We start from the raw sequence: 72089 nt of genomic DNA on the forward strand, positions 1-72089 counted from the left end.
AACAGGCTCTCAGATGCCCCGGTGTGTGTGTGTGTGCGTTATACACCCAAGACTTCAACTGCTGAGACCGGGGTCCCTTGCAGCAGGCAACCTGGAGGAGGATGACGGGCACCCCAATAAGTTTACAGGGAGAGCTTATAACACCTAGATTTTAGCTGCTAGGATTCAGAAATCCCTTCGTAGAGGGCAGCCTGGGGAGGCTGAGAGATGCCCCAACGGATCTGTCCCCTGGAAGCGACACGATCCAAAACACCCAAGCTCTCCCTATATCTGTGCCTATTGACTGGCTGAAGTTCCTTTGTTTTGTGTTCGGTTCGGGTACAGCAGCACGGGTTCAAGTCAGAAGCTTGACACTCACTGGCTTATTTATAGGAGAAAGAAAGAGAAAATAAAATAAAGAAACTTGGTTCAGTATATATATATTTTATAAGTGAATGAGGGCACCCCACTTATTCCCAAAGTTTATAGCTAAATCACCTTACCAAAGGCAGTTTACAATAGAAATGAAGCAGTTTGCCTTAAGAAACTATAATAAAGTAACTAAACTTATAACAGAGTGAAAATTAAAGTGTACACATAAAGGAAACACATTGCAGGTACAATTCTCACCCCTGAGTTCCAGACTTGACATGGCCAGCGTCTTTCTCTCAATCCCTCAGGAAGAAGTAGGGCGAGGTTGGGCATCCCACGGACCTCGGGAGACAATCAATACCTGCCAGCAGGTGTAGGTGATTGGAGCTCAAATGGGGTGGGCAACTAAACTCCTCTTTATACCCCTTGGGTCACATGGGCTTCTTCCTGGTCTCAAGTGGCCAATTAGGAAAAATGGCTTTGAACACTAAGTTTCCCAGGAAGGGTGCAAAGCATAATTCACACCTGGGAAGATGCAGACAATGGGCACCTCTGATATGTGATGGGCGAAGATTCCTCTCCTGAGACAGTGCAGGCGTGTCAATTACTGACACTAGCCATCAGGGCGACAGGAGGCCTCCCAGTCGTCAGCTAGCCCATTTACTGTCTGGTTTCTGTTTATGGTAGAGTCAGGGACAGGCACCACACCTGCATTCCCAGGGCATCAACAGCTGACTGCCTTTCTCTTGCTCTCTGGAGGGGGGAAAACAAGATGGAGTTCGTGTCTGGCTACAGCTGTCTACACTGGCCCTTTTCCGGAACAGTTTTTCCGGAAAAGAACTTTTGCCCGAACGGGAGCAGCATAGTTTTTCCGGAAAAACACTGACAATTTTACAGTAGATCGTCAGTGCTTTTCCGGAAAAGCAAGTGGCCAGTGTAGATAGCTGGCAATTTATTCCAGAAAAGCGGCTGCTTTTCCGGAATAAGTGGCCCAGTGTAGACACAGCCAACATGTTTGCACCAAAACATTTGAACTTACAAGTTTTTAAATGCCAAATTTAGCATCCCATATGCTAAAGCATCCCATATGTGGAAGGAAGGTAATTTGGGGTCATTATTTGTCCATACTAAGGGTACAGTAATGGCATACATGTGTAGCATTATCCACTATGTTAAAGCCAGGTATAGTTCTTGTTATGGTATAATCTGTATAACGTAGAATTAAGAATCTGTCTATATTGTGCTGTCAAATGAATTTGTCATCTATCTATTCAACACACTGATTCATCTTGATTGTGAAATAAATAATTACATAGGAGTAACTCAAAATTTAAATAATGCAAAAAAAAAAACGAAACCCCACATTGATCCCATTACTATTGCCTTAGGTCCATGAAACCAATAGGCCTTTGAGAATACAATGACACTCACACAGCTTTATCAAATATTGCTAGATCTAGGAAGATAATACAGCCTGATCAAGTCCTAGTTGTTAAAGGTCCAGCACTAAATCTGTTTCAGGAGTGTTGAAATCTGCAAGCAAAGATTTGGGTAAATTTCCAGACTATTATCAGTGTGTCTTACATCATATGTGCCGTACTGAAAGCACTAGAAGCACCAAAATATTATAACGGGCCATGAAGCCATTGGATCGGTGGAGGTCTTAGTATTTATGAGAGGTTGTCTGAGTATAAAAATATTATTGAAATGTTTATTTTTGTTAGATTTCTAGCCCTTTTTTGCAGGAAAGTCATATAAATCATTAAAGTGTGTATGCTCATCTCAACCAAACACAAACTTTATAGACCATGTTGGCTCCAGGAGCTGAGTTCTCAGCTTGGGCCAGAATAGGCATGGGGGAGAAAAAGATAGATTATTTTCTCATCTGAGGGCCCGTGTGTGCCACCACAGCAGCAGAGACAGCAACCAAGAGACTGCTCTTACTTTTGCTGCTAGCATAAGTCTTTATTGGAGTCTACAACAGTGGATGTTAGATGTCGTTAACTCTGTCTCTCTTACACCTGACACACCTCCTCCATCAGAGATAGTTAGGTCAGCTAATATAGCAGCTGCCTCTATTAACTTTATTTCAGTAGGAATTTCCTCCATGCATGAGAAATTCCCTGGTGATCACTTATGGGTACATTCTTTGTGCCACAGACAGTGGAATGAGAATTTGACCTTTACTCTTTGGAGTTTGTACATCATGTTAGTAGTAGTAGGCTAAAATGAATATACAGAAGTCTAGGATTTTCATCACTTTGTGGAATAAAAGATCCAGATTACAATTTCAGCTAAGTCAGACAGCTTTCTCCTTCATTATGCTCTAGAGGTGGGGAACAAATAGCTCTTCTCATTGAAATTTCCCATCATACTGTGTTATTATATCAATTATATACAGCAAATGTGTTTGCAGCAATAAAAAACTGTAGAGCAACAGCAAAAATTAACATATAATAATATTAAATTTGCAAACACATTGGGAATTTTTTTGCTGCATGGGATTAGAAAGTAGTCAAAGAGAGCAAAATGCATAACAAAAGAAAACATATATTGCTGTGCACTTTGTATGATTCTATTGCTGGCATAAAATTTCAGTTGGCTCAATATATTTAGTACCTTCAGACATTTAGAACTGGTTTTTAACAGAAAGCAGAACAGATTTGGGGAAAACATTTTTCTTAGCCAAGTCTGCTGCTACATCTATTTTAGACTATGCTATTACTCTGACTGAGCCTAGCTGGATTACTTTTAAAAGATAACTTGTATTGATCTTCTACATAGAAATAGAACTCTGGTGTTTAAAGCACTTTCCACATTGGTTAACATGACTAGATATAATCTACTTTGTCAGGACAGCTCTTTTATTGATTACTCATTTACTCAGCATAACCCTCTCCCCCTAAAATATTGCTATACTTGGGAGCACCTCAGTACTAAGCTAAATTTTATTCTTTTTCACACTTTTTTTCTAGCAAAAGTAATCAATGACCATGAGATCACTTTTCTAACTCCATTTAGGTTGCTTTGTTCCATATCTCTCATTCTGGGGAATGGTTTTGGGACCTGATTTCTGCCCAAAGAAAGGTATGTTGACCAATATAGTTTTATCACCCAGGGGTGATCCAAAACCCACTGAAAGCGACAAAAGTCTTCGTATTGACATCAGTGAACTTTGAATTGACACAAACCTGAATGGCAGTGCAACCCCATTGGTAAGGTCACAACATCATTCACTTAGATTTGACCTGGACATACAACATCTTTTCTGTGCTGGTGCCCTGCTCTGGAAGTTAGGATGCAGGCCTTAGAAGGACACGGTAGAGCATCAATACTTGTGTTCTTTGTGGGATTTTCAAAGAAGTTCTCATCCCTCAAAAAGCAGGCTGAAGGAAAGCCTGAGACTAGACCAAGAGAGTGTCTTCCTACTGCCGTACTGATACTTAACAGACACCTTTTTCTGTTTGTGTATTTGTGATACTTCAACTGACCATACCATAACCATGACTTGAAAAAATTAAAACTGCAAACTGTGGCTGCAAATTTTTGAACCAAATAATCCCATCTTTCTTAAAGACTTAAAAAGAGAGTCCAAAGTAACCATAGGAGAACATGCCTCATGGTTAATGGAACTGTCCATTATTTGTCATAGCTATTCTTGGGAAATGCGATCAGTTGCCTGATAACAAGAAAGCATTTACTTTCATTATTTTGCAACCCTGACACTAAGTAGCACTTTATCTCCCAAGCTGTCCCATTAACTTAGATGAAATTGCACAGGTGAGTAAGTGCTATGTATACTGAGCCAGGACTAACAAACCAGGTCGATGGGAAGCAGTATAATCATGACAGTTTTATGGTTAATATACCAGATCTGGCTGGAAGTTTTCCTGTGTCCTATGACACTGACACTAATTTACCACAATATAGTAATGTCCATCACAATCAAAGGGTTCAAACTGTTCCTTTACATCAAATGTCTGAATTATCTCTTCACTTTGACTTTTGGCCACTTGAAATGGTTGTTCAAACAGTAATAGGGCGATGGATTAGAAAGCTTATTCATCCTCCCCTCTCTTTTCTCACTTTCCTCTCTAGAATCCAACTCATAATGCAGGAATGAGCCATTTTAATAAGTGTGATTGTGGCCCATGCTTACAATTAAATGTGCACAATTCATCGTAGCAAGCAGATGGCAAGGACTTTGGATAAGGCTGTGCAAACTTAATAAAAATCTGTTAAAATGCACAGCGCCATCTGAGGAGCTGATATGTGAGGAGTAATCAGCTTTGCTAGTTATTGTCTACCGTGGGTAACATTTGCACAAATCATTTTTCCCTTCTAAAGCTTCCTATACTCCCCTCTAAGAATACATTCCATGCCCCTCTCAGGGGGGCACAGCCCAGTTTGAGAACCTCTGAACTACTGTATTGTTCCACTTTTTGTAAGTAGTGAAGGAGAGGAGAATGGTTTTATAGTTATGTTACTGAAATAAAACTCAGAGATAATCTGGGTTTGATTTATGACTCAGCTACAGATTTCCTGTGTGACCTTTGGCAAATCCCTTGATCTTTTTTGTCCTCAGATGCCAGTCTGATCATCCAGCTCTATCTAATTCCTTGCTTTAAAAGTAATTTATATATCTTCCTGAAAAGTAGCATTGCTGTACTAGTGCAATATTTCTATCAAATTATATTAAATTCCATGTTAAAATTATCAAAACATGACTTAATAAAAAGTTTCTGTTCATCTGGGTATAATACTTAAATTATCCAAAAGTATCAAGTTTGGTTTAAAAAGTCATAAAATGGATATAGTGCATAATCTACAGTATGCCAAATTAGAGTTAATAAATTTAATAGCACAATTTAAATATAATCTCAGGTACCTCACTCATGGGAAGTTATACTAGGAGCAACTTGCAGAAAATAAATACAGTTATGAGTGTACATTATCCCTCAGTAATTGAGAATTCAGGATTGGTTACCTGTGAATAAATATGGTCCACTAGAGAAGGATTTCATCTGCTTTCTTATCTTTGCTTTTTATTGGCCCTGTAGCTCAATTCTCATGGTATTGCCTAAAAATGATATGTGATATCATATATAGTAGCCCAATGTCTGAGAGTCTGTAACGCTGAAATGCTGGCTGTTCCCTCTGGGCAGCGCTGTTGCCTGAAATGCTGGCTGTTCCCTCTGGGTGGTGCTGTTGCCTGAAATGCTGGCTGTTCCCTCTGGGTGGTGCTGTTGCCTGAAATGCTGGCTGTTCCCTCTGGGCAGCACTGTTGCCTGAAATGCTGGCTATTCCCTCTGGGTGGTGCTGTTGCCTGAAATGCTGGCTATTCCCTCTGGGTGGTGCTGTTGCCTGAAATGCTGGCTGTTCCCTCTGGGGAGTGTGCGGCCCAAACGGCCCTTTGCACCACTTGATCCCCCGAGGCAGCCTGTCTGAGTGGCGCACAAGTCAGCCGAGCACCATGGCGGGAGGTAAAGGGGGGTGGGGTGGTGACATATGGCGTGACAGTGGCTCCAGACCCTGCCCCCTGGCCGTGAACATCACCCTCCTGCCCCCCTTTGCCTCCCGCTGTGGTGCTCATCTGATTTCTGTGCTGCTCAGCCAGGCCGCTGTGTGGGAGCAAGTGGCGCAAGCGACCGTTTGGGCTCCACACCCCTCATGCAGCACGGGGAGTGCGGTGCCCAAACAGCCATTTGGGCTCCACGGTCCCCCGAGTGAGAGGCAGGAGGGGGAGGAGAAGAGAAAGAGAGACAGAGAGAGAGAGGCAGGAGGTGGAGGAGAGTTAAGAGAGAGAGGGGGGAGGCAGTAGGAGAAGGAGGAGAGAGAGAGAGAGAGACAGAGCGAGAGACCAGAGGCTCAGGAGAGAAGACCAACATGGAGGAGAGACCTGAAAATCCCATCTTATGACGGGCTAATTGGCTAGTCATATATATAGTCATATATAGTCGCAGAGAATGCGACTCTGTAACGCTGAAACGCTGGCTGTTCCCTCTGCGTGGCATTGTTGCCTCCAGATGTGGTGCTCAGCTGACTTCTGCGCCGCTCAGCTGGGCTACCGCGGGGGAGCAAATGGCGCAAGAGGCTGTTTGGGGTCCATGCTCCCCATGCAGCACATGCTGCATGGGAAGCGTCGACCCCAAACAGCTGCTTGCTCCCCCGCGGTGGCCCGGCTGAGCAGAGCAGAAGTCAGCCGAGTGCTACAGCGGGAGGCGAAGGGGGGTGGGGCACTGATGTATACGGCCAGGGGCAGGTCCTGGAGCCTCCTTCATGTCGTCACTGTACTGACGTCTGGTCCAACCATCCCGGGAGAGTTCACAACATGGATCGGGCCTGGGAGGGAGGTGTGGGCTGGAGGAGCACGAGCAGCTGCACAGCCAGCTGAAGAGAAGCGGCACTTTTAAGGGGAAAGTGCCGCTTCTTTCTAGCTGCCTGCTCCATGGCTGCCCCCTGCTCAGTCCTCCAGTTGGCACCTGTGAGTGGGGGCAGGAGCATGTGGGGGAGGTGGAGGTGGAGGCTGCAGGATCAGTGCTGGGGTGAAGGGAAACAGTTCAGGGGCAGAAGCTGGAGTTCACAGGCAGCCACTCAGCTGGACTGCTGTGTGGGAGCAAGCGGCACAAACAGCCATTTGGGCTCCGTGCTCTCCATGCAGGAGGAGGAGGAGAAGAGAGAATGAGAGGCAGGAGGAGGAGAAGAGAAAGAGAGATGGAGAGAGAGGCAGGAGACGGAGGAGAACTGAGACAGAGAGAGGGGGAGGCAGGAGGAGGAGGGGAGAGAGAGAAAGACGGAGCAAGAGACTGGAGGCTCAAGAGAGAAGACTAAGATAGAAAGGGAGTAGGACATGGAGGAGATGCCTGAAAATCCTGTTTTATGATGGGCTAATTGGCTAATGTTCTAAATATAAGTCCCTTACCCATCTGATGGTGTCTAACATGATGAATCATTGCATGAGCCAGGCATAGTGCTCATTGATTCCTAATTTCATAGAATCATAGAATACTAGGACTGGAAAGGACCCTGAGAGTCATCGAGTCCAGTCCCCTGTCCTCATGTCAGGACCAAATACTGTCTAGACCATCCCTGATCTGTAGTACTCACTCATTAGTGAGAACCCAGGACTCCCATGGTCAGTGCACATGTTTGAACCTTGTAGCCCCTGGCTCTCACATTGTCAGCAAGATGGACATAATACTCCACCTTTCAAACCTGGGAATCAGAACCCAGGGTTTTGTTCTCAAAAGAAACTTTGCAGTCCATCATGATGTCCTTCTTCTGCTCCTCATTCATATTGACAATGTCTGATCACAGTTGACTCTGTTTCAGGGATGGTAGAGTTCACAGTAACCTTCTGTATGGGTGGCAGAATGGTCTTGGTTAGACAATCTCCAGATACTATTGTGGTTCATTAAATGACAGAATAGCGCTTTCAACTGAAGGAGACATGGGGTAGCTCCCATTCAGTTTCTCATAAAAAGCACTCAGCACCTCATTTGATTGGACCTGTTATTTGTGATAGAGATACAAACCCTAAAGTGAGAAAAAATGTACTTATAGATTCACAATAGCTATACACATCAGAACACTATTTATGTGTCAGGGAGAAGATATTAGTTAAGGGACATTGAATCTGCAACTCTTGAAAAAATAAAAGCCAGAGTCATTCCAAACAGTTTAAACACCATGGTCCAATGTATAATGAACTGTGAAACAGCAGAATGAAACGGCTAGGTGTACATTTCCTCCTAAGGCATAGATCAAACCATTTGCACTCTTCTAATCATTTGAATGCTAGCTCCATGTTGTGTGCTCATACAGGCTTAGCAAAATGAGAGCCATAATACAATATGAAAGATTTAATATCCTAGTGAGTTTTGAGCTGCAGAGCTAAAAATTTACAGGTGGTAATGAAAGCATAATGTGAAAAAAGTAAACAATGAATACCTATGAAACAAAGAGAGAAAATGATCAATAATATATGTATCTGCCAAAGAAGAGAGAAATATAATTGTTAGTGGAAGATATGTAAGATTCTGTAGTTGCAGGCAAGGATAATTGAAGATATTTGTGATAAAATAGAAAATGATTTTTTCCAAGATCATTATACTCTTTTAACATGGATGTCGGTTTTCTAGACAATTGGATAACTCAAAGAAAAGCTGATTTTCCAGACCACACATTATTTTATGGCTTATATTTTGATTATAATGGTTTTTGAGTTTCACTACTGCTTTCCTCCTTAGGTACCACTGGCATCCATCTTTCTCCTCCAGGAGATTTTGTCACATCTCCAACATTTCCTGTGTTGCTTCCTCTGCAATCTCCCTTTTCTCCTCTAGCCTCCCTCACCTACATGAGAACTCAGTCATCTGGTTGCAATGTTATATATGTAGTTATGTTTGAGAATCTGGAATTCCCAGAACATTTTTTACAGAACTCTTTAAGATTAATGGATATGGGGTCTCTAAGCTAGTGTTATTCTCCATTGAATTATTTCCTGCAGTGGCCTGATGCTGTGTAGTCATTCTATCCAAATGCAATTTTAATCCTACCATCTCTCATCATAAAATTAGAACGTTCTCTTCTTTTGGTTTCAGTAATGTCTGTTAGTCATTACTCACACCTGTTTCAGAAAAGAAAGTCAATCTGAAGTGTTACTGAGCCACCTGTAAAAACCTACCAGGAGAAGATGGACTAGTCCTGTGACAATTCTGATCATCCTGTAGATCATTATTCTCTGCTTGGAGAACTGTCCTTTACAAGACTGTCTACATGATCAGTTGGTGCAAGCCAAGGTGTGAATATACAATGAACTAACCTGTTGCGTAGCAATTATCCACGTGGACCCAGCTATCATACACTAAACGTTACCTAGAACACCGTGAGGAATCGGTCAACATTTAGTACACATTAGGGAACTTTTAGTTCACAGTAGCACAGTCTATACAGAAAGTTAGTTTGCAGAATGCTAGTGTGCTGCAGATTTGCATCCCAGTTTGTTATGCACTAACTGATCATGTAGGCACGCCCTTAGTTTTTCCTTTAACACTGCGGTTGGAAACCTCCAGCTTGAGGGTCATACACAGTGTTAGCCACTGAAAGGTCGCCATATGAATTGCTTGTTTGAGTGTCCACAGGCACAGAGCCTCTGAGCTCCCAGTGGCCACAGTTGGCCCTTCTCAGGCAATGGGAGCTGCATAAAGAGTTGAAGTCTGGGCTTCCACTTCCTGCATCTCCCATTGGCCAGGAACCAAGAATCACAGTCATTGGGAGCTGCAAGTGGCCATGCCTGTGGATACTCAGGTAAAAAGAGTGTCTGGCAGCCCACCAGTGCCTAACCCTGACAAAAATACATGCAGCCACTGCATTAGACATTCCCCACTGCTGCTTTATTGGTATCTTAGATTTTATCTTAAAGGAATCTACTTAACACACTTTTGGTATACAGCCGGTCCCCAACTTATGGCCACCTCGACTTATGACCATCCGCACTTACGACCAAAGCGGTCATAAATGCAGGCTCTGAGTTACAAACGCAATCCACGCTTACGAACAGCACAGTCGCAATGTAACTCAATAGGTTCCGAGTTATGACCATTCTGAGTTACGGCCAAGCATTTGGTCCGTAACGTGTTCGTAACTCGGGGACCAGCTGTACTAACTTGGCACAAGATTGACTTTTACTATTCAAATTCAGTTAGGGTATGTCTACACAACAAAGTTATTTCGAAATAACAACTGTTATATCGAAATAACTTTCTTAGCGTCTACAGAACCAAACCGCTATTTTGAAATTAAATAGAAATGGCGGAGCGCTTATTTCGAATTGGGTAAACCTCATTCCACAAGGAATAATGCCAAAATCAAAATAAGCACTGTGTAGACACATATTACAAAACAGGGGGCCTCCAGTCCTTCCCAGGGTGCCCTGGTAGCCAGTCTGGGCACAACCAGAAAAACTCTTCTGCTTCCCCTCAGCCCTGGAGTCCTTAAAGGGGAGACACAGTGCCTGTGCCAGCTGCAAGCCTGCCAGCACAGAGACAGCAGTCCATGTACCTGGTCCAGCATGAGACAGCAACCCACTGGCACCCAGCCCTTAATCCCCCGCCCCACGCCCAACAGCAGTCTGGCAGCTCCCAGGAGCCTGCCAGGGGCAGAAAAAGGTGGGCACCTTCCTGGTCTAGTGCGGAGATCGTGGACCTCATTGAGGTTTCCGGGAAGGCCTCCAATGTCCACAATCTCCACAATAGATGCAGGAACGCGGCCATCTACAGGCAGATGGCTGACAGCCTGGCCACCAAAGGCCACATGTGCATCCAGGAGCAGGAGAGCATGAAAATAAAATTGTTGAGGCAGGCCTATGCCAGGGCCTCAGGGGGCAGCTCCCAACCAGGGGCTGACCTGGAGCCCTGCCCCTATTATGATGCTCTGGACCGCATCCTGGGGGGTCAGACGGTCCATGCCCCCCAGGTGGTCATCGACCCTGGGGCAGAGGGCCCTGCCTATGACACGGAGGAGGAGGACGATGATGGCCAGGAGCCGCAGGAGCCTGGAGGGAGCATGGTACTCCCCCAGGACACCCGAGGTGTCACAGCAAGCCTGTCGTCGGTATCATCCAAAGGCCGGGGAGGCCTCGACATGTGAGTGCCACCACTATACCCTTATGCGGAGCGGAGGGGAGAGAAGGAGACCAAGGACCACGCGTGTGGGCCTTGCTGACCATAGAGCATGCAGCAACCTGTGCATGTGCCATGCCACCCTGGGCATGTGGCCCTGGCTGGCTGTCACAGAGGGGCCCTGGTCTGTTATCCATATGCATGTATGTATGAAGGCACATGACGTGCTCCTCACCCTGGGGAGAGACACTGCACGATGCCCTCCTTCCACAAGCCCCCTCTACACAGAGGCAGGGAACATCTCCCCTCCCCTCCCACCCCCACACTAGATACAGCATAAGAGCATAGTGCAGTCCCAGGCCAGCTCACACTCCTGGGAATAGCAGTACATGCCAAACATGGTCTGTGTGAAAACACATTGGCTTTGATGGTGCGGAGACCTGCCATCGTCACCATGCAGAGGAGGGCTGGGCTTGACTCACTGTGTCCCCAGGGAGAACTGACCACTTCTGTTTCTCCATAGCCACAGCAGTTTTGAGTGCAGGACGCACCACCCCACCCAAAACAGCCTCTCGCACTTGGGCCAGAAGGCTGACTCGTAACCAGGAGGAGTACCAGCGGCAGCACATATGGTATGTCTACACTACCCCCCTAGTTCGAACTAGGGGGGTTAATGTAGTCATACGGAGTTGCAAATGAAGCCCGGGATTTGAATTTCCCGGGCTTCATTTGCATGATCCCGGCCGGAGCCATTTTTAAATGCCGGCTAGTTCAGACTGCGTGCTGCGCGGCTACACGCGGCACGAACTAGCTAGTTCGGATTAGGCTTCCTAATCCGAACTAGCTGTACGCCTCTTTCCACGAACTAGCTAGTTCATGCCGCATGTAGCCACGCAGCACGCAGTCCAAACTAGCCGGCATTTAAAAATGGCGCCGGCCGGGATCATGCAAATGAAGCCCGGGAAATTCAAATCCCGGGCTTCATTTGCAACTCCGTATGACTACATTAACCCCCCTAGTTCAAACTAGGGTGGTAGTGTAGACATACCCATAGGGATCCTGTGAGGCCAGCACCGCACCCTCGACCGCTGGGTGCATGAAGTTCTGCAGCTGTGGTGGAAGAGCTGGTGGGAGCTGATTGACCAGGGCTGCAGTATCTCTGACCACCTGCAGACCCTGGTGCAGAGATTGGTGCCTCCTGCCGCTCCAACCCCAGCTGCTGCCCCAGCTGCCACTACTCCTCCCACTCCTGCTCCCCCTCGTGGTTCTTCCTCCCCCCCATCCCATCTTCCATACCTGCTCCTCCCCAGGGAAGCCGAGGCCCCCGCACCTGCAGTGCTGGGAGACAAGTGGACCAGCAAGACCCCCAATCCTGAGCTTCTCCTCCCCCTTGCTCTGTTCACCTCCCCCTTCCATCTCCCTCCTCCCAGGTTTACCCCTCCCCTCTCCCACCCTCATTCCCCCCATCCCAGTTATTTTCAACAAAGAGAGTTTGTTTTTGTCAACACATGTATCTTTATTTAATGGGAAGGGGGGTTAAGGAGGGGTCATTGAAAGTATGTGAGGGTGAAATGAAGCACAAGTCCCCAGTGGGGCACACCAGGAAGACTTTAGTTCTCCTCCGGGTGGAAGCTCTCCCACAGGGCCTCCCGGATATGTACAGCCCCCTGATGAGCCTCCCAGCTGGCAGCTGTGCAGGGCTGCACTTACAGGCCAGCCAAGCGGTCAGCCTCTGCCATCCAGCCTAGCAGGAAAGCCATCCTTTCCTCTAGCACAAATTATGCTGCATACAACACACTGCCACCACGTGCGGAATATTCTGCTCGGATAGGTCCAGGTGGGTGAGGCGGTATCTAAACAGGCTTTCAACCGGCTGAACACCCCGTCCACCACGATGCAGGCCCTGCCAAGCTTGGCTTTAAAGACCTGTTGGGAGGGGTTGAGATGTCCCATGTATGGCTTCATTGGTTGGAGTTGTAGGGGATAGGTCACATCCCCCACCAGGCACATAGGCACATCCATGTCCCCAACCCTGATGTGGTGGTCGGGGAAGAAAATCCCAATGTGCAGCCTTTGGCACACTGAGGAGTTGTGGTAAACCTGTGCGTCGTGTGTTTTGCCGGACCAGCCCATGTTGATGTCCACAAACTGGCCCCGATAGACAGACACAGCCTGCAGGATGACCAAGAAGTATCCCTTCCAGTTGATGTAGAGGGAGGCCTGGTGGTCCAGGGCACAGATAGGGATGTGCATCCCGTTGATTGCCCCCCAACAGTTGGGGAAGCCCAGGGCACCAAACCCCTTGATCACTGCATCCACATCGGTGAGGCAGATGAGTCTGCAGAACAGCACTCTACTGATGGCCTTGACCATCTTCACAGGGACACACAAAACCACTGAGAATCACTGGGGATCCTGGGTGGCTGAGAGTGCTCCTTCCCCACCACTGCCCCGCACCCCTACTCCCAGGAGCAACCCCCCCCTGCAATCCTGGCCAACGCGGGCAGCCCATAGTGCGGGTGGGACAGACCAAACCCTTCCATGGAGGGGACTTGCACCACCTCCCCCCCCTTTTCCTTGGGGCAGCCCATCACCTCCTTGCCCCCCACCCCCAGGCACAGTGGCTAGAGATTGCCATATCTACATGAGCACTGTTCCAATGGTGAATCTCCCCATGCCAAACCGGCTCACCATGGATTAGTAGCTATCCGGCATGGAGAGCTTCCATAAGGCAATGGCCACACACTTGTGTAGGGGAATGGTGGGCCTCATGTGCATGTCCCATCATCACAGAGCAGGGGTGAGTCACTCACAGAGCACGAGGAAGGTGTCCTTCTTCATCCTGAAGTTCAGGGTCCATTGTTGGTCTCCCCAGTGCTGGCATCCAGGAGCTGCAGCTGCTCCTCCCCGTCCCCCAGGAGGGTCTGGAGGATGGCATGGGAGTTGGGCTGCAGCAGATGCTGCGAGGCAGCCTGCAGAAAGTGCAGCCAGGCTTGCAGCAACACATCCAAAATGAGCACCAGAGTGCCCAGGGGCAGCTCCAGCTCCATGGTGCCAAATGCTGTGGTGTCCCAAGTCAGGGCAACCAAAGCAGACAAAGACAAAAATGCTTTTCTGTTCCTCAGCGAGGTAGGCAAGCAAGCAGGGAAACCTGAGATCCGGCTGTCCAGGGGGTTCCCTTTAAGCACAAGCCTCAGATAGCCTCAGGCAGCAGCCATACAAAGAAACTGCTGACCTGATGCCCTTCTGGAACTGGTTTCAGCTGCCCTTAAATGCAATTCAGCATCCAATCAGTGTGGGCGCGTGATTTCAAAATAGCAAAATGCTATTTCGAAATGCATTTTGTATGTAGACGCATTATTTTGAAATAACTTATTTCAATTTAACTATTTTGAAATAAGATATTTTGAAATAATGCTGTGGTGTAGACGTACCCTTATATAATAGGTGAAACACAGTGATTAGTTTGTAATAATACTCCCCAACAGTTTACTTCATGCAGTGAGGAAACATACTAAATGACAACCCTTGCCCATAGTAAAGCTGCCTTCAAGCTCCCCTCTCCCTCTCTGCAGCACCAAAGAAAGTGGGTAAAGGAGAAAGAAAATGTCCCCACAGAGGGCCATTAAATTAATAAGCCCAAGTGCTTTTGTATGCTCCATTTTATATATCAAGAAGTGTTATGCTATAACTTCAGGCAGAGTGGAGTGTTTATTGATTTAAGGCATATATAATAGCCTAGGGTACGTCTAAACTACATGCCTCCGTCGACGGAGGCATGTAGATTAGACAGATTGGCAGAGGGAAATGAAGCCGTGATTAAAATAATCGCGGCTTCATTTAAATTTAAATGGCTGCCCCGCTCTGCCGATCAGCTGTTTGTCGGCAGATCGGGGTAGTCTGGACGCGACGCGCCGACAAAGAATCCTTTCTTGATCGGCACAGGTAAACCTGGTTTCACGAGGCATACCTGTGCCGATCAAGAAAGGCTTCTTTGTCGGCGCGTTGCGTCCAGACTGCCCCGATCTGCCGACAAACAGCTGATCGGCAGAGAGGGGCAGCCATTTAAATTTAAATGAAGCCGCGATTATTTTAATCGCGGCTTCATTTCCCTCTGCCGCTCTGGCTAATCTACATGCCTCCGTCAACGGAGGCATGTAGTCTAGACACACCCCTACTGTCCCTAGGATAAGTTCCTTTAGTTTTTTTGTGTGCAGTTCATGCAAGCTTTTGAAATACTGTATATATTACACACATGAACATACATATTAAAGGAACATTTTTAAGGTTGCAACTCAAGTTTTCAGAAGTTAGCAAATGTCAGAAATAGTGCCTCCTCATGCATATGTATTATGATACAGACTTTAATAATATAATCTGATGCATTTTCCCCACCGCTTTTCTGTCCCATTCAATGTATAGAAAGGGCCTGTGCTTGGAATTAATAAGGATTTTCAAATCCCTGCTACAAAGCATACGGCTCAAGAGCTTTTTGGGAAAAAAAAGATCAACAGAATTGTTTTACATGAGCAAAACAAGATCCTTCCCCCTCCCCACCCTCCCTCATTCTTCTAAATGACAAGCTGAATTTTTGAAACATAACTGAGCCTGAAGCAGACACCCTGCATGGAAAATTTCATCTCAAATGGTTAAGGCTTGATAAAGTTATAATCAACTGAAAACAGTGTCTTATAATAGGAAATATCTGGACTACTTGATAAAAGATGGAGCTGCTGTCCCTCTGTGACATTACCCAAGATGGACTACTGAATAGCTATGTCCATAGCCTGAGGTGTTTTTATGCACTGTCTCACTGTGAAAGCCTCCATTCTGGTCTGCTCACACACAGCCTGCAGCATGTAAATTACTCTGAGCTATATTGTCAGAGTGCTCTTAGCATCACCCTTTAATTATACTGCAGAGCAACACCAGTAAATTCCCAATCCTTGGCTTTTCCCCAGAAATATGTGTCTTGCACTGCCCAGTTCTCTCCTGGACAACACAAGCTTGTATAAAGGTCATCATTTTATTAATAAAAGTATGTACTAATGATAAGCACAAATCCTGTTATCTCCCAAATACTTCAGCTAAGCACACTGGTTTAGATAAAACAATTATACAAGTTTATTATGTACAGAAAGATAGATTTTTAAGTAGTTGCAAGTAATGAGGCACAGAAGTCAGAATTGGGTTACAAAGAAATAAAAGGGAAAATGCAATTAATAGCTAACTTAACAAGCCAAAGTAATCCAAAGCAAAGATTTCTCTCACCACATGCTTCAGCAATCTTATTGGCTTCATTCCTATCCACCAGGACCCCTTCACAGTCCAATGATGCTTCCTAAGTCTTTCAAGTGTTATTGATGCCATGGGAAGAGATTATGAGTGAGATATTTTGGGGCATCTGTTCCCTTTTCTTATAGTTCTCTTTTTCTTTGAAAATCATTTCCAAATGAGGATCAGAAGACATACAGTTTGTGGGGTTGTGGTGGATAATCAGTTAAACATGATTTCCCAATGTATCACTGGGACCAAAAGAATTAGCTTAATTCTTGGATGCACTAGGAGTGACATTTTATATAGTCATATAGATGCCATGTTATCTATGTATTTGGCACTGGTATCACCACTGCTGGAGTACTGTGTTCAGTTTGGGTGCCCTCATTTCAGTAAGGATGTTGACAAATTAGACAAAGTTCAAGGAGCTTTATTTATCTTAACAAAGAGATGATTTAAGATTTAATCCTAACCCTAAAATTTAATTTACTTGGTTATACCGTGTACTCTATGGGGACAAATATTTAATGAGGGGCTCTACAGTCTAGGCAAAGGTATAATATGATTCAATGGCTGTAAAGCTAAAAAGCGATGAAGCTGAAAAAAAATCAGACTGGAAATAGGATGTACATTCCTAACAGCAAGGGTAATTAAGCATTGGAATATTTTATAAAAGTTATAGTGGGTTCTCCATTTTTAAAACATGATTGGATTCTTTTTTTCTAACAGAGATGACTAGGACTTATTTTGGGGACATTCTAAGACATGGGTCTTACAGAAGGTCCTACTAAACGACAGCAATGGCCCCTTGTGGTCTTGAAATCTATGAACTATAGCAATTACTTGCAATTACTGTAAAAGAGTAAAAACCTTATCAATGATAATAATGCTAAATTTAAATCTAATATTAATTTCTAATCTAATATTAATTTCTGTATGTGCTTTGAGCAGTTCACTGTAAACACTTTACCTTGCAGTGTAAAGATGTGTGGAAAGATTTTTCTTTGCTTTAGACTATAATATAATTTCTAAGGAATGGCAATTCCAATTGCCCTTTTTTTAACTCATCAACCAATAAACCTTGGTCTAGATCAGGGGTGGGCAAAAGGGCCCTCACAAGCCGGATCCAACCTGCCAAGCAGATTGATCTAGCACATGGAGGCCCTGTCACTTCCTCACTCCCAGGCCAATTGTGGCCCGGGGGCAGGGGGAAGTACATGAAAGTTCCTCCATCCTTCCCAAGCCCTGCAAGGAGCACATGGGGCATAGAAGCACCACACTCTCCTGGCAGGATGGGAGGAGATTTCACATACTCCCCCGTCCCCAATCCCTGCTTGGCATGGGGATGGGGGGGAGCACACAAAGTTTCCTCAGCTCTGCCCCACCCTGCAAGGAGTGTGCAGTTCTTAGAAGTGCCACACACTCTAAGCAGGGCAGGAGGAGACTGCGTGCTCCACTCTGTCCCCAAGCCCTGATTGATCTGGGGGCAGAACGGGAAGTGCACAAAGTCTCCTCCTACCGGCAGGGGCATGGCCATCTAGGGGGAATTTTGGGGGAGGGGAGGAAAGACTTCATGTGCTCCCACACTGCCAGACCAGTTATGGTCTGTGAGTGGGGAAGTAGGGAAGTGTCCTGGCCTGCTCCTTCTGCCAGAGGCCCCTCCCTTTCCGGTGCATCTGAGGGCCATTTCAAACATTTCTGAAGTGGCCCCTGATAAAAAAAATATTGCCCACCCCAGTCTAGATTGCTGGGAATTGCCACCATTGCAGAGCTCCTCCACCCAGAAATATTTATTCTACCACCCCACAACTCCTCACATTCTTGATGTGGTACAGGCAGCAGCAAGAAGTACAGAGCGATGTGGAGTGCTTCATTTAAAACAACTGATAAGTAATTCAGCAGAGGCACCCCAACTTCCAACTGCATGGAGATCGAGAATTAACTCTTTCATCTTTGTTTGATTGGCTACCTACATTAGAAGGTTGCATTCATTGTGTAGTGAGACAATGTATCTATCTCCTCAGGAGGAAATAAGAGCCTGATGTTCAAGTGAAAGGCAATGAAAGATCATGGGAGTTTGATACAATCTCTGCCTTAAAACGTTGTTTTCATTTGTGTGGGTTTTCAGAGCATAATTTGATATGATATGCATCCATATCTCTCTGTACATCTTCTCCCAAGACTACAGGAACTTTAGTTATATATGCACTGTATGTAAGGAGAGTGGTAAAATAAAGGAAAATGCAGGCTGTTAACAGCATGAAGCAATATTAGAGTTGCTTGCGTATGATTATTATTTAACTGATCATATGAAATTATGCATAGTTAACACACACATCTCTGCAACTCCCATAGCCTTTGCAATACAAACACAAACCAACAATTAAGTTTCTCAGGAGGATTCTGTTGCCCAAAACTGAGAAAAAGTTTTCTTTTTATTAAAAAATATAACAACATGTTAAATGGCAGATCAGAATAGGAAGTCATGACCGCTGGCAGCACACTGTCACTCACCTTCCTCTAGTGAATTAATTTGCCATAAACATTAGAAATATCATCCTTCATGTCAGAAGCAAAGCCATTAGATTTGTACCCAGAGGATGAAAGAGAATTAAAGAGACATCTAGGAACTCTCATACTGTTGTAATTATATTCTTCAGTAACTGAGTTGCTTGAAATTCTAACTCATCTGTTGTTTAAACTGAAGGACATCTGTCCATTAAATGTGAATCCTCCATGTGTTTTGTTTTTGTTTTTGTTTTCAAAATGCCAACAGATGCAGAGGAAAGAAAAATGGGAAAAGATAGGATTTTGTGACAGAAAAAAACCTTTCAATATAGAGAGATGGCCAGATAAACAGAGAAATTATCATAGGTAGGTGCACACAGAAAAACACAGAGATAATTTTTTTATGAGGAAAGATGTTTTTATTTATATTTTAAACACAATATTTTCACCTTTAAATACCCTTCATTATTATTATTTAATCAATTGCATCTTTAGTCAGCATGAAGAAAAACAAAGTATGAGGTGAAAGGGCACAGACAAAGCTGCCTAACAGAAAAAAATTAAACTATCTGTACTTCATTTTGAAATTGAAAACTTATCTATCTTTCATTGTTGATATTGGAATGGATCTTGGTTTAACAAAAGATTAATTGCTTCTGTAAAAATTGCACCGCCACTTAGTTCTCATTATTTCTTACTTTTTGCTCAGTTTGGAATCTATAAATGTTTAACGAGCCCATTGAAAATGTAAAATGTCCTGTTTTGTGAATAAGTAGGTAAAACAGTATTTACTTTATTTTTGTTTTAATCATAAAGGTCACTTTAATTTATCTTCATTATAGTTTAGCATGCCTTTCCTAGCCACTGTAAAGCTTTTTTTTTGTTATCCTGTGTTATTTGGTGGCCTTGAGAGTAGAATTACAATAACAATTTTTATGTTTATGGAAATCTTCATGAAAAGCTTTCATTGAATGCAAATACATTGCATTGTTTAATTTAATTTATATTTTTGGTAAACTAGCTTTTTTGTATTAAAAGTTTATACAAATTAGATCTTAAAATGTACTTTTATACTAAAAATAGTTGTTAAAATGCATGACAATTTATGCTCTGGATTGGGCTCACTTTTACTTGTAAAGGACTGTGGGAAAGTGGGTTTGCTTCTTTGAGTCTGACAGAGAAAATAAAAGAAGTGACAGAGCACCCTTTCTAGTTTGTTTGTACTTAGAGCAAGTCTAGTGTACTGTTCTGTTATGCACAGTATCTGGAAATGAAGTTACAGTTTGTCTTCGAGTACAGATATTAGTGGAGTACAAGGTATTTGCAGTATGAATGCAGGGGAGAGGAGGCCTGGAAAGAAATTCTTTGAGGCTGGTCCACTGAGTCTCAGTGAATGTGGCAGCAGTTAAGAGGCTATTGCCCTCGTTCTGGAGCTGCAAAGCCTCCCTGAGGTAACCATTGCTCTGCGGCAGGAAGTCAAGCCCTGTCAGCATCAGAAACAGGTGATACTTTGAACTATCACTCACTTCTGTGGTCTGGTGAGGATCCTTATCTGCCTATATCTAACCAGGCATTTCCTTCTCTTCTGTGGTATAGTTGCCAATGATGAAATAGCTTATGTTCATTAACAGAAGGTAACACAGTTGTAAATTGTAGTGAAGTCAAAGAACAAATATTTATTCCTTGTTAAAACTACAATTTACAATTGTGTTCATTACCATGTTCTAATGAACACAGATTACAACATTATCACACTGCGATGAAGACAAAGCTCCAGGATTCAGCTTCTGCTTTTGATATGTACAGTAGAACAAGCAGACAGCTTGGATGTAGGATATAAAATGAACAATGGTCCAGGTCAAGTTATCAAGCAACCCAAAGCTAGCCTGCAGGACATTGGGAGCAGAATATAACATGTCTAAACATTGACCTGGGGCAAACAGAATACATGATGTTTCTCACTGAACTTGTATTGTATCATATTGAAAAGTTTGTAGTCCTTAGCAACCAGAGATGATGTCCTGTTTAACAATTTCCATAGTAATTTACTCATTGATTGACTGCAGATGATTGAAAACTTTTGAAAATGAATGTCCAGAAGGCACATACTGTACTCTAAACACTCTCCATTTATAAATTGGAGGCTGTGTTTTGCACAGCTGTGTGTTTTGCTTTAAGTTTTTGTGTACTGAATATAGGTCCGGCTTGCCAGAGACAGCAGGAGTCCCTGATTATAGTAGTTATTGGCTTCAGGCTGCATTGTCTCAATGGAGGTCCTCCCAGCACTAACAGAGATCTCTGTTTTTCCTGCTACTCTGATAGGGATGTTATGATGTTTAATTAGTTAATATGTGGGCAGGAGGTGCTTTGAAGATGAAAAGTTCTATATTATTATTAGATATCATAATGCATGTGAGGGGATTAAAGGTATGAGCCTGGGAGCTAATACAGCATTAAAATCTTCCTTTTTGCTAGTAATTCTTTGTGATTTGCCTATAATCGGTTATCTAGAAAGATGGCAAAAGCTTTACACTGCCAACCTGCTCCCCTTGAATCTGATAAAGTTTATATGTATGTTTTCTTTCCGTCCTTTCCCTCTAATTAAGAAAAAAATATGGTGGATCCCATTTTTAAAGGCCTCAGGCAACTAACTATGAACTAATAATAAAGAGAAAACACGGCACACTTAGGGTATGTCTAGACTACATCCCTCTGTTGTCAAAGGGATGTAAATTAGACATACCAAAATTGCTAATGAAGCAGAGATTTAAACCTCCCGTGCTTCATTAGCATAAAAATGGCCGCTGCTTTTTGTCGCCATGGGGCTTGTGGTGATGAAAAGACGCAGTCTAGATGTGGTTGTATAGCTCTCTAAAGCCTTTGGCAACAGATCCTGTATACCTCATTTTACGAGGCATAAGGAATCTGTCGCCAAAGGCTTTAGGGAGCGATAGAACCACGGCTAGTCTGCCTCTTTTCATCGCCAAAGCTCCATGGCGACAAAAAGCGGTGGCCTTTTTTATGCTAATGAAGCGTGGGAGATTTACATCCCCACTTCATTAGCAATTTTGGTATGTCTAATTTACATCCCTCTTGTGATGGAGGGATGTAGTCTAGACATACCCTTAGATTATTTCCTCCAGCATTTTAAAGGGAAGAAAAACACTGGCTGCATGCTACAAGGTTGAATAGAAGACAACAACAACTTTGAAAGCACCACCGTTGAAACTGAAGTAATTTCATGGGTGTCACATGCTGTGATTGAAGATTATGAGTGATTGAAGATCAAATTCAAAACTTAGAATTGTCATGACTAAGTAAAATAAATATTGATGTTTGATCAATGGCTCTAGTCTGCTAAGAAGAACAGAGGACAATTGCAGACAATTTTGGCCCATAGTTTAGAACTAAACATGGTTTTCACTTTTTAGACTAAATTGGGGAAGTATGGCATGGTTGTACAAAAGAAAGGGAAAAATTCAAGAAGCCCTCCCCACCATGAACTCAGGCCCTGGTCAGCCACAAGCCAGGTCTCGTGAACAGTGCTGGGCACCACTCCCCCTCAAAGGGAGGAGCCTAGAAATTACTGCTATTCTACCTCAACCAATACAGCTATGCTAAAATGGGATGTCCACGCTGCACCCATGCAAAGGACATCACAACCTGCCCAGAAGCTCCAGCAGAAATTCTACTGCAGGCATTAATGGGGACTACCACTAGGGCCATCCCCCATAAATCAGTCTATAGCCATAAAACCCTCTTGATCAAAAGGCACAATGTAATATGTAATCTAATCCATATTAATAAATCAAATAATAATCATAATTAATACAAAATAAATGGAACAAATAGAATTCATAAGCCTGAACCCAAACAACATAAATTTAAAAAATAATACTTCTCTGGATTATTTCATGTCCTGACCTTGTTCCCTGCTCATCTATTGTTAGGTTCTAATGCCTCAGTGTTCTGACTGAAACAGTCCGGACTGCAAGGTGCTGATCATATATCTAGATATATCCTAAGTGCACTTGAAAATCATCAATCTTCATCTTGTGCTTTTGTTGGGCCACTTCATATTAACTTCATTCCCTGTAAACTTCACAGAAAGGAAGAAAAATAAACTGAAAAGGAAAGGTCAGCTTGTTCCTCTTGGTGACATTGACAACATCTCCCACCTCTGCAGAAAATACACAGAACACAACACAGACACCAATGGAGGGAGGCAGGGTATGTTGAATATCGGTTCTTAAATGCTTTTAATGTACACTGCATTTATACAGGGTGTGTTTCATATGGTAAATAAGAAAATAAAAAGAAAAGAAATACCTGTCAGTAGTACTATAAATGTTTTGAAATATCACTTCTAGTTTATTCACAAGAGACCGCAAGAATACTATCACACTGCATATTGCTAAGTTAGGTGATAAATATATGGAGTTTTTAATTGGGAATGCCTCTGCTACATTCCCATTTATAAAATAATGGTGTGTCTGAGCTAGTGTGTTCTTGATGATCACAGAGAATCCTTCAAAACACTGAGTAGAGAACTAAACTGTCTTTTCAAATGTATCCCATTACATACAATGTCCATGTTCTCCAGTTTAAGAAAGCAAGAGGCCCTCACCTCACAGAGTAAGCTATTACTCGTACATTATTACATGTCCTCTCAAGCATTGATTTGGTTAGGAGTCTGGAAAATGCCATTTTCTTATGAGTTAACTGGCATTTTTAAATATTATAGTTATTATAGTCCTCAGAAACAATTTTCACATTCTATCCTTGGTAGACAGTTTGTCAGATTTTATTTAATCACTTGTAATTGTGTTAATCAAAATACAGTGTGCATATTCTACCTCTTGCAGAAATGCTGAAATTATCGCACAAAGCAATGAAGTTACACTAGAGTATGATCATTTGTTTTCAACTAGTAGAATCTTGTAATATTTTTATGGAGGGTGGGGGAGAAATGTAATGAAACAGCTCTGTGAAAATCTGGTCTATGTTTTTTGCATCATCATTATCATCATCAGGCAAAGAATATAATTTATCACTGATGTAATCAAGCAAAACTGCAATCCATCAGTTCCAGAAGAGAGTTTAAATAAGTCCAAGTAAACTAAGATGATGTAATTTACAGCCTCCTCATTGTGTATATTACACTAATTTAGTTTCCCTTCAACTCCCACAGAATCTCTTAAATCTACTTTCCAAGTCATAGCTGATAGCTCTTACATATTGCCTTTAAATGTGGCCCAATGGCATCAATAAAGACATACTCAGTTAAGCCAGTACATCAAAATATGAAATGCTCATTTTCAGATACTGTAATAAAGCAAAAGCCAAAAAAGTAATAAGAGTATTCAGTGATGCATTATGTAGTATTATAGTGATCCAGTTACAAATAATGAAAAATATCTTCTAATTACACAGCATTGTTCATTACTCATTTATTCATCTCTTCAGTCTGATAGTAATGAGTCTGGCCACAGCACGCATCCTTGAGTTATAACAGACATTTCATACTCTGGTACTTTTCATTTACCAGCTACCAAACTATGCTAATTACTGAAAGGCTTACAACACTTTATTTCTTTATGTCATTCATCAAGACTACAAGTAGTAGCATGAAGAGCAATTTCTTTCTATTGTACTGAACTAATATAACTCTTTCATTGCAAACACAATAAAAAATGTCCCATGATGTGGAGACATACAATAGAGAGATATAGTCCATTTAGAATCAGCATTACCATTTTATAAACCATCATGCTATATATGACTGTAACCACACAGTTTCCATTCTAATGTTATTGGGAATTTTGTAGCTTAGAACATTGCCAACAATTTTCTCTCTCCACCTTTCCAAGTGCTTTCTTAGTTTATATTAATTTTTTTCTAGAAACTGTAATACTGTTGACAGGCAAACAAAACATGTCTTATCTATTATTTATTTTAGTAAGTTAGTGTGTCCGTCTGTCCATCCTGCCACCTATCTGTGAGTCTGTTTGTTCAAGAACTCCTCCTAAACAGCAAGAACTAAGACCACCAAATTTGGCATGTAGCTTCCTCTTATCATACTTCAAAGCAAGGTCAAGGTTTGGTTATGCCAGGACAATAGTATATGCAGGGAATGTGATTGTTTCTCATCAAACAGAAAGTGAGGGTTCTGAGTGCAGGGATAGTTATACTACAGAATGACCACAGGATGGCAGCAAGGAAGCACAGTTGTCACTGCCCAGACAGGTCTGGAGAGCCGTGGAGCAGACAGTGGCTGGGCAGCATGGCCCCCACTAGCCAAGCAGCCACTAGCCAGGTAGCAAACCCCCCCCCCCACACACACACACTATCCCAGGCTTGCCCCTGGGATCAGCCACACATCCCCAACCCCTGCTCTGAGCTCTGCACCTCCTGACACAACTTCTACATTCCTATCCCTCTCCTGAGGCTCCCATACCTTCCAAAGCCTCCCCTGCCCTGACTCTTTCATCCCTCACTCCTTGCCCTGAGCCCCTTTTCACCCCCAAACCTGACTTCTGCACTCCCCCCCACACACCCAAACCCTTTTTCCTGAGACTCCCATATCCCCAAGCCTTGATTCCTGGATCCCCACACCTTCAGCTCCCTGCCTAAAGGACTCAGGTAATATTGAGTAAATCTTCCAATATGTCTCTATAGAGAAATCATTGTCGGTATGTCTACACTTGCTCCCTAGTTTGAACTAGGGATGCAAATGTAGGCAACAGAAATTGCTAATGAAGTGGGGATTTAAATATCCTGCACTTCATTAGCATGGTCTCACCGGCATGTTACTCTGCTCAACAGCTGTTTCGAAAATGAAAGTGCGCTCCAGGATGCATTAGTTTGAACCAACCCATTAGTTCGAACTAACGTGTCCCAATGCACACTTTCATTTTCGAAACAGCTGTTGAGCGGAGTAATGCATTGGCGAGATCATGCTAATGAAATGCGGGATATTTAAATCCCCGCTTCATTAGCAATTTCGGTCACCTACATTTGCATCCCTAGTTCGAACTAGGGAGCAAGTGTAGACGTTGAGCAAGTCCCTGAATTACGCACAAAACAAAGGGATAAAAGAAATTCTGCTGAGAAGTTGCACCTTGTGTGTATATAAGAAGCAGTAAGAATGCACTGCTACACATTGATTCTATTACTTAAATGTGGTGTGAAAAATTTCATGAGGCACATTTATTCCATTTTTGCAAAGGTCCAGTCAAACTAATGTTGATTATATTATTCAATCAAACTGCCAAATTTTCTCAAATTGCTCTGGAAACTTTCTCCTGGGTGTGGAAAGTAAAAATTTTCCAATGTTGATGTCTAAAATTAGGTACCTAAATTCTTATAAAAGCATCCCAATAGATGGCCTGATTTTCAGAAGTACTGAGAATTCACAAATTCTCTCAACTGTTTATTTTGGACTCCCCATGGAAGTGAACAAATACAGTCCAGAGTTGAGGGCATACATTCTAGATAATTTCCTCTTTTATTCATTATCTGAAATTCAGAGAGAGAATGAGTGAGTTAATATATACTATAGTTCATACTACAAAGGGGAGAAAAGGAATTTCAGTTAATCACAAATTTAACTGGAGACCACAAATAAAAAGCTAGAGATTTTGCATCAGCATCTCCTTCCTTTAATAGTTTATGTAAATTATCTTCAGTCAAACTCTCCCTACATGATACATTGACAAATAAAGCAGTTGATTCCCATTATTAAAGGTTTCATTGAGGAAAACTGAAGTAGCGGTTTGATTCTCCAAGTCTAGCACTAATAGATGCAATGTCTCTATAAATCATAATTGGAGGGAGATTCTGAGAACATTTAGGTATGAGGGCAATGTTTTATGGAGAGTTTTCTGTATTGCTAAGCTTAATTTGCCCAGGATATTTCCCAAGGAAATTAAAGTCATTGGTTTGACATTAAAATGAATTTCTACCCTATACAAAAAGCAGCTCTTTTCTGCTTTTTCTGATATGCTCCCCATGTGTATTCAATCACTCACATTAAGGGGAAAAATATGGACCAAATTGCTCTGGAAACTTTCTTGTAGGCGTGGGAAGCAAAATTCAAGACTGAGTCTGTTAGGCTAAAAGTTAAGAACCGCATACTCCTAGCTATGACCATGATGAATTTAATGTGGAGTTTCTGGCACATGCTAAGTATATCATAACTACTTTTTGGAGTTATATGATTCTTTATTGGTGATTGCAAGCAGTTGTTCCCTCTCTCTCTTCCCCCTTCAACTCCTAAGTTGTTACTTTGGCTTCCATGGTGTTTCCATAGTTTCATAGACTTTAAGGTCAGAAAGACCTGTCATAATTAACTAGTCTGATCTTTCTAAACCAAAGGGCACAGAATGTCAGTCTTCTGCTCCCATAATTGTCCCATAACCTTTTTCTGGATTACTCAAATCCTCAAATCTTTATTTAAATAATTCCAGTTACAGAGATTCTATCATTTAGTAATGCCACACAATGTAAAGAAGATGAAAATCCCGCAAGGTCTCTACCAGTCTGACTTATGGGGAAAGTCCTTTCAAACTCAAGCATGTGGGTAAGACCCGCCAGCTAAACACCTGGGAAAGAATTTTCTATAGTGACTCAGAGCCCTCCCCATCTAGTACTCTATCTCTAGCCATTGGAGATATTTACTAATAGTAGTCATGGATAGACCATATGCCCTTGTAGACAATCTCATCATAAAAAAATGATCAAGACAGACTTGAAACATATTAGGTCCCCTCACCCAACTACTTCTCTTGGAAGCCTGTTCCAGAACTTAATTCCTCGAATGATTAGAATTCTTCATTTCATTTCAAGCCTAAATTTATTGATGGCCAGTTTATATCCATTTGTTCTTGTGTCAACATTAACCCTTCATTTAAAAAACTCTCACTCACTGGTGTTCATCCCTCTCATGTATTTACAAAGAGCAATCACATCTTCCCTCTTTAAGTCTCATTTCATAAGGTGGATACTCCATTCTCTACTTATTCTAGGTTTTTTTTCTTCCAGCTATTCAAGTTTAAATTAGTCTTTTATAAGTACTTGAGACCAACCAAAAGATGTTTTACCAGGACCCAGTATAATGGTAATAGCACCCTCTATAATGATGCAGCACCTACTGAGTATGTTGTTGAAATGTTCTTTCGTGGGGTGCAGGTGTCAATGTAAGGCTTCATTAGCCAGGGGAGGAAGGGGTGGGCTGCATCATCCTCAATCCACATGAGCATGTCCACTTCCCCAAACCTGATGGTGTGGTCAGGGAAACATGCATCCTGCGGAAGAGGCTGGAGTTCCTGAACACACAAGCATCATGTGCCTTCCCTGACCACCTGACATTGATGTCCATGAACAAGCTCCAGTGGTCCATGAGGGCCTGCAGAACCATTGAAATGTACCCCTTCCTACTGACGTAGTCCAAGTCCCAGTGGTTGGGGGCCAGGATGGGGATGTGGGTGCTGTCAATGCCCCCCTCCATATTTGGGGAAGCCCATGGTGGCAAAACCAGTGATGATGGGGTCTATGCTGCCCAGGGTGATTACTCTGTGCAGCAGATGGCATTGATGGTCTTCACCACCTATAGAATCATAGAAGCATAGAATCACAGGGTTGCAAGAACCCTTGGGAGGTCACTGAGTCCAACTCCCTTCCCAAAAGCAGGATTAACCTTTAATAAACCATCCCCGGCAGGGCTTTTGTGAAGCCAGGACTGAAACAACTCTAGGGACAGAGATTCCACCCCTTTCCCTAGGGAACTCATACCAGTGTTTTGCCACCCTCCTAATAACATAGTAAAAGAGTCATATCTGCATGAGCACAGCTCCGATGCTTGATCTCCCCACACCAAACTGATTCCCCCCAGAGGGGTAGCTATCCAGCATGGCACGCTTCCAAATTATGATGGCACTTTGCTTCTGGAGGGGGATGGCAGGTTTCATTCGGGTGTCCCATTGCAAGAGAGCAGAGGCAAGCTACTTGCAGAGCTCCAGGAAGGTGCCCTTCTTCATGTGGAAGTTCTGGAACCACTGCTTGTCATCCCACCGCTCCATGACAATGTGGTCCCTCTTTAGGAATTGGTCTCCCTGGGGGTCAGAAGAGGTGGTGCACAGTGTGCATGGGAGGATGGCTGGGAATGTGGTGCAGGAGGAGTGCCTGGGCCTGGATAAAGAGGTCCTCCATTCTGGGTTGGTCGTTGTCCTCTTGTAGCACCATGACATGGGCAATCTGCCTAAACTGCAGCAGGAGGCCCATCAGGAGGTCAAAGATCCTGGCATTGCTTTGCAGCAGCTCTGGCTCCATGTTGGAAGTGCTGTGACCTCCGCAAGGGCAACCAGAGCATGTATTGTGAGTTTACTGTCCCTCAAGGAGGTAGGCAGTGGAGAAGAAGAATGTGAGACTTGTCTGTGGAGAGAAACCTATTTAAGCATCAGTCTCAATTAGCCTCTGGAAGTAGCTACAGGAAGTGACTGGTGTCCTGATGCCCTGCCAGAGTGCTTCCTGGGGGCTTTAAATGCAATCCAGCCTCCAACCAGTGTGGATGCATTATTTTTATATAAATCTACACTATTTCGATGGGAACTTGTAGTGTGGACACACAATTTTGAAATAGTTATTTCAGAGGTTATTATTTCAAAATAACATATTTTGAAATAACCTAGCAGTGTAGATGTAGCCTATATGGCCACATCACATTGGCAGCTAATAGTCATACTAACCATAGCAATGTCTTGCTATTCCTCTGTTTCTTCCAATAGATATATTTCCATTTTATAGCAAAAAATCTTGTTAATCCTAAGTGTATGATTTTGCACTTTGCTATACTACATATCATCCCATTCCTATTCCTCCCAGTTTTCAAGGTCATGAACACCTTCCTACATAATATTCCAGTCCTCCTCCATCCTGGAAATCTGCAGTCCACACTCTGGAGTAAGTCACTAGGTTGGGCTCCAGGGTATATTTGTGTATTGTTACTTTATGTTTACCTTCTGTTTAATACAGTTGCATAGTTTGATATAATATACATCTCTGTGTTCTTCCTTGAGAGTCTCCAAGTATCAAATGGGACAAAGTTGGATGCTAATGGGAATTTTTCCTTTCAACCAGGGCCCATGAAACTTTTTTCATAGAAGGAGCATGTGGAGGTACCACTATGTGATTTATATCTAAATAAAATATGGAAAATATTCAGCTGAGGCCAAAGACAAAACCTTCAAAGAACCTAGGCTTCTGCCTCAACATGTTAAATTGCACACTTCTCCCTCATAACCAGATACAGTAAGGATAGTGTTATATATATTGAATTATTTATTTAATACAATTAAGATGATTAACCATTATTTTAGATACATTTCCCTTATAAATCTATTGTAAGTTGAACTTCTGTAATCTGGGCTTCCCTGGTCCAGCAATACCCCTGGTCCACCATTGTCAGTGATCTCGTGGGTGCTCCAGCGATAGAGCACTCACCAGGGGAAAATGGTAGACTGGGACAAGGAGTATTGCAGCACCAGGGAAGTATGGAGCCCTGGTGGACCATGCAGCAGAACCACAGCAGTGAAGTGGCTGGAGCAGGGGAGCTACAGTGCCCTAGAGTCCAGAGCAGTGGATCCCCAAGGGCCAGCAGTTGGGAGCAGAGTTGGGCTGATCACCAAGTACAGAGGATCCAGCATTGACCTCCTGTGGTCTGGAAAATTCCCAGGTTCGGGATTACTCTGGTACCAAGGGTGTCGGACCAGAGAGGTTCAACCTGTACAAAGTTATTTCATCCCAATCAAACCTGGTTTATTTTATGAGGAAAAAATCTTTTTCCATTTGATTAAATTTCTACCAATATATTTTAGAAACAGACCTCTTTCTTTATTACCACCATGTGCTGAAAAAAAGTTATGATGGGACTTACTGGGTAGTTTAGTCTTTATTGTAATTCTTGAAAACTAATTTTGAGGAGATGTTTTACTCTTGAGTTGACTACTTTATTCCAACCCTAAGGCAACAGTGGTAATTAATAACTCTGTGTCAGTCTGGTTTACCCTAAGCAGATGTACTACTTAGGATTTTTCTTTCTTATCTCCCCTGTTTTCTATCTTGGTAAGTGACCTTTATTAAATTATGTATCAACCAAGGAATTCATGACATTCAAATTCCATAGGGCAAGCTTAGCATGCCATCGCCTTAGCTCTTATGGGAAGCTCTTTCAAAATTATCTGAATCTCAGACTCTTTGCTCTCCACATTAATGCAGATTCCAGAGAAGCAAATTACATTATTATTAAGATGGAGTCTTACTGAATAATTCAGGCCTTTCAGATTCATCTGTATTTCTCCTTTAAATGTGTCAAACAGGTTTACATATTTGAGTGTTAACCTGATCTCCATAAAGCTTAATAACTTATTTGAAGAAAAATTTGGTGTCTTCCAAATATATTTTGTCCTAATACCCCTTTCTTCCAATGTCTATGCAGTACACGATTGATGGTTAAAGGGTTAGATTTTCTGAGATGCTATACTTATTGCACATGCTGCTTGTATTTCTCCCATGGGTTGCACAATCATATTTCAAATCAATTTACACACTTATCTGAAGAATCACTGAGATGAATGTGACTCTCAGGATTCCATCTGCCCGCAGTTTGTTATTTCTTTTCATTTGAACTACAGCACTGGAGTGAAGTAAGGGAGGAACTCCTAACTGACATTTATTCCAAGAAAAACTTAAAAAACAACAACTAGTCTAGTAGCACTTTAAAGACTAACAAAACATGTAGATGGTATCATGAGCATTTGTGGGCACAACCAACTTCTTCAGATGACTGGAGTGTTGGTCATCGTGTTTTTCCTGTTACAGACTAACTCGACTATCCCTTTGAAGCATTAAATCCAAAGTTATCTTTGATAGGATGGAACAAGCATCTCATCTGAGAGTCTGTCTTGCTATTTTAGGACCAAATTCTGCCATAGCAACTTAGTCTGATTTCAGTGAGACTACTTTCCGAGTAAGGGTATGTCTACACTACCACCCTAGTTCGAACTAGGGTGGTTAATGTAGTCAATCGAAGTTGCAAATGAAGCCCGGGATTTAAATGCGGGCTCCGTTAGTGCGGACTCCGTGCCCGCGGCTACACGTGACACAGAGTAGGTAGTTTGAATTAGGCTTTCTAATTCGAACTACCGGTACACCTCCAGTAGTTCAAATTAGAAAGCCTAATTTGAATTACCTACTCCATGCCGCGTGTAGCCGCGGGCACGACGTCCGCACTAATGGGGATTTAAAAATGGCGGCGCCTCGCACGATGCAAATGAAGCCTGGGATATTTAAATCCTGGGCTTCATTTGCAACTTCGAATGACTACATTAACCACCCTAGCTCGAACTAGGGTGGTAGTGTAGACATATCCTAAGATACTACGCAATGTGAGTAAGAGGATAGAATTCAGCCTTTATTTTTCTTCCTGAAACTCTTAGTGAATAAAGTTGAGACAACACCGTGAAAGTTTCTAATAGTATAGAATGCTTTCTCAAAGCACCATAAGCACAACACTTTTTCCTTTTGATGTTCGACTACAACTTATTGCCAGGAATATTAGGAGACTGTTCAATTGCTGTTCTGATTCAGACATTAATGTTTTGTATCATCTGACCCACTTTATCAAAGCCTGTAAGAGTTGTTCTTTCCAATTCAGATACCATTACTCGTTTGATAGCTACTATATGGGGAATTATTAAAGCAATACAATTACTGTGAAAGCAATGGGAAAAAGATGGATAGGACTCAACAAACAGCGTGTTAAGCAACTAAGTAGAGCATGTTTAACAAGTCGATGAAATTGGTTTTCTTCTTTTGAAGGAGTGAAAGGGGAGGAATTGATATATTTAAAATGGTATTTAACACATTAAATTATAATATATTAAATACAAATATATTACAAAAAATGTTGCTTCAGTTACTTTTAGAAGGTACTAGCCTACCTTAAGTATTGAATTAAGGTGCTTCCTCTGCAGCCTCAGCCTTGGCAGCAAAACTGGTGGATTGCTCTCCAAAAAATAAGAAAGCTAGTAGATAAATGTATATGTATGTTGTGGGCACCCTCTTGTATGACAATCCACAAGCTGGAAGAGGGAACGATGGACCCATATTTTAAAGGCATTTAGGCCCTGCTGACCTCAGCTTTGCAATGCAACACTGATTTAGAATATTATACCCATCTACTCACACCTACACAGGTACCATCTTGTCATTGTTTATAGTTACTAATCTGCTAATCACATTAAGTCACGGGCCAGGTGAATTAATGCAAGGGAGAGAGAGAAATGGGGTCTTTTTTCGGTCTAGAAAATGCCCCGACCCTGACAAGACAAAACACGAAGTTTTATGCAAGACACCCCATCCTTTATAAGCCTTTTCTCTCATTCGAGTCTATACATTTTGCTCTTTTAGCTCTTTATCAGTCTCCATCAGTTCTTGTAGCATCTGTTTATCTGGAAGTTGTTTTTCATTGTCATATGGTATCTGTATGTTGATGCCTCCTTCCTGGTATTGTTTCAATCTGTATTATCTGTCTTGGTTAGGGGTGCTTGCTGTTAACTTCAAGGCCATATGTGTGTTCTGTGCCAAACTCCTTTTATAAAGGGCCCATTTCACAGTGTCTTTGCACCTCCAAGGCTCTAGGATCTTCCTTTGACTATCTGGACACTGAGGTAGCCTTCAAGTTTTTATCTTTCTTCAAACACCCACATTCCTCACTCATTCATTCCCCCACCTTCCCCTCAAAAAACTCTCCTATATAATTGCTTCACTAGGCAAAGAGATATAACTGCCTTTGTAATGTATACAACCTAATTCTAATACAACATTTCTGTTAGTACAAACTTGTAATCATTTATCATATTTTCTTTATAACACAGTCTGTATTCTAATTATTCCTAAGAGCAACAGTGTGATCATGCTGAATCACAAGGGTCCTGCAGATCTCTTTCTGGCTTGACATCAGATACAGACACAAACAGTCCACCCGCAGCACCTTTGCCAATGGGCTAAACAACCATGCCTTCCTACTAACTAAGGAGGGTGGCCAGCAGAAGCATAGTTGCTTGGCATTTATAAAATTCTGTTGTCCACAAAAACACCTTAAAATTTTTGGCCCTTGTCTTGTGTTATTTGTCAAGTGTGATGTACATCAATGGTACTCAACAATTATAGCAACTTATTATAGCTGTTGCTCTTGATAGTCCCATTCACATTACATGTATATCCTTGAATGGATACTTACATCCCATATCTGTCTCAAATTCTTTCAGAATGATAATTTACAAAAATTCCTTGTAGTAGATATATAATGGTGATTTTTTGTTCTCGCCAATATTTCACAAATTGGATTATCTGAAACAGAATGTTACTCACAAATAGAAAAAAATCATTGAGAGAATCACCTTGTTTCTACCAATTCTTGTTATGGGTTTTCTTGTTGTTGTTCTTCATTACCCCAAGTTATCAAGACAGTTCAATTTGTCATTTTGTCTTGCAGAGTTCAAGGTCAGATTAATGTCATGCTGAACTGTGATGGAAAGTTGACATATCGTTAATCTTCTGGTGCTAGATTGTATTCTATTCTTAAATCCAAAAAAATCTTCAGAAAGAATAGAAGAGTCTCACATGAAATATATTACAGAATTCTTAATGTATTTAGCAGAATCAACATCACAGTACTATTTATCCATTTCAAAGCAGGAAGAAACTAGTAAGTCAGACCTTCTCTAATAGATTTTGTTCATATTAATTTAGCTACACATGTAGTGCTACCTTATGGGAATTAAATTTAAATGGTTCCTCTAATACTAATTTAATCAAGAAGGAATGAGGGAATGCACCATATTCTGAAGAACATGAGAGGAAAATTAGGGAAGCAATCTGGGGAAAAAGCGGCAAAAGACTTTAGGGAAGGGACTTACAAACTGAGTTTGCTTATGTATCTCTTTCCCTAAAATGTGGCTCAAGGCCCCTCTCTCTGGTGCTGGGCTACTTGGGGCAGCTTCTCTCCTCTCTTCACATGGGTTAGGTTCACGTGGCTTTTTTTTTCTAACCCTTGGTGTCTCCACCCAAAATTATTCCACACTTTGCCTGACACACGAAGAATGCTACCCCTTGAAAATAAAGCTCTAACAGACAAGGAGTATTAAGACCCTATAAAACACAAAAAACGAAAAATTAAAACAAACTCCAGAAGTGCAATGTCACACCCCAAAATAACAAAGGAAATTCTTATTGGGTACATCTACACTACAACACTAATTCGAAATAACTGGCGTTCTTATGAAATAACTTAGTCTGAGTCTACACAGCAGGCAGTCATTTCAAAATAGTGTCAAAATACTGTCAAACTGGAGGACTTCTTACTCTGATTCCTGTAACCCTCATTGTATGAGGAATAAGGGAAGTCGGAGGAAGAGTGCTCTATTTCAAAATAAAGGTTGTGTAGATGCTCCCTATTTCAAAATAAGCTATTTTGAAATAAGAAATGCAATTGATATATCTCAGTTTGCATAGCTTACTTAAGCTCTGCAGTGTAGATGTGCCCACTGTGAGCAACAAAAGAGGATCTGGTAAAGGAAATAGTTTAACTGATAAGTTATGAAAAACTTTCCCACCCACAATTTCCACAGCTCTTTCCCTAACCTTTTTCTAGTCAACCAAAGTCTGTGTGGTCTCATGCGGTTATCCTGACATCTTAGGGCAGGGGAAGGACATTCACAGAGTTGGAAGAACATGGTCTTGTGCATTTAGAAGTTCTGCAGTCACTGATGATCATCCCATCTCTGCACCCCGATGCAGCCCCAGCATCCTGAGCTTGTCTCCCACTGCCAGAACCAGCATTGCACTGTGTCCAGAGGATTGACTGGCAGCTGCGCTAGCAAGAGCACTTGCCTGAATGGTGCCTCTGTGCCACACTGAGTTTCACGCTTGTCCTCTTCCCGGTGGAGCAACATGCTTATGCTGCTGAAGTATAGTATCATGAGGTGTACCACGACAGACATGAGCATGACAATGCTTTCCTATACACCAGGCTCCATGCTCACGTTGCTCTGGTGTCCATGTCGGCAAGCAGGGCATCCAAAGGCACAAAACGCTGCCTCCCCTGCATGTCAGGAAAGAGAGAGAAAGGAGTAGGAGTGCCTTATGAGAAGCTGCCAACATGAGCCACTCTAACCACCCGTTGCTGAATTTTGGATCCAGCAGACACTAGAAGTATAGTTTAGACTGCCAAGCTACCCATGGTGAATCATTCTCTGAGTCGGGCTCCATAATGGGGACATGCTACCTCAGAAAACATTTGATTCTTGCCTGTAGTGATGTCATGGACCTTCTCCTTCTCAAAACTGGGTGCCCAGAAATCGACTATGTTAGATTCAACCATATCTCACAGTGTGAACATGCCCTATGTGTCAATGAGTGTACTTATACCACATCATATCTGTGTAGCTTTTTGCTCAAACCCTTGTACAATTTTAAAAATCTAATTAAGAGATGTCATAACTTAATGGACTCTAAAAGGACTTTAACTTAATGGACTGTAAAACCTGCCCTTGTTTGGAAAAAAAAATTAGAAAAAAATACTTATTCAAATTTGAAAGACACAATTATTGTTGCCTTTGAAATTCAGCACACAATTAAAATAAATGAACTGTAATGATGTACTATGGGTTCTTTACTTTTCAGTATACTGATGTTTCTAAACAGTACCTGTGGTTTTTTTAAGTAAAAAATGACCACAGACAGAAAAGAACATTTAAAGGGTTAACTTCTGACTTAATACTTTGGTATACCTAACATTCATCTGAGCAATCATTGTTTGTTATTATTGTGCCATAGGCAAGTTTAATAGAACAAGAAATTAGGGATTTGAATTAATTATTGTTTAAATAGGGAGGGCGGTTTTTTTTTGGTTACAGATTATGTCCAGTCAGTATTCACTATGGTTCTATTAATAATATTCCATAGTCTTTTCTCCCCCCCCCCCCCAAAAAAAAATCCTCCAACAACCTCTTTTTGACATTTCAAGAAGTCTCAGAACAATCCCAGGTGGAAAGAGAACTGTCTTAGGTAAAGAATTACATAGGCTCTTTGCCAATGTCACCTCAATTATACCGTCATCAGTGTTTTCACTGTGAAACAAGAAAGCTGGTGATAGGTTTGGTTTCCCTAGAGTCAATTTTTTTCAACTGCAACCTTGACAAGGAACTGATCTACAGTGCCAAAAGCTATCTGATTTAAAACATCTTAGATGACTAGGCTAAGATGGCATTTTCCTTCTGGGAGAAGAAATCAAAAGTTTGCATCTCCAACATGTCACATCAACAATCTCTTAGAAGTAAAACTGATTCAATGTATGAAGCATGCTACAAGAGTTATAAATATATACCTATAGGTACACATGCAGAGACCTGATGCTCTCACTGTAATGTTCATTAAAATAATGTCCCCAATGGGATCAACATGACCCAAAAGAGCCACAATAGTTGTTTCATATGATTCATAGCAGTGTAAACTTATTGTTTCATTACATACTAGGGCTGTCAAACAATTAAAAAAATTAATAATGATTAATCGCATTATTTAAAAAATTAATTGATATTAATTGCACAATTAATCACGCTGTTAAACAATAATAAGAATACTATCTATTTAAATATTTTAGATGTTTTCTATATCTTCAAATATATTTATTTCAATTACTACATAGAATACAAAGTATATCGTGCTCACTTTATATTTAATTTTATTGTAAAACATTTATACTGTAAAAAAACCCTTACGTTCACCTCACTGAAGTATTGTAGTGCAAATTCTATCATGAAAGCTGAACTTACAAATGTAGAATTATGTAAACAAGAATAACTTCACTTAACAGATTGTCAAACTTTAGACCCCACAAGTCCATTCAGTCCTACTTATTTTTCAACCAATCACTAAGACAAACAAGCTTGTTTACCTTTCTGGGAGATAAGGCTATGTACTTCTTGTGTACAATGACACTAGATAGTTAAAACAGGTGTTCACATGGCACTGTTGAAGCCGGTGTAGCAAGATATTTACATGACAGATATGCTAAAGATGCATCTGCCTCTTCATGCTTTGACCACATGTATCCATGCTGATGATGGGTTCTGCTCCAAAACAGTGCGGATCGAAGCATGTTCATTTTTTTTCATTTGAATCAGATTCCACCAGAGTGGAAGGTTGATTTATTTATTTATTTTGTGGTGGTGGTTCAGTTTCTCTAGTTTCTGCATCAGAGGATTGCTCTTTTAAGACTTCTGACAAAATGTTCCACACCTTGTCCCTCTCAGATTATGGAAGGCACTTCAGATTCTTAAACCTAGGGTCTAGTGCTGTAATTATTTTAAGAAACCTCAGATTGGTATCTTCTTTGCATTTTGTAAAATCACCTGTGAAAGTGTTCTTAAATCTAACAACGTATGCTGGGTCATCAACAGGAACTGCCATAACTTGGAAAATATGGCAGAAAGTGTATAAAACCATGGAGCAGGAAACATACAGTTCTCTGCCTACCCCCTCACCCCCAAGAAGTTCAGTCACAAAACTGCAGGGCTCAAATAATGTTTCTAGCTTTTGCAGTTTTTCAAACTCCTTATCTGTTGGCACTGATAGATGATGCTTTTGAAGAGCTAATGTGGATGTGATAGCAGCTTTATTGTGAAGCAGGTGCTGAATCATAGACAATATGGAATTCCATCTGGTTGAAATATCTTGTACCAGAGGTTCTTGTTTCTGTCCATTTGCAGCTTGTTGTATTCCTAGCTCTGTACTGTTAGCTAGACTGTGTTTGAAATGGCCCACACGTTTTCTACATTTTGCCAGCACGTTTTCAAAACCACCATCACTGAATGCGACAGTAATGGATCGCTGCAGACTGTGAGCAACGTATGTCGTGTTCAAAAGGCAAGCAACTGGCTGCTGCTACCATATTACGTACACTGTTAGTACTAATTGTTGTTACCTTTTCTTGAATATTCCACTTTCACAACATTCATGAAAGACTGCATATGCTTCAGCACGTCTCTCTTCAGTATGAGTTACTGTTACAGAAAACTACTGTAGTGACACCAAGATAGCTATGATTGCTCAAGGATGATCAGTGATCACCAGTTAAAGCCACAGCCAGTGCATTTCTCAGAAACTCCAACTTTGTAGTCTTCTTATTGTTATATAGATCATTTATTTGTGATGCAATGGTTCCTCAGGAGGGCAAGGTGTATGACTGAGTCAAAGATGCTATTTGAATAATATCTCTTAGTCCTCTGTCATTTACAATGTTGAGTGGTCTGCAGCATTTTGGTTTGCAATAGCATTGGTTAAGGTGTTGTATTTTGTTTGTTTGATCCATGGGCTCATAGAAATCCTGAAACTCTGTAATTATACTCATGACTGGCTTGACCTGTTTGCTGGTGGTAGGTTATCTGTAGCACAAGATCCAGAGGCAAGAGCATACTTAGGACATAGGTGGTACTGCAGACTTGAATTGCATCTGTGGTATCGGAGTTCAGCCTTGCAATAGCTACAGATAGCAGTCCTTTTAGACAAAGAACCATCTGGAAGTATTTTAAACATAAACTTCCAATTCAAAAGACCTGAACTGTTGCTACTTTGCTCCATTAACTTTGTCTGATATTTTACCACTATAGATCATGAAAACACAGCAGAATTGTGTCAATGTCTGGAATAATTCAACAAATTCTTCTGTATAATCAATATATTTGGGTACTATTCAAATGAGTTATTTTTTTATCTCAGCCCCAGCTGCAGGCAGCACAGGGCTGGAGGGGGTAGACTCTGCTGTGGGCAGTGCAGAGTTTGGGGGGGCTCAGCCCTCAACTGCAGGTGGCACAGGGATCAAGGGTGAGGGTCAGCCCCTAAGCTCGGAGGAGGGGTCAGCCCCTGGGCTGGGGGGGTAGACCCCACCATGGGCAGTACAGAGTTCGGGAGTGGAGACTCAGCCCCAGAATCAGATTGGGGGGAGGGTCAGTCTCAACCCAGGAGGCAAAGAGAGGGTGACTTGGGTGAGCCCTGCAAGGGGGGGACGGCTTGGGCAAGCTCCCCAGCCTGTTTTATTTTTTTTTTAAATATGGTCACCTGGGAGGGGAAAGTGACGGGTGTTAGGGTCTTTACTTTTTATTTACTTCTCCACTGGAGCTGGGACCACATCTTCAGGGGTTTTTTTTCTTCTTTGCTCCTTCATTGTTCTGTGTGCTCTCCGGTAGTGGTTTGCATTACTGCTCCTTATCAGAGATGGTCTCCGGAGCAGCTTGTCATACTTCAGTGATCTGTACTCTCAGGCTGCAACTAGACAGGCATGATTTTGCGGAAATAGTTTTAACGGAAAATTTTTTCCGTTAAAAGTATTTCCACAAAAGAGCATCTAGATTGGCACGGATGCTTTTGTGTAAAAGCATCCGTGCCCAGTATGGATGCGCTTTTGCGCAAGAAAGCTCCAATGGCCATTTTAGCCATCTACACTAGCCCAGTTGCGCAAGTATTCTGAGCGGGAGCGTCAAAGTATTTGAGCAAGAAGCACTGAATTCTTACATTATAATGTCAGTGCTCTTGCACAAATTCAAGCGGCCAGTGTAGACAGCTGGCCTATTGTGACCCCTTCTAGGATATTGCCCCCCTTTTATTTTCTGTTTTTGCACATCATTTCTGTATATGTTCTTCAAAATACTCCTCTTCTTTATCTATTTCTGTCCTTAAAGAAACAGCAGTGATCAGTACTAACATTTTAGTCATAGAATTTTTCCCACCAAGTCTCTGTAATGATAATTATCATAATTTGTTTGTATATTAGTACTTGCTGAGAGGACAGGACTTCTGGTCCCAGGTCCTCAAAATGGGAATCAGTATTCATTCCTCTGACTCCTTCATTCTTCAAATCTGCATTATGTCCTTATATTAGACTTTACATTCCCATAAAAGGTCATATTAGTTAACATTGCTGGTTGACCACTAGGCATTATTGCCTTTAGAGGCTGACTTTAAAATCACAATGCCTTTTTTGTAATGCACTTCTACATGAGACAATAAAATTATACTGTTCATCTTCCGTCTGTTGAAAAAACAAATAAATCATAGACCTGTCTGAACACCATGCACTGCATATGAACAAAGGAAATAATCTACATGATGACCATTCAGTCTATGAGATTACATTATATAAAGGTAATAACAAACATCTTTGAACATCACTGCACATCCATACCATACAATATTGAGTCTATTTTCCCACTGATCCATGAAATGAATTTCCACTAATGTCAGTGGGAGTTATTCATGCTCAGCAATGGTAGACTAGACTCAGAAATGTTTACCTTTATCCAACAGACTCTGAAATATAACTATGTTTCCAATCATCCAGGAAGAACAGATTTGGCAGGCAGATATTTTTGTTTTACATTATGATTTGCTAATTAGAAATCAATCAGTTCTATACATAATTGTTCTATACCTGTGAATTCTTTGCCAAATAAAATGAAACTAAGTAGATAAAAGCAAATTAAATCAAAGTTGATCTTATAGATGAGAGGTCAAATTAAGAAGTGATGCATAAATAAGTGTAAATTAATCCCTTCCTCCCCTTACAATAGCATAACTATCCACACCTATTTAGGCACCTTTATGCTTAGACTCCCCTATACTGACATCCAATTACTCTACCCATGTGTAAAAGCATCGAAGCTGGGAAGAGTTGTACATTAAAAAGCTGGAAGGTTGTGGCACAAGATGTAAATTATGGTACCTGTGCTCTATAAATACACCTACACCTATGGCAGCATGGCAAGGATATTCTTAGCCGTGTTGGCGATGAGGCTTTTCATAGGTGAGTAGAGAAGAGACATGCAAGAACCCTAGGAGATTATACCCTACCTGTAACTCTGTACACGACAAAGCAGTGCTGACCATATCTAAACGGGACATGTTTAGCAGTGTAGTAACCCACTGTCTTCCTGGTACCAAAGCTTTTCCCTGTCTCAGCAAAAGTGTCTGGCAGGGAGGAAAAGCTGCAGTGGGAGAAAAAAAGGAAGGAAAGGCTCCACAAGCTCCTCTACCAGAGTTTTTCCCTACTACAAGGAAGGACTCTAGCAGTGAGGAAAGGCTCTGGAAGAGAAAAGGCTGTCACAACCATTCCCTGTGTTAGGGAAAAGGCCCTCCCCACTTCCAGAGCCTTTCAGTACTGCGTATAGCTACATACCAAAACGGCAGATGGAATTCAGTGTTGATAAATGCAAAGCAATACATATTGGAAAACATAAGTCCAACAATATATATAGAAAGATGCTGTGTAAATTAGCTGTTACCACTCAAAAAGAGATCTTAGTATCACTGTGTATAGTCCTCAGAAAACATCCACCCAGTGGGCATTGGCAGTCAAAAAACAAACAGAATGTTGGGAATGATTAAGAAAGAGACAGATAATAAGACAGAAAACTTAATATTGCAACTGTATAAATCCTTGGTATACCCACATCTTGAATACTGTGTGCAGATGTGATCACCTCATCTCAAAAAAATAATGTTTTGGAAAAGTTTCAGAAAAGGGCAACAAAAATCATTAAAGGTTTGATATGGCTGCCATATGAGGAGAAATTAATAAGATTGGGACTTTCCAGCTTGGAAAAGCGATGACTAAGGGGGGATGTGATAGAGGTCTTTAAAATCATGACTCGTTCAGAGAAAATAAATAAGGAAAAGTTATTCACTTCTCATAACACAAGAACTAGGGCTCACTAAATTGAATGAATACAAGCAGATTTAAAACAAAGAAAGGGAAGCATTTCTTCACACAGTGCACAGTCAACTTGTGGAACTTCCTCCCAGAGGATGTTGTGAACATCAGGACATTAACAGGGTTTAAAAAAGAGCTAGATACATTCATGGAGGATAGATAGATCCATCTATAGTTACTAGTTAGCATGGGCATCCATGGCCTTCATTTGTCAGGGCTGGGAATGGGTGGCAGTGGATTGGATCACTTGATGATTACCTCTTCTGTTCATTCCCTCTGGGGCACCTGGCATCTGCCACTGTTGGAAGACAGGTTACTGAGATAGATCCTTGGTCTGACCCAGTATGGGTGTTCATATATTCTTACCCCAGTGTCATATTTGGAACATTTTGAAGAGTTTGGAATATTACTGTTAAAAAATAAAGTTAAAAATGGTATTTCCCTATCTCTTTCCTTTCATATAGGATCTTTTTCTTTTTAATAATGTGTCTTTAAGTATCCATGAAATCTTCAGTATTCGTTTCACTGAGAATCAAACAGATTTCTATCTGGTTAACTTTAGGTTAGCTTATTGTGCTAATGCTGAAGATTCAGCATCAAATGCTGCACTACATTCCACACAATACTCCAAATTCCACAGATTGTGTATTCGAGGAGAAAACTTGGCCCATACAGGATAAACATGCTGCTCAGTGCATTGATAACACAGAAGATCCACTAGAGAAGCTGTAAAAGCCAGAAGCAACTCATGTAACAATGGAAGGCATTTTTTCAATCACTTCTATTTTTCTGAAGTGTTTTCTGGTTGGCATTTAGTCAACATTAGTCTTCATTATATCTGCAAGTGTTGACACCAAATCAAAGCTGCTGCAGTTGATGTATCCCATAAGAGAAAATATGACTCCATAAATTTTTTCTATTGTTCCTGAAGGTGAACATAAATTCCATAAAAGCAGATAATGTAACAACTGTTTGTTCAATTTGAGATAAGTTCTTACTTGTACCTTTTCATACTGGTGGGGTTTTTTCTTCTTAATAATAACAATAACAGATAAAAAAAATCACACAAGTTACAGTCTGCCAAATATAAGTGATTTGGGTATAATACTACACATGAGTCATTTTAAAAACACTTGCTCTCTGAGCTCGTATTTGAAAGGAAGATTCAGTAAATGAGAAATTTACATGCAGAAATTGAGCTTTGGGAAGCCTGCTCTTTTTATAATACTAGAATTTAAATTTCAAAACTAAAAATGTTACTTTTCATTTAGATTAGTCTAATTTAGCCACATGAATAGCACATTGTCTTCTTAAGTAACCTAATCTTCACCCAGAAACTGTTAACTTTAATTTAAATGAATCATGTGTGAAATAAAACTCAGATTTTTACTTTCTCCATGAATTTTCAGCCATGAAAGTCATTGTATCAGAACCCTCCATGCCCATGAATTCTGGGGAAAAAAATTGATGGACTGTGTAACACAGAAGGTCAAGCTAGTCAATCACAGTGGTTTCTTCTGGCCTTATAATTTATGTATCTATGAAATTGAGAGCTAGAGAGATATTGTGTTTTAGATGCTATTTCTATAAAAGAGAACTATGCCTGTGTCTAAACTGCATGTAACCAGATTGTGTACACAAATACTAACACTTTCAACAGAACACTGAACAGCGCACTGATGCACAGATACCCTCTCACCAACAGCACAAGAAGAACTCCACATGGGCTCCTCCTGAGGGTCGAAATGACAGTCTGGATCTATACATAGAATACTTCCACCAACGTGCACAGGCAGAAATTGTGGAAAAACAGCATCGCTTGCTTCATAACCTCAGTAGTGCAGAACGTAATGCCATCCACAGCCTCAGAAAGAACTCTGACCTTATAATCAAAGAGGCTGATAAAGGAGGTGGTGTTGTCATCATGAACAGGTTTGACTACCAAAAGGAGGCTGCCAGACAACTCTCCAATACCACATTCTACAGGCCACTTTTCTCAGATCCCACTGAGGAGTATACTATGAAAGTGCACCATCTGCTCAGGACACTCCCCACAAAAGCACAGGAACAAATCAACATACCCTTAGAGCCCCGACTGGCGTTATTCTATCTACTATCCAAGATCCACAAACCCGGAAATCCTGGATGCCCCATCGTCTTGGGCATTGGCACTCTCACTGAAGGACTGTCTGGATATTTGGACTCTCTACTCAGACCCTACGCCACCAGCATGTCCAGTTATCTCCGTGACACCACTGATTTCCTGAGAAAACTACAATGCATTGGTGATCTTCCAAAGAATACCATGCTATCCACCATGGATTTAGAGGTTCTCTACATAAACATCCCATACATAGATGGACTACAAGCTGTCAGAAACAGTATCCCTGATGATGCCACAACACAACTGGTGGCTGAGCTCTGTGACTTTATCCTCACACACAACTATTTCAGATTTGGTGACAATATATACCTCCAAACCAGTGGCACTGCTATGGGCACCCGCATGGCCCCACAATATGCCAACATTTTCATGGCTGACCTAGAACAACGTTTCCTCAGCTCTCATCCACTAACGGCCCTCCTCTACCTACACTACATTGATCTGGACCCATGGGAAGGAGACTCTGGAAGAATTCCACCATGATTTCAACATCTTCTGCCCCATCATAAACTTCAGCTTGGACCAGTCTACACAAGAGATCCACTTTCTGGACACCACGGTGCAAATAAGTGATGGTCACATAAACACCACCCTATACTGAAAACCTACTGACCGCTATGCCTACCTTCATGCCTCTAGCTTCCATCCCGGACACACCACACGATCCATTGTCTATAGCCGAGCACTAAGTTACAACCGCATTTGCTCCAATCTCTCAGACAGAGACCAACACCTACAAGATCTTCACCAAGCATTCTTGAAACTACATACCCACATGAGGAAGTGAGGAAACAGATTAACAGAGCCAGACATGTACCCAGAAGCCTCCTACTACAAGACAAAACAAAGGGTGTGTCTAGACTACCTAGTTTTGTCGACAAAAGTGGACTTTTGTCGACAAAACAATACCAGCGTCTACACTACCGCGGAGTTCTGTCGACATAACGTCGACAGAACTCCGCGGTTTTGTCGACGCTGGTATACCTCGTTTTACGAGGCATAACACTTTCTGTCGACAGAACTCTGTCGACAGAAGGTGTTATTGCCTGTAACACTGTGTCCAGACTACAGAGTTCTGTCGACAAAGCAAGCCGCTTTGTCGACAGAACTCCATGTGTCTGGATGCAAATTGTCGACGGAAGTTTTGTCGACAGTATCTGTCGACAAAACTTCCGTCGACAAAACGCGGTAGTCTAGACGTACCCAAAGAAAGAAACCAACAGAACGCTACTGGCCATCACCTACAGTCTTCAGCTAAAACCTCTCCAATGCATCATCAGTAATCTACAACCCATCCTGGAAAATGATCCCTCACTTTCACAGGCCTTGGGAGGCGGACCAATCCTTGCTCACAGAAAACCCACCAACCTGAAGCAAATTCTCACCAGCAACTATACACCGCACCACAGTAACTCTAACTCAGGAACCAACCCATGCAACAAATCTCGGTGCCAAACTCTGTCCACATATCTACACCAACGACACCATCAAAGGACCTAACCAGATCAGCTACACCATCACTGGTTCATTCACCTGCACATCTACCAATGTAATATATGCCATCATGTGCCAGCAATGCCCCTCTGCTATATATATTGGCCAAACTGGACAGTCCCTACATAAAAGAATAAATGGATACAAATCAGATATTAGGAATGGCAATATACAAAAACCTGTAGGAGAACACTTCAATCTCCCTGGACACACAGTAGCAGATTTAAAGGTAGCCATACTGTAGCAAAAAAACTTCAAGACCAGACTTCAAAGAGAAACTTCTGAGCTACAGTTCATCTGCAAATTTGACACCATCATTTTAGGATTAAACAAAGACTGTGAATGGCTAGCCAACTACAAAAGCAGTTTCTCCTCTCCAGGTCAGCTGCTAGAAATGGGCCTCACCCTCCGTGACTGAATTAACCACGTTATCTCTAGTCTTATTCTGGCCTGCATATTTATACCTGCCTCTGGAAATTTCTACTACATGCATCTGATGAAGTGGGTCTTTGCTCAAGAAAGCTTATGCTCCAATACATCTATTAGTCTATAAGGTGCCACAGGACTCCTTGTCGCATACACTAGCACTAACTCTCATTGAGCTAACATGCTAAAAATAATATCACAGGAAGCCGCAATCAGTACTTAGGCTAGTTGCCATGTGTACCAATCCACCTGACCGCATGAGTACATATGCAGTGGCTGCCCATGCTACTACTACAACAATATTATTTATAGTGCATTGGTTCAGTGAGAACTAGTATGAATATGTCTACACAACCTAGGTATCAGATGGCTTACTCCAAGAGATAGGCTATGAATTGTATGTCATCATTAAACTTCAGGAAAGATTGGATACTGATACAACTCAGGATCAGAATTCCCAGTTTAGGCACATTGTTAATAAGAAAAGAAATTAAAAGAAAAGAAACGAAAAGAAAAGAAACAAAATGAAAAGAAACAAAACAAAAAGAAACGAAAAGCTGAAAGTAAATTGAAAAGAAACAAAAACTAGAGGAGAAGATATTTAAAAATAAGAGGCATGTGATTTTGTCTCTAGGCCCTGGTCTACACTAGGGAGTTATTAAGAAATAACTCTTCTTAGGTTGACTTAATAAGGAGAACATCCATACCACCAAGCTCATAATTTCAAAATAACAGACTGCTTTTTTCAAAATGTGTGCTCCTGATTTCCTCAGGGAATAATACTAATTTTGAAATTGTTATTTTGAAATAGCATTAGTGTGGATGCTCTGCCACTGCTAATTCACAATAATTGGCCTCCAGAGGCCTCTCACAGCTGCAGTTCTGTCCGCTCTGGTCAAACCTGACCTCTCCACTTCTCCCCTTCTCCTGAGAAGCTTAAAACTCCAGGCAGCAGGAGAAGGGATTCTCACATGTTGGAGAGCAGTGAAAGCCATATGCAAGACAGCAGCCAGCGAGGGAGCCATGACTGACCCCGATGCTTCCTCAGAACCTCCCATAGCTGTCAGCATTCCTGCTGCTCCCTCAACTGCCACTGGCCAGGGACACAGGAACACTCGGGCCTGGACTGCTGTGGAGATCCTGAACGATATCCAGATTTCGGGGGGAAGAGACCAACCTCAAAGATCCAACAGAAAGAGGAATATGGACCATATTGCCATCAGCCTGGCTGACAAAGGCCACAGCCGGACACTGGGCCAGGTCCCAATGAAGATTAAGAAGCTCCAGAAGGTCTACCTCAAAACCAGGGAGCAGATCGGATGCTCAGGGGTGGAACTGCACAGCTCTCAGTACTTCGACCAGCTGGATGCCATCATGAGAAGGGGGCCAGTCATCTCCCTGCCCATTATAATGGAGTAGGGCCAGGACATGACCAACGTCAGCCTCAAGGTGACTGGGGTGGCAGACAACACTCACAAGGAGGAGGAGGAGGAGCAGGAGGCCAGCCAGACAACCATGCCCACCAGCCAGGACTTGCTCCTCACCCTGGAGCCAGTCTTCCCTTCCCAGAATATCTCACAGACTTTGGAGGAGCCCAAGGAAGTCATCGTGCACCATTCCCTATACACACATGGGGGCAGGTGATGGGCTGTGAGGGGCTGCATGCTCCTCTCTTGGCCTAGTCAGCTTGAGGGCCACACAACAGCCTGTGCACATGGGTGAACATGGAGCGCCAGTATGGAACACTCAGCTTCTTGACACTTTCACACAGGAACCCCTCAATTCTTCTCACAAGATTCCTTATTCTGACCTCCGTGATGGGACAACTTCCCTCAACAAGCCACCACTAGGAAGTCTGGGGTCATGGAACAACATAGCAGTGCAGCATACGGCATAGGGTCAAGCCCGTGTTCAGGCAGCATCTGCTCCCAATCAAGCATGGCATTGTGGAGGAGATTGAACCTGTTGGGGGGAGTAGAAAGAAGTGACCCAATAGCTCTCTCTGCTGCTCACACACACCTCCTCCACCTCCAGTGGGCAGTGATAGAAGTTCTTTTTCTGTGGGATGCTGCCAGAACCAGACCTGGCATGTGTAGGACACAGTAGGAAGCCTAGCCTCCTCATCCTCTTCTTCCACCCACAGGCTCCTGGCCTGGCCAGCACCTACCTGTGCCGGGGCCATGGGTGTAGCAATGGTCCCAAGAGACATCTGTGCCCCCTCTGGAAAGTGCCCACTGTGTAGGCAACATATGGCCTTGTTTGAAGCACATCACCATCATCTGAACTGAGACTTTCAGAACTGGATCAGAGATTAGTGCTAGCTTCATATACAGTGTCCCCTGGGATGACTGCCCTTATCACTTTTGTTCATAGCTGTGAGTGTTGTGTGTACACCACCTCCTTCACCACTTCCCATGCCATCTACCAAACTTTGTGGGATCTGCAGGAGGAAAAGAACCCATGAAGACCTGACATGGGAGCAGATGTCTTGCCTGCAGTCCCTCATCTGGGGGTTCGAGGAGGAGCACTAGGAGTGGTCTGCTGACTAGGAGTAGCACCAGGCTGACTAAGAACAATGGAAGGCCGCCTAAGACCAGCTGGCATGCCAGCATAAGACCATGTGCTCCTCCCTTGTCTTGGTGATGGAGCGCATGGTATCATACATGGAGGCGGCCACCAGCCACCTCCCCACTCTGCCCATGGCTTCCTGTCCTAGCTACCTTAGGAGCTGCTGAGGCCCCAGAACATGGGGTGGTGGGATCTTTTGGGCAGCTGAAGCCTCCTGACCATCCAGAGGCAGGCACCACTCCCAGCCCCAGCCCCAGCCCCAGCCCCGAGACCCCTCTCTCCTTCTTCCTCCTTCCTGTTTCCAAGAGATGGGGGAAGCTGGGGAGAAAAGGCAGGGAAGGGATGGGGGAAGGAAGAAAGGCACACATAGGGAATGTAGGACCCCCTTGTGGAGAGGCATGGGAGAGTCTTACAATTGGCCTTGCATGAAACTCTCCCTCAAGGCTTCTCTGATGAGCTTAGCCCCTTAATGTGCTCTCTTGATGGTGCTGGTGTCCAACTGCTCAAATGCCCTAGTCAGGTATTCAGCCTCTGTCACCCTGTCCTGGCTAAAATGTCTTCTCCTTATTCTCACAAAGGTTGTAGAGTGCACAGCAGGCCACCACCACAAAGGGGATGCTGTGCTTGCTGAGGTCCAGATGGGTGAAGAGACTCCTGAACCTTCCCTGAACCGGTTTCCCTGTTCTTTATCAAGGATCTTACATAGCCATAAAAGATATCAGCTGTGTCTTGCATTTTACAGGGTACATCTAGACTACAAGCCTCTTTTGAAAGAGGCTTTTTCGACAGAATCTTTCAAAAGAGAGTTTCGACTGCAACCACTTCTTTTGAAAAAGTGAGCCTTTATTTCGAAAGAGAGCACCCAGGCAGTCTGGATGCTCTCTTTTGAAAAAGCCCTGTTTGCATTCAAGAACGCCTTTTTTCGAAAGAGCGCTTTTGAAAAAAAGGCATTCTTCCCTGTAAAATGAGGTTTACCACGGTGAGAAAAACCGCTGCGTTCTTTCGATTTAATTTTGAAAGAAGGCAGTGGCAGTCTAGATGCAGGGGAAGTTTTTTTAAAAAAAGGCCACTTTTTTCGAAAAAACCCTGTTGTTTAGACACACCCACAGAGTGCACATAGGTGACATTTGCATCTTTATTTTGCAAAAAAATGTTTATGTTACAATGACCAGTTCGTACTCTTAACAGAAATACTTCATTAATCAGATCCAATCCCTGAAGAATGTTATTATTATAAACTCTAGGGGCATGTCTACAGAGCGGTGCTATGTCAGGATAACATCCATTAGCTAGAAATAGCATTGTGCATATCTTAACAGCATGCTCTTTATTTTGAAATACATTCGAAATAACAGGCATCTTATTCTGGCTTCCTGTAAACCTCATTGCATGAGGAATAAGGAAGATGCCAGAACAGTGCTCTATTCAAAAATTTGGTGATGTGTAGACAGTGCCAAATTTCGAACTAGGCTATCTCGAAATAGGATACACAATTTTCATAGCTCAAATTACATAAAGCTATGCGTGATTGTGTAGATGTAACCTAGGACATGATTAAAAACAATTTCTTTCTCTTTTTTCGTTAATCCTTTTTTTTTTTTTTTTTTTTTTTTTGGCCTTTCCTCTTTTAAATATTTCAGGACCACACTTTTGAATTCCTGTTTGTTCAAAAGTATTTTTATGTCAATCTGCCCATTCTTTATAGAGCTTTAAGGATGCCTTGGCCACCATTTTATTCCCTGCTAAGTTAATGCTACAAGTTTCGCCTTCTGTACTAACTCTGTTATTAGAAATATAATTTCATTAATTCAATCATTGCTACATACTGAGATAGATTTTATTACCATAGGACCTAGAGACTCTATTCAAAAATATGACTTCTGCTGCTGGGCATACATCCCAGATCCAATTTAATGCTAACATTATTGCTACTAGTTCAGTTGTCATGACAGCTACCTAGTCAGATACTCTTTTAGCTGTACCAATTCCTGGTTTTTGTATACAATATGCCAACTTGACATGTCTTGTTATTGTTATTAATAATAGCAACAACAATAATAATAACTATTAATAATAATAACCCATCTCTATATATTTGACAAAACTGACTTCACTATTCCTCAGTACACCTCCGTACTTAATATCTACTCTCTCTTCTTTATCATTTAGTTTATAAAATAAATTTAAATCCATGTTTGGATATGCAACTTTCCATCAATAACTTTTTTCTCTCAAGAATAAAAGTTTTTATTTCATTCAGCATTTCATTGTTTTTCAATTCCTTTAAACTTGAATGGCATGTGGAGTTCTAACTTTGTCTGCTATGTTTCAACTATCAAACTCTTTCATATATTTACTTGGTGTTTTTATCATTCCAGTTCACATTAACTTTGTCCCAGAAAGTTAAGTCCAGTAGTTTAATTCACAGTGTAACTGGCTTTTCGCTACAAGCTACCTGTATCATGCTTATAGTTCTTGTAATAAATGCATCACACATAATTCAAGTGCCTGGACATACATTGAATCATTTTTTTAACTTCTGATTCTGATGCTGACCTCAAAGCTTCACAGCCATTATCAATAAGTGCTCTTAGTAAAAGTTTGTATGTACTATCAGGTATGTTTTCTTATCCATTCCCAATTAGCCCCAACAAGATTTTTAAGGAGGTTACTCCATCCTACACATTTATTTTTAACATAGTTTAAACCATTTTTCCAAAGATATTTATTTTACCCCTAAGAATTTAAAACTTTTAACCATATCTGTTTTTCTCCATAAAGATACTGTTTGTATTCCTGTTTAACTTTTCTTTTCTTTTCTTTTCTTTTCTTTTCTTTTCTTTTCTTTTCTTTTCTTTTCTTTTCTTTTCTTTTCTTTTCTTTTCTTTCAAAGATCAATCTTTTAGTTTTAGCAATGAAGAAATTGAAACCTCATGCATTCTGCCAGGCAGAGGTCTCTCATAACATTTTATTGATTCTCTTTTCTGCCACCTTAATATTCCTGTTCAACACACAAGAGCACAATCACCTGCAAACAGAGTTGCACATGCCCCATTACTAATTTGTTTCTGGGTGATTATTTATTGTAATATTAAATATGGTAGAACAGATAACTCTACCCTGTGATATATCATTTTTAATATTATATATATGTAACAGAACATTTCTAACTCTGACCTGTATGGTCCTTTAACTCAAAATTTCTCTACTATACTTATACATTTATTCCCCTGTTCCTAGTGGCACAACAAGCTTCCCTTCTATCTTTTAATTGTTTACAAAAACAGTTATTGTGAAACCTTTGTTCCTCATACTTTTTTGTAATTCCCTTTCTAATTTAACAATGTGATCAATGGTACATCATCGTCTCCTAAAACCATATTGCATCTTATTTAGAATTCCATTGTTTTGCAGATAAACACCTGTTCTTTCTTTCCTAGTCCCATCATAATTTACATCCAGATAGGGTGTAAAGACAGTTGGTCTATAGGCACATTATTGTAGATAGTTTGCCTGTTTTCTGTGTTGCAATTACTACTGTGTTTTCACCCCACCTGTATCACTTCTTTTCCCCATATAGAATTTCATGATACCAAAAGAACCCTCCTATTGTTCTCTGAGGGTATGTCCATACAGCACCCTAAACTTGAAATAAGATACACGATTTGTGCTACGCTAATTGGGTATCTTATTTCGATTGAATTTTGAAATAGCATATTTTGAAATTTTTGCACATCTACACAGCACCGAATTTTGAAACAATGCACTATTTCATCATCTCTGTAACTCTCATTCCATGAGGTGTTAATGGATGTCTCCAAATAGCACATCTGCTATTGTGAGACCTCTCTCAAAATAACGGGTACGTTCTAAAGACATGGGATAGCTATTTCGGAAGACTTTTGGTATCCCAAAATAGTGCCACTGTGTAGACCCTGAACGATATGTAAATATTAATACATTACCTTTGCCTGTGAATGCATTCTTACTAATATCAATAGTTTTCTCAAAGTCCTTCATACAAAATCGTTTTGTTCTTTCAAATACTTCATGACTCTCTTCAATGTCATGTCTTTTAATCTAGTAGAAAATTTCACTCTGATAATGTTCACCTTTCAGAAAGTTTCTGGTAAAGTTTCTGCAGGCACTAATTATTGGCCTTCCTCTCTTTTTCAGTCTCATATCCAGAACTGATGTGGCAGGATGGTATTAATTAGACAGGGCAGGCTAGTCTGAGGCCTCTCAGCCCTTTTAAAGCACGGGCATCCTGTTATACTAGCCCAGGGGTTGGCAACTTTTCAAAGAAGAGCCTTTTTTAGGTTTTCGTCTTTAACCTAAGTATTTTGAGAGCTGCACATGCAACGTTCAGGCTGGCATAGATTGTGAAGTGTAGACGTGTAGGAGGGCATGAGGGCTGTAGGAAGGAGTTTGAGTACATGCTGGTACAGAGTTTTGAGGTGCAGGAGCATGTGAAGGGTAAGGATATTAGGAGGGAGTTTAGTGAAAAAGAGGGCTCTGGGCTGGGGCAGTGGATTAGAGTGGTTGGGGAGGTGCTAGATCTGGCAGAGAGTTTGGGTGTAGCAGGAGGTTTTGACTGGGGCAGGGGTTCATGTTTGAGAGGGGGTGCAAGGTGCAGGCTCTGACTGGGAGGCACTTACCACAGGTAGCTTTCACCTAGCAGTAGGGTAGGGACCAGGAAGACTGTCTGCATGCCATGGCCAGATGCTTCTGACAAGTCTCTGCCTGCCCCTTGAGGGGAAAGAGGCAAAGGGACTCCAAGCACTCCCTGCACCTACAACCACCACCACCTCTGTTCTCATTGGTCAAGTCCCAACCAATGGGTGCTGCGAGGATGGTACTGGTGTGGAGGCAACAGGCAGAGCCACCTTCATGTTTCCCCCACTCAGGGGTGACCCAGAGACTTGCCAGCAGCCACATACTTCCAGGACAGCTTGAGCCCTGCTGTGCCACTGGACTTTTTGTGGCATACAAGGGGGCAGTCAAACATCTGTATGTGGCTCTAGAGCCACAAGTTTTCAAGTCCAAGCTGATAATAAGTATAAATTTCTGGCATAACTTGGAACAGAATTTAAATCACCCTAAGTCCAAGTCTGGCCTCACCTAAGTCCAAGGAGGAGGTGAGTTCAATTACCTGTATAACCTATCCTAACTCTGAACAAGTGAAATTGCACCTCAGACATCAATTATTCATTTGCTTGCATCTGATGGGTGGGACAGGTGTAATTAAAGATGAAGGCCAGCTGGAAGGAAGCTGAAAGATGTTATAAAAGTGAGAAACATGGAGCACAAAGACTGCAAAGAAAGAAGGAAGAACTCTACAATGTCCTTCTTGGTACCAGAGAGTGGAGAGAGCTCACAGGGCTCAAGGAGGAAGTCCTCTGGGACTAGGATCCTATCCTGACTAAAAAGAATCTGGGCTAGGAGAAATACAGACCAGCTACTGGAGATGGGTGGAGTAGATTCTGGCTGGGATGAGCCTTGATAAAAGGGCAATGATAAGAACTTCCAATGTGAGAGCACTGGGTGGGGCTCAGTGGAGGACAAAAAGGAGAGGAACCTTAAGAGGGATGAGAGTTCAAATCCAAGAAGATCAGAAATTGATTTAACTGTACACTTCTGGTTTGGGATTTCTTTGGGGTTGCAGAAGGAGGCTCTGTGCATCTTGGACCTCACAGAAGGTAAATAATTAATTTAAAAACTGAACAACCAATAAAATCATTCAAAACAGAGGACTTGGTGATGATGGAGGATTTCAACTACCCAGATGTCTCTTGGGGAAAAATTATATAGCAGGGCACTAGGAGGACTATTTTGGATTTGATTGTGGAAAGTGCAAGATATCATCAAAGTGGGTGTTACCCATGAACATTTGTGATTCTATATATTTTTGTTAGTCATTTAAGGTGCCACAGGACTATTTCTTGTTATGAAACCATAGAATTCATAGTTCTATATATCGGTGGAAGGGAAAGCAAGAGAATAAAATAAAATACAATGGATTTCAAGAAGGCAGACTTTAGCAAACTCATAGAATTGGTAGGTGGGAAACAAGTCTAAGGGGGAAAAAGATTTGTCAGAGTTTTTTTAAAGAGACATTGTTAAAGGCACAAGAACAAACAATCCCAAGGCGCAGGAAAACCAGTAATTACAGTAAAAGGCCACCCTATCTTAATCATGACACCTTGTGACTTGAAACTCCAAAAAGAGTCGCATAAGAAACAGAAATTATATGAAATTACAAACATCAACTATAAAAACAACAACAACACAAACATTTAGGGACAAAATTAGAAAGGTCAAGGCACAAAATGAGATTAAACTAGTGAGGGATATATATATATATATATATATATATATATATATATATATATATATATATATATATATGGTAACAAGAAAGCATTTTATAAATATATGAAAAGCTGGAGGAGGACCAAGTAATAGGTAAGGTCCATTACCCAATGAGGAGTGAAAGACAATAAGGGTATGTCTACACAGCACGCCTATTCCGAAATAGGCATTATTCCTTATAGTATGAGGTTCACAGATTTTAGAATAAGCCATCCATTACTTTGAAATTATTTCAAAATAATGGAATGGCTATGTAGACGCTCACATTGTTATTTTGAAATAATACTAGTTATCTCAAAATAACAGTACAGTATAGATGCACCCTAACAGAAAATGTAGCAATAGCCAAATTGTTAAATACTTTTTTCCAGTTTTCATCAGAGCAGTTAGCAGTGATCAGATGACTAACATAGTTAATATCAGTGTAAATGGGGTCGCTTCCGAGGCTAAAATAGGAAAAGGACAAGGTAAGTCCTTAAACAAGTTAGCTGTCGTAAAATTGGCAGGGCCTGATGAAATACATTCTAGAATACTTAAAGAACTGGCTAAAGAGATCTCTGAGCCCTTAGCAATTAGTTGTGGCAACTTGTGGAGGATGGAAGAGACTCCAGAGGATTGGAAAATGGCAAGTATAGTGCCTATCTATAAAAAGGGAAATAAGATAATCTAGGAAACTGAAGAACTGTCAACTTCTGCACCAGAAAGCTAAGAGACTAAGAAAGCAAAGAGTCAATTTGTAAGCATCCAGAATGACCCATTAGGCCAGTGGAGGACCCGCCCCACCAGCCTAACTTCAGCAGCTGCCTTATCCTCCCTATTTTTAGCTGGTGCCACCTCCAGCCTTGGGGAAGCTGGTGGTTCATGTCCAGCTGCTCCTGGGATGGACTTGCTCTGGGAGTGCACCACACCAGCTCCAGCACATGGCCAGATCGGTCCACGGGGTTGCTCAACACAGCCCTAGAGCAAGCCTCCCAACCTGTTGCTGCCAGCTACAGCTCTATGTTGAATTAAGTAGGAAGAATTTCAACAAAAACAAAGTACTGGCTACACCAAGAAATTAATAATCAATAACAAAAAATTGGCAATATCTGTCTTGGCAGCAGTACTGTAGAAAAGGATCTGCAGGTTATAAAAGATCGCACTAAATATGAGTGAACAATGTAACACTTTTGCAAAAAAAAAAACCCAAAATATTATTATGGGATTGTGACGCCCCCACGCCGCCCCGCGGCGTTTACCCAGAGGGCTCGCTATGGTCCTTGAGTCTCGAGTTCTCTCGGCTAGTCTTTTCCGTGCTTTCGTCTTCGGTTTCCCCACAACAACGCAGGAGGGGAAGGGGGGCCCGGGCCCGCCCACTCTCACGGGCCCCAGCCCAGGGCCCTAAGGGTTCTGGTCCAAGTGACCCGAACCCGGCTGACGGGGTTCGACCCCTTAACTCGCCAGCCCACCAGTCATCCCTGACTCTGCCCTGGGCTGCTTCCTTCCCCTCGTGCTCCCGAGCTCACCAGTTCGCCGCCGTCAGGGGTCCCCGCGAGCCTGGGGGGTGGTCCGCTGCCCGGCGTTGCTCCCCTGTCCGGTGTGGGGCTGTGCGGCGGGGTGCGGAGCCGCGCTGCGCTGCTCTGCGCCGCTCTCCACGGCGCTGTCCTCCGCCCGCGGTCGGCTGCCCCCCTTTCCCTTGGGACCGCGGTCCCATTTTAAAGTTGGCGCCGGGGGCGCGGCCCCGGCGTCCTGCGCCGTCCTCGCCCTCCGCGCCGGGGCGTCTGTCCGTTGCCAGGGCAACGGGGCCTAGGCTCCGGCGCGCCCGGATGACGTCCTCCGGCGCGTCGGAGGCCAACGCGTTCCTCGCCGCCGCCGAACACCGCGGGCAGCGGCGGGGGGCGCTCCGCCTCCCGCTGTACAGGGCGGCCGGTGCGGGGCTCTCCGCCGAGGGCGGGGCTGCCCCGTCACACACCTCCCCCTTTAACTGCCCTCCCTCTTCTTCCGAGTCTGCCTCGTACCTTCTCGAAAAGAAGTCCGCATTTTGATGCTGCGCGCCAGGTCGGTGGGCCACGTCAAAGGCGTATGGCTGGAGGGCCAGGTACCACCGCATCAGGCGCGGGTTCGCGTCCTTCATAGTTTGTATCCACCGGAGTGGGGCGTGGTCCGTGACCACCTTGAACCGTCCCCCTAAAAGATAGTATCTTAACATGTCTAAGGCCCACTTTACCGCAAGGGCCTCCTTCTCAATGGTCGAGTAGCGACGCTCCCGTGGGAAGAGCTTGCGACTGATGTACACCACCGGGTGTTCTTCCTCTCCTTCACCCTGCGAGAGGACCGCCCCAATCCCCGTCTCGGAGGCGTCTGTTAGGACCGTAAAGGGGAGGTTAAAGTCAGGTTGGGCCAATACGGGGTCGCGACTTAAACTTTCCTTTAACCTCTGAAAGGCTACCTCGCACTCGGTCGACCAGCCCACCTTCTGGGGCATCGCGGCCCGAGTTAAGTCCGTTAGCGGCGCTGCTATCGTCGCGAAGTTTGGGATAAAACGCCGATAGTATCCGGCTAACCCGAGAAACTGGCGCACCTGTTTCTTTGTTTTGGGTGGGGGGTAGCTCTTCAAGGCCTCAACCTTTTCTACCACGGGACGTATTTGACCCCTTCCCACTACATACCCCAGATAGACTACCTCCTTTTCCCCGAAGCGGCATTTTCGTGGGTTCGCCGTCAGCCCGGCTTCCCGCAGAGCCTGTAGCACGGCCCCTACGTGTTGGAGGTGTTCGCCCCATGTCTGGCTGTACACGACGATGTCGTCGATGTAGGCGGCCGCCCATCTTCCCTGTTCTCTCAGTACCCGGTCCATAAGGCGCTGAAACGTCGCGGCGGCGCCATGTAGCCCGAAGGGCATCCGAGTAAAATGGTAAAGCCCAAATGGGGTCGAGAAGGCCGTCTTCTCTCGGGAGGTCGGCGTCAGGGGAATCTGCCAGTATCCTCGGGTCAAATCCAAAGTGGACAGGTACCGGGCGCCTCCGAGCCGGTCTAGCAGTTCATCGACCCGTGGCATGGGGTAGGCATCGAAGCGCGACTGCGCATTGACTTTACGGAAGTCGATGCAGAATCGTAGTGATCCGTCGGGCTTCGGGACGAGCACTATAGGGCTGCGCCATTCGCTGAAGGATTCCTCCACGACCCCCCACTGGAGCATCTTCTGCACCTCCCCTCGCACCGTCTCCCACATCCGCCGGGGCACGGGCCGTACTCGTTCACACACCGTCTTCCGGGGTTCCGTCTCTATGTGGTGGTGGATGAGGGTGGTTTGCCCCGGCTCGGCCGTCAGGACATCCCCGAAGGTCCGTAGCAGCTCCTCCAGGTCATTCCTCTGGGCCTCGGTTAGGTCGGTTCCTGTGGGGAAGGCCTGGGGCGGGGTTGCCCCGTCGAGGTCCCCGGGTCCTAACTCCGGGTCGGGGGGCACTGGGTTGATCCAGAAGGCCTCCCGTTGCTTCCAGGCTTTCAAGAGATTAATATGGTAAATGCGTGTGTCATTCTTCCTCCCTGACACTTTAACCTCATAATCGACGTCCCCTACACGCCTCAGGATCTCGAAGGGCCCTTGCCACTTGGCCAACAACTTCGAGCCGGGGGTCGGCAACAGCACCAGGACCCGTTGGCCCGGGTCGAACACCCGCAACTGAGCTCCCTGGTTATAGTACCGGGCTTGCTTGGCTTGGGCTTGCTCCAGGTTCTCTTTCGCGAACTCCCCTAGCCTGTGCAGCTTTTCCCGGAGGTTCAGGACATACTGTACCGACCCCTGCACTCGGGTCCCCTGTTCCTCCCAATTCTCACGAATAATGTCTAGTATCCCCCGCGGGTGTCGGCCGAACAATAGTTCAAACGGGGAAAATCCTGTAGAGGATTGGGGCACCTCCCGTATCGCGAACAGAAGCGCTGGCAGCAACGCGTCCCAATCCCGGGGCTCCTGCCCTACAAACTTCCTTAGCATCTCCTTTAGCGTTCTATTAAAACGTTCTACTAACCCGTCTGTTTGGGGGTGGTAGATGGCCGTTTTCAGCCGCTCGATCCGCAACAACTTACACAACTCGTTCATCAGTCTCGAGGTGAAGTTAGTCCCTTGGTCGGTTAGAATCTGCTCCGGCAGCCCCACTCGGGCAAAAATCTTCACGAGTTCCGCAGCAAGGGTGCTGGCGTGCACGTTTCTGAGCGGGATGGCCTCCGGATATCGTGTTGCATAGTCTAATAGCACCAAAATATACTGGTGCCCGGTTTTGGATTTATCCAACGGGCCGACTATATCCATGGCGACCCTCGCGAAGGGCACTCCCACCACGGGCAACGGCACCAGGGGGGCTTTGGGTACCCCCTTTGGCCTAACCTTTTGGCACTCGGGGCAGGAGCCACCAAAGTCCTGTACTTCGCGGAAGATGCCCGGCCAATAGAACCGCCGAATGATACGCTGCACAGTCTTTTCTGCCCCCAGGTGCCCGGCCCAGGGGTTAGCGTGGGCTAGCTCCATGAGGCGTTGTCGGTACCTTTTTGGCACCAGCAACTGCTCGACCCCTGAATCGCCCCCCTGCCCCCCATCCACCCGGTACAACCGATCGTGTCGTACCTCAAAGTAGGGGCTGGTCGGCCTGTCGGCCTGGGGAGCGTCCTCGTCCTGCGGATCCCGGGCGGCACTCCATGCATGTCGGAGTGACGGATCTTCCCGCTGTTCCTGTATAAAGTCACCATCCACTAGCTCCAGTATTCGCGGTCCTTCTGCCTCGCCCTCTTGTGGGCCGGGGCGGGGGTCCCCAATCATACCCTCCTCTCTCTGGGGAGGCCCTCGTTCCCGCCACGCGTTCAGGGCCCGGCGGAAGCCCCGCCAATCCCGTCCTAGGAGCGCGGGGTACACTAGCCTAGGGGCGACCACCACGTAGCACCACTCTTGGCGGTCCCCATCCGATATCTGGGCCCACGCAGTAGCGTATTGGTGGAAATCGCCGTGTACGCACTGCACCCAGACCGGCGGGCCCCGTGGTCCTCCCTCCGGGAGTAGATCGGCTCTTATAATCGTCTGGCTGCAGCCAGAGTCCACAAGGGCTACCACCGTCTTACCCCCTATCCCTACGGTCCTTAATATCCTACCTTGCCCGTCGCTGGCCTCAGGTTCGGCCCCCGCCAAGGCCTGGGCGTAGGAGCAGTCCATATAGGGGCAGTCCCGGATGAAGTGCCCCTCTTGGCCACAGCGGAAGCAGGTCCCGCGGGCCGGGGGTGGGGTGCCCGGCCTCTGACGCCGGGGGGGTTCAGGCCGGGGTTGCGGTGCCTCCCGTGGCCCCTCCTCGCCCCGCGCTGGCCTCGCTGCGGCGGCCCATCTCCGCGGCCCGTCCCTCTCTGGGCTCCTTCTCCTTTGGACTCCCCGTCCGATGTCGAGACGCGGTGAGGGGGTGGCTTTCCGCCCGCGGTCGCGCCCGTCGGCCCGTTCGGCGGCCTCATAGTCTGTCATCAACTCCACGGCTTCCTGGAGGGTGGAGGGATGGTGTCTGCGGACCCATCGCTGTTCGGCGGCGGCGAGGATGTTGACGAATTGTTCCAGGACGACTTGTTCTGCCACCTGGGGCCCCGTGTGTTGCTCAGGCTCCAGCCAGCGCCATGCGGCCTCTCTTAGCTTCTGGGCCATGGCCCGGGGGCGAACCTCGGCGCTGTAGGGTTCACCCCGGAACTTCTGGCGGTGCGTCTCCGGCGTGATCCCCATTTGGTCGAGTATGGCCTCCTTCAATCGGTAGTAATGTAGGGCCTCGCGGTCACTTAAACCCCTATATGCTAACTGAGCCGGGCCCGTTAGGTATGGGGCCAGTAGTGTAGCCCAGTGGGATTCTGGCCACCGGGCTACCGTCGCCACCCTCTCAAAGGTGGCGAGGTATGCCTCAGGATCGTCAGCCGGCCCCATCTTAGTTAGCCGTATGGGCAGGCGTACCACCTCCCCCTCTCCGGCTGGCCCCTCCTCTTCGGGGCACGCTGGACTCAGGGGGGTCACCATTGCCGGTGGATATCGTCTCATCCACTCTTCCTGTTGCGCCTTCATTTGCTCGGCTACCTCCCGGATCAGTTGTTTTTGCTGCTTTTGTTGCTGGGTGGTGAGCTGCTGGATTAAGGCTGACTGCTGCTGTTGGTTTTGCCTTTGGGTCTCCTTGACCCACTCCATGAATTGCGCCGGATCCATGGCGTGTCCCGGTGCAGTTCTCACTCCCCTTTTTCTGAAAAACACCACAAAACACCCCCCTGTTAGTGCTCCCTAAGCCTTCTCACACCCCCTTTCCCTTCCTAGGGGGGGGCTGGGTTCGTGAGTAGGTGTTTTTTTTTTTTTTTTTTTTATAATCGCCCCTTACATCCGGGGTAGGATCCCCACTATGCCCACATTCTCCACCATCTGTGACGCCCCCACGCCGCCCCGCGGCGTTTACCCAGAGGGCTCGCTATGGTCCTTGAGTCTCGAGTTCTCTCGGCTAGTCTTTTCCGTGCTTTCGTCTTCGGTTTCCCCCCCGCAACAACGCAGGAGGGGAAGGGGGGCCCGGGCCCGCCCACTCTCACGGGCCCCAGCCCAGGGCCCTAAGGGTTCTGGTCCAAGTGACCCGAACCCGGCTGACGGGGTTCGACCCCTTAACTCGCCAGCCCACCAGTCATCCCTGACTCTGCCCTGGGCTGCTTCCTTCCCCTCGTGCTCCCGAGCTCACCAGTTCGCCGCCGTCAGGGGTCCCCGCGAGCCTGGGGGGTGGTCCGCTGCCCGGCGTTGCTCCCCTGTCCGGTGTGGGGCTGTGCGGCGGGGTGCGGAGCCGCGCTGCGCTGCTCTGCGCCGCTCTCCACGGCGCTGTCCTCCGCCCGCGGTCGGCTGCCCCCCTTTCCCTTGGGACCGCGGTCCCATTTTAAAGTTGGCGCCGGGGGCGTGGCCCCGGCGTCCTGCGCCGTCCTCGCCCTCCGCGCCGGGGCGTCTGTCCGTTGCCAGGGCAACGGGGCCTAGGCTCCGGCGCGCCCGGATGACGTCCTCCGGCGCGTCGGAGGCCAACGCGTTCCTCGCCGCCGCCGAACACCGCGGGCAGCGGCGGGGGGCGCTCCGCCTCCCGCTGTACAGGGCGGCCGGTGCGGGGCTCTCCGCCGAGGGCGGGGCTGCCCCGTCACAGGGATGTATTAGCAGGAGTGTTGTAAGCAAGACACAGGTAGAAATTTTTCCACTGCATTCTGCACTATTAAGACTTCAACTGAATTACTTTGTCCATTCCACACCACAGTTTGGGAAAGATGTGGGCAAAAGAACTGGACTAAATCCATAGGGGTATGTCTACACTACCCCGCTAGTTCGAACTAGGGGGGTAATGTATGCATACCGCACTTGCTAATGAAGCCCGGGATTTGAATTTCCCGGGCTTCATTAGCATAAGCGGGGAGCCGCCATTTTTAAATCCCCGCTGCTTCGAACCCCGTGTAGCGCGGCTACACGGGGCTCGAACTAGGTAGTTCGGACTAGGGTCCTATTCCGAACTACCGGTACTCCTCGTGAAACCTAGTTCGAGCCCCGTGTAGCCGCGCTACACGGGGTTTGAAGCAGCGGGGATTTAAAAATGGCGGCTCCCCGCTTATGCTAATGAAGCCCGGGAAATTCAAATCCCGGGCTTCATTAGCAAGTGCGGTATGCATACATTACCCTCCTAGTTCGAACTAGGAGGGTAGTGTAGACATACCCTAGGAGAGCAACAAAGATAGCTAAAGGTCTTGAAAACCTGGCCTATAAGGAGAGAATGAAAAAAATGGATTTGTTTAGTTTGGAGAAGAGAAGGCAGAGGGAGCATGATGACAATCTACAAATATACAAAACATGGTTATAAACAAGACAGGACAAGAAGTATTGGTTTTAAATTATAGCAAGGGAGCACTAGTATAGACATTAGGAAATAATTGCTAAGGATTAAGATAGTAAATTAATACAAGAGATTATCTATGGATATAGTAAAATCTCCATTACTGGGAGGGGGAAGGGGGGTTTGTTAATAACAGATTACATAAACTCCGGTTGGGAATGATCAAGATAATACTTAGACCTACCTCACTATAGGAGGCTGGACTAGATGACTTAGTGAGGTTCCTTCCTATCCTACATTTCTATCATTGGATGAAACTTACAGAAGGTTTGGGGGAGGCCTGCTGACAGAAGATAGTAGAAAGAAATGCAGAAAATTAGCAGCAAGGATAGAGCAGACATTGATTGCCCCATGTGGTTTTTTGAGAGCCCTGAGATAGGAAAGTGTAAAGTTCATAGAGCTGACTGTTAGGGCTGAGTATCCAATTCAAGGAGATTTGACTTTTGCTGTGGAGGTTGAAGCTAAAATATGATGTGACCTGAGGGTTGACATGAGAAAAGGTAAATGGCTACAGCACTGGAGCATCTGTCAGTAAAGAGTATTAGACAAAAGCTGCTTTGCCACTCCCAGGGTATGTCTACACTACAGAGTTAGTTTGAACTAACGGATGTTAGTTCGAACTAATTTTCATAGGCGCTACACTAGCGCTCCGCTAGTTCGAACTTAATTCGAACTAGCGGAGCGCTTAGTTCGAACTAGGAAAACCTCATTTTACGAGGATTAAGCCTAGTTCGAACTAGCTAGTTCGAATTAAGGGGTGTGTAGCCCCTTAATTTGAACTAGTGGGAGGCTAGCCCTCCCCAGCTTTCCCTGGTGGCCACTCTGGAAACTCTATTGCCCCTCTCCTGGCCCCGGACCCCTTAAAGGGGCACGGGCTGGCTACGGTGCCCGTGCCAGGTGCAAGCCTGCCAGCACCCAGCCAGCAGACCCTGCACCTGACACGGCACAGAGCCACCCACCCGATGCCCCCCAGCCCTCCTCCTCTTCCCGGGACCAGGCTGGCGGCTCCTGGGAGCTTGCCCTGGACCACAAGAGGCGGGCACCCGTCTGGGCTAGTGCGGACATCGTGGACCTCGTCCACGATCTCCGCACTAGGCACAGGAAAGTGGCCGTCTAGGGCAGGAGAGCTGCCAGCCTGGCCACCCAGGAGCAGGTGTGCATGAAAATCAAGGGGGTCCACTGAGACCCCCGACCCTGAGCCCTTAGCTTACAATGGCCGTCCTGGGTCAGACCAAAGGTCCATCTACTCCAGTAGCCTGTCTGCCGACAGCAGCCAACCATAGGGACCTGGAGGGGATGGACCAAAGACAGTGACCAAGCCATTTTTCTCGTGCCATCCCTCTCCAGCCCTCCACAAACCTTGGGCAGGGACACCACTCCTACCCCCTGGCTAATAGCACTCCATGGACCCAACCTCCATCACTTGATCTCACGTCCCATTAAACTCTGTTCTAGTTGTAGCCTTCACAGCCTCCTGCAGCAAGGAATTCCACAGGTTGACTCTTTGCTTTGTGAAGAACAACTTTTTGTTACTAGTTTGAAGCCTGCTACCCATTCCTTTCCTTTGGTGTCCTCTAGTCCTTCTTTATGAGAACTAATGAACTTTTCTGTATGCACCCTCTCCACCCAACTCCTGCTTTTAGAGACCTCTATCCTGTCCCCCCTCCGTCTCCTCTTTTCTAAGCTGAAAAGTCCCAGTCTCTTTAGCCTCTCTTCATATGGGACCTGTTCCCAACCCCTGATCATTGTAGTTGCCCTCCCCTCTCCCACCCTCTCTCTTCCCCTCTCCCACATCCTTTTCCCAGTCTCCCCCAGTTTTGTTCAGTAAAGACAGATTCCATTTTTGAACACAATTGTCCTTTATTTTGTACATCAAGAAGAAGGGGGGCTAGGGAAGGGTAAGTGGAAGGAGGTGAGGGAGGAATGGGGTACGAGCCCCCGATGGGGAGGACTGGGCTGGCTCTGCGGGCTTCTGGTGGTGGAAGCTCTCCTGCAGCCCCCCAATTGCCCCCTCTCCCCAGATGGCAGCCTGCGGCAAGTGCAGCCGGGCTGATGGCCGAGTGCTGTGATGTGCCCAGTGTGGGCACTCCGGGCACTCCAAGCCAGGACTTCTTTGCAAGCGGGGCACCCCTGAGAACTGTCTGTCCGGGGTGGGGGTCGGGTCCCTTTAAGCGCAGCCCTTGGCTAGCCGAGACAGCAGCTCCACGCTCTAAGTCCTCCTCTGATGCCCTGCCCCCAGAGACAAAGGGATGTTCATTCTGAACAAAATACAGTCAAGTGTGCTAAAAGGGCTAAGCATAGTCCAATGGCTCTGGAACAACTGAATTTTGAAAAGCTGTGGAATATTACAATGAATATGGGCTTTTTTTATATGGAATTACAGACACCTACTATATTTATTACCATGGTTGTTGTACGAAATTTAATTTGGAAGCTATGCCATATTTTAGGATGCTGGTGATACACAGAACATTGTGTTGCCTCCTCTGTTGGGGAAGCTGGACTTGCACTGTGCTCATTTCAAAAATGATTTTGCTGTTTCAATACAGCACTTTATTTGGCAAATGCTAATTTTAAGACAAGCAACATGTTTTGATTCCTCCAGCCCCTTTTGTTAACTGTTGCTGCAGAAACTAGGTCCAAGTCCACCACAATTTGGGAAAGACGTGGGCAAACTGGATAAAATCCACAGGAGAGCAACACAAATGGTTAAAGGTCTTAAAAACCTGGCCTATGAAGAAAGAATTTAAAAATGGATTTGTTTAGTTTGGAAAAGGCTGAGGGATTACGTGATGACAATCTTCAAATATACAAAACATTGTTATAAAGAAGAAAGGACAAAAAGTATTGGTTTTAAATTATAGCAAGGGAGAGCTAGTATAGAAATTAGGAAATGCTTGCATGTATTATTCAAGCAAAACTCTCAATGAAGCCGAAGGTAGTTTTATTTTAGTATGGAATAAGAGTGAAATTCTTTCTTCCACAGCATGTCTCAGTAGCTTTGATTACCACAGTGGGGGCTACATGGAAGGGGGAAACGAGGTCCTTCCTAGACCATGAAGAAGCAGCAAAGCTGTTCACTATCTCGTACAGCACATCTAGCCCTCTCACATTTAGGCTATGTCTAGACTGCAAGCCTCTTTTGAAAGAGGCTTTTTCAAACGATACTTTCAAAAAAGAGCATCTAGACTACAACCAGTACTTTTGAAAAATCAAGCTGTTTCTTCAAAAGAGAGCACCCAGGCAGTCTGGAAGCTCTCTTTCGAAAAGCACAGTTTGCATCACAGTTTGCATTACAGTTTGCACTTTCGAAAAAAGGCTCTCTTCTTCGTAAAATGAGGTTTTCCGCGGTCGAAAAAACTGCCGCATTCTTTACATTTACTTTCGAAAGAACGCAGCACCAGTCTAGAGGCAGAAGTTTTTTTTTAAAAAATCCTGTAGTCTAGACACACCCTTATAGCCTTAATCTGCAGAGTAAGTAGTGGCCCATCTCTTCTGCAGTTATACCTCACCATGACTGCATTTACTCAAAGTAAAAATGGAGCTTCTATAGTGTCAGTCACCACTCTTCCATGAAGTGTAATCTGAGTGTTTGAGTGCTTCCTGGTCTCTCCACAAACTCTTAATAAAAGCATTAGGAGTCAATATATGAATCTCAATGGGGGTTAAAGTAGGGACAGAATTTTAACTTAAAAAGAGACTGCAGGAATGTATCTACAGTGAATAAAGTCATTTTCTTCTCCTAGCATGAGAAATAAAATCTTAATTTAAAAGTAAGACAGAGAAGCACTTATTCATGAAGACTTTTTTGAGCAGTAGAGTCTGAATCTGAATCCTTCCTTAAACTGTCATTTAAGATATGAAGGAAGTTCAGACAGAGCTGGCAGAGGCATAAATTGCTGAAGTGCTAATAAATGTCTTTTTCTGCAGTAATACAAATACCGCCTTCATCTCTCTCTCATGGGGACACAGGATTTTTCTAATATCATTCAATTTCTGCTAAACTCCCATCGGATCACTTCCCATTCATAATCTGCAGACCATTATATAAGGAGCTAAAATACCACATTCTTTTGATTTTACAATTTTCTATCCTCACAGATAAAAGAAACCAAATGTAAAGGAAATGAAGAAAACCTCCAGAAACATGAAAGAAATTTTAATAAGTAATTTATTCACATCTAATGCTGTCAGGAAATATACTGAATAACCCCCCCCCCCCATCATAATGTTATTCTAATTGTAATACATGTTGCTGGTACTTGGTATGTATAAGACACAATGTAGTCACTTTGATAGGCATGTATTACTGCTGCTCATATTCATATTATATTAGAAAATTTCCTGGCTCCTTTTTCCCCCCCAAAAAAACAAAACAAAAGCTGTGAGCCAATAAAAATAGCATGTTTACTGGTATGTGACCATATTTCCTATTCAAGTAAATCCAAGCATTGACCTGAGAACTGTTCAGACAATATGATACACAATTTTGCCAGAGAGCTGCTGTCACTTGACAAAAGACTTAGATAAATATTGTATTTAGGATCAATCTTTTACTATTCCTTTCCATCTTCTTTTTTATTCTAGGGATTCTTGAATACACTTGGGGTCTGTTTCTAAAGAGCTCTTCTATTTTCACTGTTTTATCCCCACCTAAAGTCACAATCATTTGTTTGTAACATCAGAATTGGCTGATGAGGAAATGATTGATGTCACAAGCACAGGATAATTGCTTCAGCTGAGGAGCCAGGACTCTAGGTCATTACATTTATGAACAAAGATTTTCCTTTCATGCAAATGTCCTTAACATCAAAACCATAAAAGAATACAAGTACAGAAGAAAAAAAGTCACATTGAAAAAATGAATTATTTTCCATGAGGTATTAATTCATGCTCCCCTACAATGAGGATTTTACAGGAGAAATATTCCTTCTTGCTTAGCTAGGCTGGTTCTTTTGTTCTTCTCTCACTAAACTTTCTTATCAGGCTTCCTTCTGCCATATCTGGGACTAGGGGTGGGGGAGCCCTGACATCAAATCAGAGGCATATGGAAAAAAGGATATCACCTAACTTAAGTGAAAATGGACAATGGTGGCATTTACAAATTGTGCCTTTAGATCTCTGCATCAGTGCCTGTTGTTATCTCTCCTTCACATGTGAACAAAATCAAACATCTGGTGATCCCAACTGAGGCCATGTCTAGAGTACACCTCTCTGTTGACAGAGAGTTGTAGATTAGGCATGTCAAAATTGCTAATGAAGCAGGGATTTAAATATCCCGAGCTTCATTAACATAAACATGGCCACTACTTTTTTCGAAATAGAGCTTTTTTGAAAAAAAAATGGCAGTCTAGATGCGGCTCTGTCAAAAATAAACCCTTTTTTGACAGTTCCTGTGAACCTCATTTTTTGAGGAATACAGGATCTGTCGAAAAAGGGTTTATTTTCGACAGATCTGAGTCTATACTGCTGTTTTTTTCGAAAAAGCTCTGTTTTGAAAAAAAGCAGCAGCCATGTTTATGCTAATGAAGCATGGGATATTTAAATCCCTGCTTTATTAGCAATTTCAACATGCTTGATTTGCATCCCTCTGTCGACAGAGGGATGCAGTCTAGACATAATCAGAGAGTGCTCCATGATTCCAGGCATCCACAAGTGGAAAAAGTAGAGGCAGTAACAATAAATATATTCAAAATACTAGAAATAAGGTGCATACAGTCCCTTCCCCATACCCCCACGCCCTTCATTTTATCTTCCTTGTGCTAATAACTTGAATGTATAATGCATAAATATATTTGCAAAAAATCACAAATTATCACCATGTGTCCTATGAAATATACTAGCAGCTACTGAGATTAGGGCTCCTTTGTGCTAGAGAATATGTAGACACAGAAGAAAAAAGCCCTTCTCCTGAGGAGTCTATCATCTAAGTAGACAAGACAATGGGTGAAGAAAAAAAGGAAGTATTCTTAGTCCCATTCTATGGAGGCTGAGTGACAAAACAATGACCCTAAGCACAAAAAATGACTCTCAATGATTTCAAAAAGCTTTGTCACCTATTGGCTTGTCCATGGTCACCACCGGAAATCTGTGGCCAGGAATTAAATATGTCCTGAGTCCCAAACCAATGTTTTATCCACATCACCATCCTCTCATATTTTCTTAATATTAATATCCTATATGCTATTAACAATGAGCAAACTTGGAATGTGCATTAGTATTCATGCTCTTCTCAGATGTTTGAAGACAGCTTTTGCTTTTTTTCCTCCCAAAACACCAAAGACATATACAAATACCCTACTAATAATGAATAATCTGGTCTGAGTTATTGCTATATTAATACAACAATATTTTGTAAATGAAGGTACCCAAAACCTAATTTACATTATAGAAATTTTACCAAAAAATTCACTAGTGCCAATGCCAATTCATTAATATCAGAGGGTATGTCTACATTACAATGTTAGTTCGAACTAACAGATGATAGTTCGAACTAACATTCATAGCCGCTACACTAGCGCTCCGCTAGTTCAAATTTGAATCGAACTAGCGGAGCGCTTAGTTCGAACTAGGAAAACCTCATTTTACGAGGATTAAGCCTAGTTCGAACTTACTAGTTCGAATTAAGGGCTGTGTAGCCCCTTAATTCGAACTAGTGGGAGGCTAGCCCTCCCCAGGTTTCCCTGGTGGCCACTCTGGCCAACACCAGGGAAACTCTATGCCCCCCTCCCGGCCCCGGATCCCTTAAAGGGGCACGGCTGGCTACGGTGCCCATGCCAGGTGCAAGCCTGCCAGCACCCAGCCGACAGACCCTGCACCTGGCACGGCACAGAGCCACCCACCCGATGCCCCCAGCCCACCCCCTCTTCCCGGGACCAGGCTGGCGGCTCCCGGGAGCTTGCCCTGGACGCAAGAGGCGGGCACCTTCCTGGGCTATGCGGACATCGTGGACCTCGTCCACGATCTCCGCACTAGGCACAGGAAAGTGGCCGTCTAGGGCAGGAGAGCTGCCAGCCTGGCCACCCAGGAGCAGGTGTGCATGAAAATCAAGGGGGTCCACTGAGACCCCCGACCCTGAGCCCTGAGCTTACAATGGCCGTCCTGGGTCAGACCAAAGGTCCATCTAGCCCAGTAGCCTGTCTGCCAACAGCGGCCAGCCCTAGGGACCCTGGAGGGGATGGACCGGAGACAGTGACCAAGCCATTTGTCTCGTGCCATCCCTCTCCAGCCTTCCACAAACTTTGGGCAGGGACACCACTCCTACCCCCTGGCTAAGACTACTCCATGGCCCCAACCTCCATGACTTGATCTCACTTCCCTTTAAACTCTGTTCTAGTTGTAGCCTTCACAGTCTCGTGCAGCAAGGAGTTCCACAGGTTAACTATTTGCTTTGGGAAGAAGAACAACTTTCTCTTACTAGTTTGAAGCCTGCTACCCATTCCTTTCCTTTGGTGTCCTCTAATCCTTCTTTATGGGAACTAAGGAAGAACTTTTATGAATGCACCCTCTCCACCCAACCCCTGCTTTTAGAGACCTCTAGCCTGTCCCTCCTCCGTCTCCTCTTTTCTAAGCTGAACAGTCCCAGTCTCTGTAGCCTCTCTTCATCTGGGACCTGTTCCCAACCCCTGATCATGTTAGTTGCCCTCCCCTCTCCCAGCCTTTCTCTTCCCCTCTCCCACCTCCTTTTCCCAGTCTCCCCCAGTTTTGTTCAATAAAGACAGATTCAATTTTGGAAGAAACGTTATCTTTATTTTGTACATCAAGAAAAGGGGCTAGGGAAGGGTAAGTGGAAGGAGGTGAGGGAGGAATGGGGTACGAGCCCCCGATGGGGAGGACTGGGCTGTCTCTGCGGGCTTCTGGCGGTGGAAGCTCTCCTGCAGCCCCCCGATTGCCCTCTCTCCCCAGATGGCAGCCTGCGGCAAGTGCAGCCGGGCTGATGGCCGAGTGCTGTGATGTGCCCAGTGTGGGTACTCCAAGCCAGGACTGCTTTGCAAGCGGGGCACCCCTTAGAACTGTCTGTCCGGGGTGGGGGTCGGGACCCTTTATGCGCAGCCCTTGGCTAGCCTGAGACAGCATCTCCACGCTCTAAGTCCTCCTCTTATGCCCTGCCGGCACTGCTTCCGGCCATTCTTAAGCCCTGTTCAGGGTCCACTCAATGTGGACTTGCTAGTTCTAATTAGCAAAACGCTAATTCGAACTAGTTTTTAGTTCTAGACGCGTTAGTTCGAATTAGCTTAGTTTGAATTAACTAATTCGAACTAAGTTAGTTCGAATTAACGTTGTAGTGTAGACGTACCCATAGTCTGTTCACAGGAAATGGGGGAAGGAGAAGGAAATTACAAAAATGACGAAATATATTGATCACAAGAAATACAGGCAGTCCCCGACTTATGCGGATCCGACTTATGTCACATCTGCAGTTACGAACGGGGCTGCCCCAGAGTACACGGACTGCGGGACCTCGCGGTCCTGCCGCCCGGGTACTCTTGGGCTCTCTGTGCGTCTCCCTGGTCTACGTCTCCCTTTGCAAAGCCATGGAGAAGCCAGCAGCGGAGCAGTCCAGGCGCACCTGGGCTGCCTCGCTGCCTGAGCCCCCCCGC

General features: G+C 44.1%; 1 pseudogene; it reads right to left on the reverse strand.

Moving 5' to 3' along the window:
* Window positions 1-37728: 37728 nt before the first annotated feature.
* LOC142827106 (E3 SUMO-protein ligase ZBED1-like) lies at window positions 37729-39458 on the reverse strand (annotated as a pseudogene).
* Between the last annotated feature and the right edge of the window lie 32631 nt (window positions 39459-72089).

This window comes from Pelodiscus sinensis, chromosome 1, assembly GCF_052426305.1.
Source record: "Pelodiscus sinensis isolate ZL-2025 chromosome 1, ASM5242630v1, whole genome shotgun sequence".
NCBI lineage: Eukaryota > Metazoa > Chordata > Testudines > Trionychidae > Pelodiscus > Pelodiscus sinensis.